Consider the following 70,785-nt stretch of genomic DNA (forward strand, 5'->3'; position numbering starts at 1 on the left):
ATTTTATTTTAAGATTTTAATTTGTGTGTTAATTGTCGTAAGTGTTAATTAATATTTGTATAGTTTTATTTTTGATTTTACAATTTAATTAGGAATTGTTTTTAAATTAAATTAAAGAAGGAAAAGGAAAAGAGTTCAATAAAATGAAGTAAATTCGGACTGGGCCAATTTTAAAAAAGAGAGTTCAAGCCCAAAAGTCACACGCCCACCCGGCCCAGGTCTGTCAACCCAAAAGACCATCAAACGACGTAGTATAGGGCAAGAGCTACGTCGTTTTGATGGTGCCCGTCCAGTTAATCTCAAAAGACAACCAAACGACGCCGTATTGGCATTTTCCATCTGGACCGTTGATCAAATAAATCTAACGGTCCAGTTTAGTTCTTTCATTAAACCAAACGACGCCGTAAGATTGTATTTAATCGGGACCGTTCATTGCTTTTGATCTAATGGCTCCCAGGCCTTCCCTCATGACCCGACCCACTCCCGTCTGAGACCAACCCAAAACCCCCTGTTTAAACAAAACGGCACCGTTCCCTTAAGTGAAGAGATCCTGGCCATCAATCTCACATGATCCAACGGCCAGGATCCATCCCTCCCCTTTGTATATAAGCCCTCAATCTCACCCCACACCCCAAACCAAACACCCCCCTTCGTCTTTCTGTTCATCATCGTCTCAGAGACGATGCCCCCCAAACCCTAGTCGCCCTAGAACCCCTTCGCCTGAAACCCGCGGCAACAACACCGCTGGCCACCACCTTAACACCTTAAGACCATCTGACCACCCCCGTTCCAAATATGTTACTCGTGTGGTTCGAATCATCCCCCATCTTCTCAAATCTTCATTTGAAGATTCGAGCCAAACGGAAACCTACACCAACCAACCCCAAACTCACCCCAAGGCACCCCCTAACCACCCTCGTTACAGATCTGTTGGTTGTTCACCTCGAATCACCCTACAGCTTCTCGAATCTTCAATCGAAGATTCGAGCAGAACCTAAACCTACCCCAACCTACCCCAAATTCATACCAGTTACTCCCTTGACCTCACTTGTAACCAAACCAAGCTTGGTTTGGTTCGAATCTAACCAGAAACCATCAAGCCCCAAATCGACTGTATGAACCCTAAAAAATCCAAAACCTTGGGGTCTGTCCGATTAAATGAAGGGTTGGGGTCTAATAGACCTTAATCGAGGTATTCTCAGTTGAGAATACTTCGATTAAAGTCCGTTCGACCTCAAAGAGGTCAAGTCCGGTTCGAGACTGGGTCATTTTTGTTTTTAAGATTCAGAGGTATTTTCCTTTCTTTCTTTCTGTCCATGTATTCTATGTGTATCTCGTTGCCTGTTTTAGTAGTTTGTGTGATTTTTCTACTTTTCTTTTAATTAATTCTGTTTCATCTTCAATAGACCTTTTTATTTTGGTCCAAATCTGTCATTTGTTTATGTTTGCTGTAATTATTATGTGTGTAATCGATTAATAAGTTGCGTCGATTAGTTAGTTTCCAGTTAATCTATGATTTTGTCAATAACACTGAAATTACCCGAATTGCCTATTTTTGTTGTTGCTGATTTGTTCAGTGCCAGTTGTAATATGTAATCGACTAATTAAACTTCGTTGATTAGGTCATTCGTATAGTTTGAATCATTCAGCATTCTGTTGTTATAGTTTTCAAATTGTTAGTTATCCGATTAATTCAGATTCTGTTTTGATTATGAGCATTGTTCTGAATCCCTGGAACCTTTATATTTGATGTATTTTCTGCCTTAAAGTACTAGCTGAATTGGTTATAGCTGTAATCAAGTCAGTTTTGGTTAATTGATAGTTAAACAGATTTCAGAATTAAGATTTTAATACTGTTGAATAGTTGTATTAGGAGGCAGTAATATTAAGGGGTTTTCAGGGCTGATTTAGGAATGAAATAGTTAGGATTATATTTTAATATTAGTGCTTTGTTAGTGGAATATTAATTAATACACTAATGGGGAACAAAAGGGAATGGGGGCTAATAATAAGGAAAAGATTGCCTTAGTGGGATTTAAAGTGAAAAAATCAGATTTTAGTGGAAATTCTGATTTGAATAAAAAAGGGGGTCGGGCAGACTTGTATAAAAAGTGTTGGAGGGGAGTTAAAAAAGGGACGGACTTTAAAAAACCTTGAAGAGAAGGAGAGAGAGATTTGCAGAAAGAAAACTAAGAAAAAAGAGAGGAAAAAGGAATCTGGGAGGAGATTTTGGGTTTTGAATCAGTTTAAAGAGAGAGTTTAAGGGCAAAAGATACTATTCCATTGAGTCCTATGCAGAATATAGGTTCCAAACACTGGTTTTTGTCCTTTTGATTGTTAAATATATTTGGCATTCCATTGATTCTGCTTCTGACTTTATCCGAACTCAGTTTGTTCAATTACTGGGTGTTTGTGTTGTTATTGGTATTGCTGGAATTCTGCTGGTCTGTTTAAATCTGTTACTGGTTTATTTCTGTTGGTCTTTGCTAGTTATTGTTGCTGTTGTCTGCTACTGATCTACTAATCCTCACCTTCTTCTTTTGTTCTATTATCAGGTACATTACTTTGAATCACCTCGACGTTTGATTATTAAAGTTGAAATAAAATGGACAGAAGATTTCTGTATTTAATTATAGAATAATTGTATTTTAGTTAGATATTAGCTATGTGTTTCCAGTTATATGAACGGTAGAGGCATGTTGTATTAAGACTATTCTTGTAAGATCATTGATTAGCAACTAGATAGGGCATAACGTTAGATTACGGACCTAAGATCCTTAACATGACGTGAATATATGTCAATACAGTATGCCTGTTTAATTTGAGCAGAATTGTTAGATTGTTGAACTATTGGACGTATTTCCGTAGGATTGCATAGTTATCAGTTTCAGTTTTGTTAATTCGTATGTTTAAAATAATGTAGCTTCGGAATCACTTCCAACTCTAAATTGGTAATTAGTTAATGTGGTGAATCGATTTAATTGGTTGGTAAAATCTAGCTTTGAACTCGCGAATATAGGAATAGAAGTAACTTGAAGTTTGTGATTTTTTTTTCTTAGTAATAAATATCCGTAGATATTAGGCAAATATAATTGGTTAGTAATTTCGTATAATCCGTAGGTTTGATATATTTGAAGCGCGATTCAATATAGTAAGGCTAAGAACACTAATACCATAGGTTATTTAAATTAATGATCAAGCTTAAGAAAACTTTCGTAATTATTAGTAATTAAAGTTAGCTTAGTTTCAAGTATTTGAAAACAGTTAGTTCCATCGGCTCATTTTATCTAATAAGGTGGGTTCAAATTAGTTATAGGATAATTAGTTTCTTTTTTTTTGAAAATATATTGTTTGTCAATTCCGTCTTTATTTATAATTTCAATTCTAGTAGTATTGGCTGATAGAATAGGGTATGAAATAATCTTCTTTTACGCAAGTTTGATTGTAATTTTCCGGTTGCGTTTTGCTTTAATTCGATAAATAAGTGATGGCCTTTTCAAGCATGTAATTAACTAGGATTTTTCTCTTTTATTTTAGAGACAAACTAAAAACAGAAAATGTAGTCACTTTAGGATTGTCCTTAAAATAAAGGAGGTTGTGCCTCGCCACAGTAAATCACAAATTGTGGGGCCCTCAATAAAAGGACTCAATAACCGGACAGACTTTGGAGTTGGCCGTCTAGTGAATTTTCACGGCCTCTTCCCAAAAATAACGATACGATAGTCTTAGGATGTGCCTTAATTAATCTTACCTTCCTAAACTCGGGTGTGCATTTATGCAGCCCAAATCCAAAGCCCGGCCTCGAAATGTGCCGACGACCACGTGTACACTGGTTGTGACGTGGTTCGAGATGCATTTCCACAACGCTGCAATTCCCCGTAAAATAATAACAATAATAATAAAATTGATAAAAGCGGTTCAAAGTTAAAATTCGCATATAAGTTCTTACTTGTTAAAAATCAGTTAAATAAGCCAAATATAACAGTTGAGCGACTGTGCTAGAACCACGGAACTCGGGAATGCCTAACACCTTCTCCCGGGTTAACAGAATTCCTTATCCGGATTTCTGGTTCGCGTACTGTTAAATAGAGTCAATCTTTTCCTCGATTCGGGATTCGACCGGTGACTTGGGACACCATAAATCTCCCAAGTGGCGACTCTGAATAAAATAAACAAATCTCATTTCGATTGTTCTTTAATTGGAAAAACTCCTTTGTACCCCCGTGGGTGCCGGAAAAAGGAGGTGTGACAATACAGACTGCAAATTTTATGCCAAAAAGGGAAATACAAACTCTGACGGACAATAGACTCTTAAGACAAGGAAAATATAGACTCAAACTATGAATGTTTCAGAGTTTTGAATTTTGGCGCCCGCGGGGCGTCGTTCGGCCTCGCCGCGGGATTTGGTGCAAGGCCCCTTTGCAGTTCTTTCAAATCTTCCATGATTTGGTGGACATAAATCGTTATTGAAGCAAAGAAGGTGGTACGGGACATATCCTCACAAGCTAGGCACTTTATGGTGATGTAGTGCCCGATATCGTCGATTCTTCCCTTGATTCTGTCCCTTTCCATAAGCAATCTCTCTATTTGTTGATGCCCTTCACCGCCTAAACAATCCCACCATAGCCGCAACTTGAAAGGGGTTTTAGTCATTATTGAAAAAAGGTTCATTTTGCATCGTGCTCATCCTGCATATTTATTAAGGTGATAAAATTTATTTAACTCAACAAATTGACTATTTTTTAATTTTTCACAGATTAAAAGGAAGATCCGGTTCCGCACACGGCTTTTCAGCACTTCGGGAACGAAGATTTTAAAGCTGGGCGAGTCAACCGGCCAAAAATCCAAAAATGACTAACAAGTGGCCGTTTATGCAAAGTCAGCCTTCCGGCGTCCCTTTTGGGAACATTCGGCTATTTTGACAAAAGCGGCGTCACCCGACTTATTTATGACGAAAATTAAAATTTTTAAACATTTTTGTAAAGGGGAGGTTGGACCCGATGAGGGTTGCCTACGTATCCCGCACCCTGTGAGAATCAAACCGGCGTAGTTCGGGTAGATAAAACAAACTTCTTTTGAAAACAAGACTCTTTTCGATGGCAAATGAAACCATTTTTCATAAACAAGACTTTTGTTTTTCAAAAATTCGACAGAGTTTCGACGCTATTTGGACATTGATTTTTTTTCGAAACAGGCGATTAACTACCTCTATCTCTCTTTCCTCAAAGTATTCAAAAGCCGGTCAACATGCAAGTCCGAAGCAAACAAATGCACAGGTAGCAAGTTGGATGCATCAGGATGGTCTTTTGTCGTTTTGGTACACCTGTCCTAGACAGACCCAACCCCTGTGTTGAGCCTCCAAAGTTAAATGCACATGATGCAAACAAACGTTCCTACTAGGAATCCGGCATGAAGCTGAGTTATTCTAGGTTCATCACCTGGGTATTTGTTCTAGACTGTGTACTCGAGCGGACAACTCGAGTCAAGGAGGAGGCTACGTACCGGGGACCCGCGAGATCGTCCGGCTTTGTAACTTGTCCGGCCTCTTTCTTATTTCAAGGTATGACACTAACAGAATAGGGAGTCTCAACCAGCAAGCACATCCCCGGAGGTAAGAAGAGAAGGGTTTCGACACAGTTTATATACAATTCAGATAATATCAAAGCGGTAAAAGCAACATTTAGCACATTAGGCCCAAACATGTAAAAATCAGATAATAAACAAAGCCAAATATAACAATTTATCTAAGCTCGAATTCTGAACCTTGAACCAGAGATTCTGGGTTACCTCCCCAGCAGAGTCGCCAGAGCTATCACACCTCCTTTTTCACCTGCGCCCGCAAAGGCGCAGAGGGAGTTTTTCCAATTAAAGGACAATCGAAACGGGATTTATTATTTAATTCAGAGTCGCCACTTGGGAGATTTATGGTGTCCCAATTCACCGGTTGAATCCCGAATCGAGGAAAAGATTGACTATGTATTACAGTCCGCGAACCAGAAATCCGAGTAAGGAATTATGTTAACCCGGGAGAAGGTGTTAGGCATTCTTGAGTTCCGTGGTTCTAGCACGGTCGATTAACTGTCATATTCGGCTTATTTATCAGGTTTTAATACATGTTGAACCTATGTGCAAATTTTAACTTTTAACTGCTTTTATTATTATTATTATTTTAACAGAGAATTGCAACGTTGTGAAAACGTATCTCGAACCACATCACATCAATGTGCCAGTGGTTATCGACACATTTCGACTCCGTTGAGATTTGGATTTGGGTCACATAAATGTGCACCCGAGTTTAAGAAAGTAAATTATTAAAGGCGTAACTAAAGCGACTAGCGTATTATCATTTTGGGGAAGGACGTGAACTTTTGCTAAACTGTCCGTCCCGAAGTCTAAGTATTTTAAAACAAATATTTATTGACGGCCCTGCAATTTTGTATTTTTTATTCGGCGAGGCTCATCTCCTTTTTATTCAAGGATATCCTAAAGCGACTATGATTTTTTATTTATTGATCTCTAAGAATAAAGAAAAATCCTAATTAATTAGCATTATTTAGGAGCTATTACTTTGAACCTATGACTTCCAACTAAGTCAAACTCTCCACGGTTTTCGGGCCTCAGGGTCTGCCCAGGAACGAAATGGCCAACCTGCCTTGACAAATTGCTACGGATATGAAATATGGGCTGTCTGAGAAGGACACTGAAGCCCAAATTGTCCGCTTAGTGGACTGTTAAGCCTTTAATTGTTAAATCAGACCCCGTTTTAACTCGAGTTAAATACACATACACTGAGATGCTACAAGTTATTCAACATGCACTCGATGATCATGAAGATTACCTTACTTGCTTATCTATTAATGAGTTCCTAATCATCACTATAAAGGGAAATCTGACGGGAAGCATGATTGGATTTGAGCAACAGTAATTTTTAACTCAAACTAACAATATTAAACCGACACTCAATACTTAAAGGAATCATGAATTTAGAAATGGATTACTGAAGACTATTAGAACTGCTTATCACCCTGGCGTCTGTTGATTATTAACTCAATGTCCAATTGCAAAACTATTCCTCATACAGATCCAAATTCCACTACATTGATAACAATAGCTAGACCAAAATAAACCGCTAACTCCGGATTCAACACACTTCTCTAACTAGTTTAACAATCCTTAAGCTAACAATCCTAGATTCACCATTCAAAATAGCCCTATTTTTATTACAATTTCAATCACTATACAGAGAACTACCTAACATAACAAAATTATCAAAATAGAACTACGACAGATATTCAACTTCAGTGTCATTTCATGTTTCCAACAGATGGAGCTACATTCGACATAGGCTCGAAATATGTACCTGGTATTGACAATACAAGAAGAGGAAGAAGAGGATCAGCAACAGCAGTAGCAATACAATACAGCAGACAACAAACAACCACTGCAAATACCAAACAGTAGGTACCAACAGCTAGTGACATATGCAGCAGACCCAAGTGGATTTGAAACCAGTTAAAACCTGAACACTCAAACTTCAACAGCTCAACGACCTCCGAAAGGAAATCAGAAAAAACTACTACAACACTACACCCAAACTCATCTTAAACCATCTCAAAACCTGTTTAAACTTTGAACTCCTTTCTCTCCCTTTTCCGATTACTTTCTCTTCTAAAGTATGCCTCAAAGAAAGCCAGACCAGACCAAAAAGGGTCGAAAGCGAAACTGATTTTTCTGCTCTCCCAAAAACCAGCCTAAACTCTGTCCCCCCCAAAAAAACCTCTTCTATTGCCTAAAAATGACTCTATATATAACCAAAACAGACCTGCCCTCTCAACCCTCAAAAGCACTTTAGGCAGAATTTTTAAACTAATTCTGCCCATCATCTCTCAAACCCCACTATATTATGTTTTCCCTCTTTTTAATTCATTTGTTCCCCACTACCCTTGTCTTTTCTTTATTTAAATTCAAATAGGTATGGGCACCTATTTCTTAATCCATTTCCTTTAAACCTTCCCCCCACCATTATGTTTTGTTCCCCATTATCACTAAACAATTGTATTAGTTTAATGGTACTTTAGTACCCTACTGTCGCCCACTTAAACTAGCCATTTTTAAACTTTTCAATTCCTAAATTACCCCATTAACCCCTGTGTATTACTGCCATGCCCTAAGCTTTATCGATCTGTTTTCTAAGTTACAAACCTAATAACTGATTTTGAACTGATCACTAAAGTACTACAGCTATAACCAATTCACAATTAAATTCAAACAATGATTTAATCAGAATTGAAGCAGTACGAATCAAATTATTATCAGGTTATTCAATCAAAATTGAAGCAGCATGAGTCAAATCAGGTTATTCTAGCATTCAAGTATGTAAAACTAATCGACGACACTTATCCAATCGACTACACGAATTACAACACATACAATCAATAGCAAATAAGAATCGAACAGGCACACAGGTGATTCGAATCGTATTGATAGAAACAGGGATTCATAATAAAACTTTAACTAATCGACGACACTCATTCAAATCGATTATATAGTTTATCACATACATTGACCATGACAAGAAAACGTTCCACCAAATAAAAGGTCATTGAAGAAGGACAGAATCAATCGACAAAAAGAATTGAAAAACCAATAAAACTAAACTAAACAAATAAACAGATATAAACACATACAAAACGGAACCAACGGGAAAGGACAAATACCTCAAGAACTCGGACACTAGACGATCCTGACTTGGACTCTGACTCGGACCTTTTTTGAGGTCGAACGAACCTTAATCGAGTGTTCTCAACTGGAACACTTCGACTAAGGTCCACTGGACACCCAAATTTCTTTTCTTTGGAAAAACTTCAACCTTTGGTTTTCCAGGGTTCTTGGGTGTTCGATTTGGGGTTCGAACGGTTCTGGTCTGATTCGAACCAAACCAATGGTGGTTTGATGACGAGGGAGGTCATAGAGATGTATGGTATGAGTTTGGGACTGGTTGGGATAGGTTTAGGTTCTGACCGAATCTTCGATTGAAGATTCGAGAAGCTGGAGGTTGATTCGAGGCAAACGGTTAATGGATCTGTAACGAGGGTGGTCAGGGGGTGCCGTGGTATGAGTTTGGGGCTGGTTGGGGTAGTTTCAAGTTTTGCTCGAATCTTCGATTGAAGATTCGAGAAGCTACAGGCTGATTCGAGCAAAACGACTAAGGGATTCGTGGAGAGGGTGGTTAGGTGCTCTAGGGGTGTTAGTTTCATGGTCATCGGCGTTGTTGCCGCCGGCTTTCAGGCGAAGGGGTTTCAGGGTGGCTAGGGTTTGGAGGGTTGTTTGGTTTGTCTCTGAAAGAGACGATGAACAGGGGTATGGCTTAGGGGGGTGTGAGGTGAGAGGTTAGATTTATATACAGAGGGGGTGGTTTAATCCTGGACGTTGGATCAAGCACGATCAATGGCCTGGATCAATTCATTTAAAGGAGACGGTGTCGTTTGGAGTAGTACTGGGGCGGGGTCGATCCGGGGTGAAATGGTCCGGGTTATGGGGGAAGCCTGAGACCGTTAGATCAAATTAATTTCAACGGTCCAGATTGAAATGCCTGAAACGGCGTCATTTTGGCTGAGGCTGGAGACGGACTGGATTGGGGCGGGTATTGGGCTGATTTGGGGTGACATTGGGCCTGAAAATTTCTTTTAAAAACCAGCCCAATCCGATTTTAACTCTTCTTCTCTTGTTCCTTATTTTTCTTTTTTTTTTCTTTTTGATTTCTAATTACCAAAACTCAAAATTAACTTTAAAGAATATTAATTAACCCTTAATAATAATTATCACCCAAAATTAAATACAAAGACAATCACACAATTTGGACATTAAATGCTAAAAATGTAAAGTACATATTTTTTGTGACTTTTCCGTTTTGTAAAACAAACTTGATTGTTTAATTAAGTCCTAAATTGTAAAATTAAATCCTAAATGCACATGCAACACATATTTTTGTATTTTTCTTAATTAAAGTAGAAATAAACATGCACAGACAAAAATACAAATAAATCACAAACAACACAAAACCATTTTATTTTGAATTTTTGGGAGTAGTTCTCATAGGGCAAAAATCACGTGCTCACATCGAGGAATTGATTAAATGTGATAGAAATGGACCAATTATGTTGGCAATTCACGAAGTTGATGCAAGATTGATTTTGTAATATTATAGGTAGTTGAAGAAGTTGAACGAGTGCTCGAGCTGGCGCGAGTACTGTTAGTAGTAATCTTACCGCAATTTGTGTTTTCATAACCTGCATGGTTTATACATTATTTTGAAAATAAAATATGTTATCGAATGTTTGAAATTGCACGTGGGACAAGTCTCTTACTTGATATGGTACTGAATAGTTTACTTGAGATGTTTACAGTTATTTAATATGTTCTCTATTACTAGACATGTTTTACTATTACTAGAGATATGATTACCGTTACCGAAATTGGATTACATGATTTGATAAAAATTAAAATGCCCTGTACTGTTTTGAAATTTTTTCCATGTAAAGATTTACTGTTTACAAAGAAAAATATGAATGGGAGGAGACTTTGAAAGATTCCATAGCTAACGGCGGGTTCGTTAGACCTGGTGCACCTTGTATTTACAGATTACCGATTACGGTTGTAGCCCTCGCTAGTGGGAAGATAGAACTAGCATACAGTTACAGTTTTCCCTCGAGTAGGGACCTACAGTTATATTTGACTCCTTTTACGAAGGGGTCCATACAGTGATACAGATTACATGATCCTTCCTTGGAAACCTCCCAAATATAAAGATTTGATATGACACAGTATTTACCGAGTTTATTATTTAATTTTTAAATTGATTTTGTTGCAGGAAACACATGATGAGACTGATTATTATTACCGTTTTAAAAAGGGCATTTTATTTTGTGATTATTATACAAACATGATTTCTGACTTGTCCCCTATTAAAAACGGTTGTGGTTAAATATTATTACTCATTGAGCTAGCGACTCACTCCCCGCTATTTTTTTTTACAGAGACAGTAGTTGACGCGAGCAAGGATTTCATTAATTAGAGTATACGAGTTGATAGTTTCTGGTAAGCCCCACACTTATTCGCGTGGGCGAGGAGTTTATTTCTTTGTTATCGTCTTTTCTATTTAACTAATAGAGTCGCTCCATAGTCATTCTTTTAGTGTCATGAGTATTCTTTCGTTATTATAGACTTATGATGAGTATTGCACTTTCTTATCGAATTTGGAGATAAATTAGTATTTGTGATTGTTAGTGGGTGTATTATAATGGTTGAGACTTGTTTTGGTTAATGGATAAAGTTATTATTGGTTGTTGATATTAGGATGTTTGGTTGTTGATTTTTGCGATAGGAATTGTTTTTTTGGATAGTCCAAAAATAGGAAAAACTTTGTCCGTTTTTCTGTAAAATATGAATGAGGCTTACTTAGGGGCACTTGCTCCTAAGCGCCGGTCATGATCCTAAATTGGGTCGTGACAAAGTTGGTATCAGATCCCTAGGTAATTCTTGTGACTAATGGAGCACACGTCGGTAGTAGAATCTCAATTATGATTATGTAGCTGGCCATTCCCATAATCGTGATTCTGCGAAGGCGTGATAGGATGTGTCTTGTCTTTCTTTCTTAGTCCTCTGTACGCGTGTGGTGATTAGGGTCAGATAATTGAATCTCTCATTACTTATCCTATTTGTGTATGGTTTAGACCAATTAGCCTATAGTAAAATTTGGCTAGAGGTTCAAACTTCAAAGACATCAAATTTCGCCAATGGACATGCAGCCATCTCCAAGCAAAGAAATGCTACATAAGTAGTATACAAGACCTGTGAAAGGTTCATTGTGTCGTATGAGGTTCTTTCTGGTAAGATGCGTAATAGGGTTCATTTCAAAAATTTATACTAGTCCACTACAGCGATAGAGGAGTGCTATCACAAAAAGAAAGAGATCTTTATGGATATAATAGATAAACATGAGAAGAATGAGCAACAGAATAGGGGCTCTAAAGTCCTCATGCACCTAGAAGATTATGGGGAACAACAAAATATTCTTAATAAAGTTCCTAAAGTTGAAACTACTAAGTTTACTATTTCTGATAGTTCAAAGGATCCTTAAAGATCAATTTAGTAGAATACTTACCATGTTATAAGCTATAGGATATTTCATGAAGAGGTCTATGGAACATGCAACTTTTAGACTAGAGAACATAGGGAATACATAAATAACTACTGTACTCTTAGAGATGCCAACAAGAGCAACACAACTAATTTGGGAATAAATTTCACTAAAATATTTATGAATCACTTCCTTCATGACAGTTTGTGACGTGAACTTGCTTGATAGATCATTTAAGAAATCGATTTAGACGTTGGGTATACTTGCATATAACACCAAACTTTCTCAGCTGGATATGCAAGCAACATCTTAAGTTTAGAGGCTTGTTGAAAGGTTGGTTAATTATTTAAATAAGATAGTAACTGTATATATGAAGACTTGAACCTCTTCTTTAGCAGTTGCATTTACCAGAAAGATTGAAAATATGGACATGATAGGCGTGCAAGAACTCACATAAGAAGATCGAGATTAGAATATCTTTTAGTATGAATTTTAATATGCATCGAAGATTTAAAAATCAAGAATGTTTGAGTTATTAAGTGATCCTTTTCAGGTTTCCACATCAATGAAAAATTTATAGTAGTTAGACTTGTGTTTAATACTTTTAAGATTCAATTTAAGAGAAGGAAACCCTAGCTAACCAAGTTGTACTTGATATGATTGACTCCAAAGTACATATGGATATGGATTAATTATCTTTTTACCATGCTACCCTCGATTACTATGGAAATAATATTAGGTTTGGCGAACTTTAAAAGCTGGTTTTGTCCAAAAAGGGGATTATAAGTTTTAGATACGAGCAAATTATATATTTTGAGTTAACGGTTATAGAAGAAAGGTTGTTTGGATCTCATAGGTACCGTAAGGGGCACAGGAGAAGAAATGCTTAGTTTGAAAAAAAAAAGGGTATTCATAATGAGAGATTCCCTAATGTATCCCTAAGATTTACTTTATGAGAAATAGACTTCGGTATTGAGCTGATACCTGACACGTAAACTATATCATATGGCACCAACAGAGTTGAGAGAGCTAATTGAATAATTGAGAGACCTAATTGAATAATTGAGAGACCTACTGAATACATATTTTATCATACCGAGTGTTGCACTATGGGGTACACCAATATTGTTTGAAAAAAAGGGATGAGTCTTTAAGAATATGGGTCAGCTACAAATAATTTAAATAAGATAACAATACACAACAAATATCCCTTGTCTTGTATAGATAACTTGTTTGATCAGTTACAAGAAGCCATTGATCTTTGGTCTAGCTATCATTAGCTTAGAATAAGAAAGGAAGATATTTCGATGTTGCCTCTAGTACTCGGTACAAACCGTATAAGTTACATGTGATGTCCTTTAGATTGGCCAATTCTCCAATTGCATTAATGTATATAATGAATATGATGTTTAAATTTACTTTTTTTTTTGAAAAAAAAAACAAATCATAGTTTTTGCTTACTATATTCTGGTATATCCTCGTACCATGAAGAGCATGAGAATTACTTAAAAAATATGTCAAAGAAGTTGCAGGAAAACCAACCTTTTTTTCAAGCTCTTAAATTTTAGCTGAACTCGATGGTATTCATAGGACACATGGTATCTAAGAATGGAAAAACTGGTAGATTTTAAGAAGATAGAAACAATTCATAAATGGCCAAGACCCATTTCTCCTACAGAGATTACTTTTGGCTTGACAGGCTACTATCGGTATTTGTGTAGGATTTTTTCAGAATAGCACCACCACTCACCAAGTTAACATCAAAGAAATCGCTAAATTTTAGTGGACGGAGGAATGTAAAATGAGATTCCAGAAGCCCATGGCATGTTTAACAATCACACCAATGTTAGGCTCTAGAGGATTTACGATGTTCTGTAATACTTTGAGGGTAGGATTAGGATATTTTCTCATGCGGAATAGTCGTGTGATAGCTTAAACTTCAAGGAAATTGAAGAAGCTCAAGTCATATTATGCCACTCATGATGTGGAGATAATCATAGTGGTATTTCCTTTTTAGATTTAAAGACACTATTTATACGAAGATGTAAGTGATATAAATATTTAGCAATGCTAGTAGAGGGAACTACTGAAGATGTAAGTGTACTGTTTTGTATTGTTCGAAAAAGATAAATATTATAACTTATGCAAAAAAAAAAACTATGGGTGATTTGGCACATATAGCTCCTGTAAAGATACTTTTGGACAAGATATGCATAGACTAAAAGGTACGCGTATTAGATTCAATGTGAAGAAAAAAGGAATTCAAAGACATTATTAGCTATTGGTCAAGCCTGATGTAGAGTGTATAAAGGCTAGCCAATACGAGGATGAGCGATTGTTTAATTACAGAGATTAGTTTCAACTGGTAAAAGCAAGGATATGATTGTTAATAGTGAGGGTATTCTCGGACTAGGTAATTAATTATGTATAACAAATATATATGGGTTGAGGCAAGCTATTCGTGATGGAACTCACAACTCTAGATACACTTATATCTCAGGTCTATAAGATGCACCATGACTATAAAAAAATTGATTGGTTGGAAAAGAAAGAAGGAAAAAAATTCGTTAACTTTGTTTCTAACTAGTTGACATGCCAGTACGTTAAGGCAAGCACTTGCAACTCATAGTCCCACTGAAATAACTCAAGATTTTGAAGTGGACATACAATAGAACAATACATTATATGACTAAATTACTCAAACCATTAGAGGTATGATTATATGTAGAAAAGTTGTAAATTGGCTTACAAAGTAGGCATGCTTCTCGCTAGTTAAAACCTCTTATAGTGAGGTAAAATATGCATAGATATACATGAACAGAAAATTATTTGACTCAGTAGAGCTCTATTGTCCATTACCTCTAATAGATTGAAAACCTAATGTTGGGTACACGAGTAGATCTTAGTACTAGTTTTATCACACGCAAACGCAAAGTTCGAATGTGTTGTACAGATCTTGGGGGATATATTGAGAAATTGTATTCTTGAGTTTGGAGGTAGTTGGGACGCTTATCTACCTTTGGCTGAATTTGCTTACAACAATAGCTTCCAGTCCGGTGTTTAGATGGCATCATATGAAGTATTATATAGTGGAAGATGTCGTTCTCTCATCGGAAGGTTTGAAGCTGGTGAGACTAACTTATTGGGACTCGACTTAGTACAAGAAGCTATTGACAAGGTCCAATTGATCAGACCGCGATTGCTCATGGTTTGACAAAATTCTTATGCGGATAAGAGAAGAAGAGACTTAATTTTCACAATTGGAGACAGAATGTTCATACAACTATCCTTATGAAAGATGTGATGCAATTTATAAAAATAGGGTTGATGAATCCAAGATTTATAAAATTATACAAGATACCTGCCGAATGAGAGTTGTGGCTTATAGTTTGGAACTTCCTTCTTATCTTTTATTCGTCCAACATTTCATGTCTCTATGCTAAGAAATGTATACAAACTCCTCTCAACCATATGAAACACTGATTATGCTGCTTGATCAAAATGTATCTTATGAGGAGGAGTCATTAGTTATTATCGATAGTCAAGTATGACAACTACGGTCAAAAAGAAATTATATTCGTTAAATTCTTGTGGAAAAATTGTATCACCGAGGAATCCACTTGGGAGGTAGAAGAAGATATACAAGCAAAGTATCCTCACTTGTTTAGGACAATAGGGATGTACTTATTTTAAAATTCGGGTACCGAATTTCATAAGGTGGGGATAATATAATACCTTACATTATAAGGGTACACGCGTAATTTTTAAGTACATAAATTAAAAAAAAAACATTAAAGAGCCGAAGCCCAAAAGATAACTACGGTAGGGCATCTTATAGAGATTGGAAAGGGTTAATATTTTAATTCCTTGCAATCTCAAAGAAAAAGGAATGAGAGTAGGAGGGATGGAGGATAAAAGCTCCTCAAACAAAAAAAAAAGAAGCTAATATCAAGCCTTAAGGAAAATAAGAGAAGAATTAGTGCCAAAGTTCACTACGTAACTAACCTAAAGCAAAAGGGTATGGGTATGAAGCAATTGAAATTCGTCAGAAGTGATCAGAGGCAACAAAAGAAGATAGTTTACTTCTTTCTAATGAAGGAATTTTTGGAATGGAGGAGAACAAGCTAAGTAATTTAATCCCCTTTTTCCTTGGTAATTTATCTAATATTTCCTTTATTCAATACCTAGCCTATTATTAGTTATTGATTTGTAATTTAGGGTAAAGATAACAAAGGATTCTTAAGGTGTTTCAATATAGGACAATCATGGAATTCCTATTAGATTGAACAAAGAACCTATCAGTTTATACTGAGCACTTTACTATGCAAGTTAGTAGTGCTTGTAAACTGCTACATAAGGATATGAGTACCGTTTTTGTGTCAAACAAAAGAAATTCTTCTTGTCCTCTATATATACTAGTATCAATCAAATAATAAGAATATATTTTAAAAAAACAAGATGCAACTCCTAGCCAATTAAGTGATACTAAATTAATTAAGAGAGAATTAAGGGTCATATTTCAGAGGAATGGATATCGGAGAATTGATTAAATGTGATAGAAATGGACCAATTATGTTGGAAATTCACCTAGTTGATGTAAGATTGATTTTGTAACATTATAGGTAGTTGAAGAGTTGAACGAGTGCTCGAGCTGGCGTGCTTGTTATTTTGGCGCAAGTACTGTGAGTAGTAATCTTACCGCAATTTATGTTTTCATAACCTGCATGGTTTATACGTTATTTTAAAAATAAAATATGTTACCGAATGTTTGAAATTGCATGTGGGACAAGTCTCTTACTTGATATGGTACTGAATAGTTTACTTGAGATGTTTACAGTTATTTAAAATGTTCTCTGTTACTAGACATGTTTTACTATTACTAGAGATATGATTACCGTTACCGAAATTGGATTACATGATTTGATAAAAATTTAAATGCTATGTACTGTTTTGAAAATTCTTCCATGTGAAGATTTACTGTTTACAAAGAAAAATATGAATGGGAGTAGACTTTGAAGGATTCCGTAGCTAACGGCAAGTTCGTTAGATCTGGTGCACCTTGTATTTACAGATTACCGATTATAGTTATAGCCCTCGCTAGTGTGAAGATAAAACTAGCATACAGTTACAGTTTTCCCTCGAGTATGGACATACAGTTATATTTGACTCCTTTTACGAAGGGGTCCTTACAGTGATACAGATTACATGATCCTTCCTTGGAAACCTCCCAAATATAAAGATTTGATATGACACAGTATTTACAGAGTTTATTATTGAATTGTTAAATTGATTTTGTTGCAGGAAACACATGATGGGACTAATTATTATTACCGTTTTAAAAAGGGCATTTTATTTTGTGATTATTATACAAGCATGATTTCTGACATGTCCCCAATTAAAAATAGTTGTGGTTAAATATTATTACTCAGAGCTAGCGACTCACTCCCCGCTATTTTTTTTTTTACAGAAACAGCAGTTGACGCGAGCGAGGATTTCGTTAATTAGAGTATACGAGTTGATAGTTTTTGGTGAGCCCCGCACTTATTCGCGTGGGCGAAGAGTTTATTTCTTTGTTATCGTCTTTTCTGTTTAACTCATAGAGTCGCTCCATAGTCATTCTTTTAGTGTCATGAGTATTCTTTCATTATTATAGACTTATGATGAGTATTGCATTTCCTTATCGAATTTGGAGATAAATTAGTATTTGTGGTTGTTAGTGTGTGTATTATAATGGTTGAGACTTTTTTGGTTAATGGATAAATTTATTGTTGGTTGTTGATATTAGGATGTTAGTTGTTGATTTTTGCGACAAGATTTTTTTTTTTTGGATAGTCCAAAAATAGGAAAAACTCTGTCCGTTTTTCTGTAAAATATCAATGAGGCTTACTTAGGGGCACTTGCTCCTAAGCGCCGGTCATGATCCTAAGTTGGATCGTGATAGACGCCGCAGAAGTGGAGTTTGGCAAGTTGGAGCTTGACCACAGATGCAGTGCATTGGGCGCATCTGCGGGATCGCAAGTGCGGTTCCTGGACGCAGATGCGACCCTAAGGGACTAAAGTGAAAACCGCAGAAGCGGTTGATTGACCGTAGAAGCACTAGCGCAAAAGCGTGAAAAGGGTCGCAGGTGCGGAATCCCTCGATCTGAAAGTATATAAGTCGCCCTTCGCGAATTTTGAGTTGTTTTGCACCATTTTTATCCAGGATTGAAGCATTTTGGGAGATTTTGCAGAGGGAATTCAAGGGAACTTTGTGGAGGTAAGATTTTTGGAACTAAAACATATTTATATGGGCTTGTTTCACTGATTAGGCTTGAAATTAATTGAAATTAAGGGTTAAAATTGGAGGATTAGGGCTTGGTATTGGATACCTTGATTTAAGGATTTGAGGGGTTGTTTGTGGTCGGATTTTGATGTATTTGGTATGTATGAACTTGTGAGAGTGTAAAGATTCTAGTTTTGTGATTTTTATCGGAATTCGAGACGTGAGCTCGGGGGTCGGGTTTGGCCAATTTTGAGTTTTTCGATGTAAATTGGTTATTTTAGAGTGGGCTTTGTTCCCTTAGCATATTTTGATGTTATAAATATGTTTTTGATTAGATTTGGAGCATCCAAAGGCCGAGTCAAGAGGCAAAGGCATCGTGAGCTAGAGTTTGGACCGGATCGAGGTAAGTAATGATTGTAAATGTTGTCCTGAGGGTATGAAACCCTGGATTTCACATCGTTGTGCTACTTTGGGGTGACACACACGCTAGATGACGAACGTGGGGTCGTGCATCGTTGGGGATCGTGACTTAGTCTATCCCGTATGACTGTTAAGTTGCGTATTTGATTTAAAACTGCTTGATATCATTGTGTTTTGGAAAGTATTATCATGTTTTGGACTGAATGTCATATTTGGACCTTCGTATGACTGTGTTGACTTCATAATTGTACTCAGTCATGTTGTATTCTACTGTTTTCATAACTCAGCCATATTTACTTCGTTTTTGATATTTTAAATGTTATTTTTGGGCTGAGCATCATGTTTTACTGTTGCCCGAGGGGGTTGAGAGATTTTCGACTGAGTGAGGCCGAGGGCTTGTATTGTGAGGATATCATAGGATCGGGCTATGCGCCGCAACATGTGTACTGATTTGTGATATATGAGAGGCCGGGGGCCTGAATTATTATGCCATAAAATGGCTTGTGATAGCGCTTGGACTGTAGGAGCCCCTCCGGAGTCTGAACACCCTAGTGAGCGCGAAGTCTGGCAAAGTTCAAACCAGTCTTCTTCTCCGTGTTTTTATCTACCATTATAGGCCTTCCAATCAGGCTACCTATCTTGCTTAGCCCTTTAAGGATCCAATACTTAAAATCCAACCCTGACATCTTCACCCAAATGGACACTGTAAGTAACTCCTTTCTTGTAAAATTCATATCTGGTGACCAAGCCTTCAATATGAATTATTTGCTATTAAAGTGGTAGATTCCACATTGAATGACTTCATTCTTCCTAATTTCCGTATCAAATCGAACTATCACTATATCATTTTTTAGCACAGAAATTTTGTTAATCCCATATTTTGCCCATAAACGTTGAATATAACCATTTAGCACAGAGAAAGGGGGATGTTCCCCCAATACATAACATACTACTACATTTTTCCAATAGTTAATCTCCGAGCTAATGTCATCTGTTTTAATTTCACATATTGTAGACTCACCTAGCTTCTTTGGCGAGACATAATCCAGCTTGAAACATGTATTTAAGATTTTCCCTATGTTGAAATTGTCCCAAATTGGTCTTTTCTTCTTCAATTCCTCCATTTCTTCGACTTCACCAGCCCAAGATAGTCTTCGGCTATTGCTTGCTCCTTTGCCCATATTAGTCCATGATTTCTCATTAACATTCACTGTTGCATTGATTACTGTAGCTTGGGATACTATTTCATTGATTTCAACTTCTGGTGTTTCTATCACATTTTGGGTCTGGCTTTTGCTTCCTTCTTCACTATTTTCTGCTGGTACTTATCCTTTCTTAGCTTGATTCAATCCTCTTGAGTTTGTAGGTTGGTTCATCAATGCCATTAGAGCCTTCTGGGATGGTACACGAGCACTTTTGCCCATGGCTGACGCACATTAGCAACATGCGTCGCGAGAGAAGTCATGCCCTAGTCCTTAACTTTATGTTTTGATAAGCTTTTTTTTTCGGTGGGAATCTTGTTAAATTGGATGGAGAAGCGAGAGAGAAAGCATACGTATAATCTTGACACATGATATTTGAAAAGGAGAGGAAACCACTTCCAACTTGAATGCCAAACAAATTTCCTTACACTTTTCATCTTATCTTTTTTCCCCCATCAAGTTTGTCTTCTTAGGTATACTTCCTTGCATTGTGGAGGAACGATATCATTTGCAAAGGTTATTTTTAAAACGTGTTTTTTTTTCACTACTGAAAAAATAAAAATTAGTGACGAATAAATTTTATAGCTAACTATTTAGATATAAATTATCAAGAAATTATGTCAGCTAGGAGTGATGTAGCGATAGTTTAACGATGATGTTCGTAGCTAATTCCAATTTTTTGTAGTGTTTTTTCAGCTGGTGTGCGGTATAGTAATTCCAGGATGAGTTATGTCAGGATAAAGCAGTAAAATTGACAATCTCAGGATAAATATAACATATCAAACAATCAATAAAAAAATAATACATGATAATTAATCTCAGCATAACTAATTCCAGTATAACTAATCCTAACATAACTAATTTCAGCATTATTTGTTTTCAAACCAAACAACCCCTTACTAGCTAGGTGTTATTTGTTATATATACCGCGTAATTTTAACCTGTTTTAGATATCTAGAACTTCATTATTTTAAAATAAAAAAAGAGAAATCAAACTAAAAGAAGTACAAAATTTAATTCTCTTTTCCATAGATTATGTCAATTCAAACAACAACGTTCAATTTTCAAAAACAGCAGTAATAGTTTCTATATCCAGTCAAAAATAAAAAGGAATAAAACACGTAAAACATGGTCTTAAAATGAACAGTATTTAAATAACTTGTAGTAAATGTGAAACACAAATTATAAGAAGCTGAGTCAGCAACAGGACCACTATCTGTGTATATCTGCAATTTAAACAATTCTATGTCAGATTTTATTTACACTACTGTCACCTCTTCTTCTTCCTCTTCTATTTAAATAAATGTGCCTCTTCCCCTTCTTATTTACACAGAAATAACACAAATATATATTTCTAAAGAGGGAGTTAGAGAGGTTTTAACGAAGGCAAAAAGGAATAGCTTTTCATTTTCTTTTGTCATTAATTTTAGGAGCTTTTGACTACATGGGTGAGGTATGTTCAACACACTTAAACTCATTTCATATTCTATAAATCAATCTAGTTTTGTTTTGCTTTTTTTTAATAATTTTTTGGTGTAGAACATAGAAAGTAAAGAGTTCTTCTCTCTTACATTGAGGGTTTATAATTACCATGTTGTGGGATTGAGGAAATCCGTCTAGCCGCGGAAATAACATTTTGCAGAAATACAGGATAAGATTATCTATAATAGACTCTTGTGGTCTGGCACTTCTATGAATCCTGCGTATAGCAGAAGCTTAGTGTACCGACAGCTTAGCGGGAGCTTCTATTATTTTTTGAATCTTGAAAATGAATTTTTTCTTATAGGAACATGTCCCTTTAAATAGACTCTACACAGCGCGAATCTAAGTAGGCGCTGAATTATGAATAATAGATAATTAAATTTTAGAAATTTGTGTTTTAATCTAGAATGTGTGTATTTTTTTAATTTATTTTTGCATGATTTGAATTTTGAAATGAAAAGGAGAACAAAGGGGAGGAAAAGAAGGAGGAGAAGAAAGAAGAAGAAAAGAAGGTAGAGGAAAAGAAAGAAGATGAGGTTCCTCAAGAGATTGTGCTCAAAGTTGATATGCATTGTGAAGCTTGTGCCAGAAAAGTTGCTAGATCCCTCAAAGGTTTCCAAGGTATTAATTTGCCGGGGTCTTTACATAAATAGTCGGTTATATTTACTGTCTTTTTAGTTAATATATGTACATTATACACTAATTATATACATATAAACATATTATATGTACTCCATTTGTTTTAATTTATGTGAACCTATTTACTTTTACCGTACAAAAAAAATGTCCCCTTTTATATTTGGAATTTTTTTACCTCTAGCAATGATTTATAGCCACATAAAATATATGTGCGTTATTTTAAACCACAAGTTCAAAAGTCTTCTATGTTTTCTTAAACTCCTTCCCAGTCAAATAGATTCACATAAATTGAAACCGAGGAAATATGAATTATCCGCCGACTATTTTTAATTTAAGTGATTGAGTGAACGGTTATTTAGGTTAAATCTTCTATTCAATTTTCTAAAATTATGAGAATTTATCCTAACGGCTACTAAGATTAGAATAAAGACAAAATTGATCAATTCGAATGCATTAAAATAATTTTTGACCATTTTACTTTTGCTGATAATATAAGATTTATGTATATTGTTATTTAAAAGGCAATAACAGATAATTGCTCATTATATGTGAATTAGTAATCTGAATAATACAGTTAAATCTTTCTATAATAACTTTGTTTATTACGATATTTTTTGGTTGCTATCGTGAAGTACTGTTATAGAGAACATATATTATAAATAACGAAAATTAAACTGTCTTATATAACGCTTATATAACATGTTACATTGCATTAACAATATAAAATTTCTTTAGTGGATATGTAGTTTAAATCCTTTCTTCTTTTTTTTTTGTTAATGACCTGTATAGTTTTTCTGCTTCTAGAATATAATATTTGAGGGTTCATAAATTTATTCAATCTCCTATCTCATTATCACGTTGTTCAATTCAACAATTCATTAATTAATTCTTCAACATTCAAGATAATAATTAAATTAAATAAAGCTTATAATATAGACCAAGACATCAACTTTATTGTAAAATTATAGTATTATTTTCTTTTTGTATTCATATGCTAAAAAGGCATGACTTTTAGAGGAGAGACTTGATAATATTTTATTTTATTTTAAATGGTAAATAAACAGGAGTGGAGGAAGTAACGGCGGATTGTAAGGCGAGTAAAGTGGTGGTGAAAGGTAAAAATGCAGATCCTCTCAAAGTATTCGAAAGAGTTAAAAAGAAAAGTGGTAGAAAAGTGGAACTAATTTCACCTTTGCCTAAGCCAACTGAAGATAAAAAAGATGAAAACAAAGAGGAGCCACCCAAAGAAGAGAAGAAAGATGAGGTAAATAATTTAACTATGCTCATTCACCTATATTTTTTGAATATTAATTCTCCTGTTTCACTTTTTACTTTTCGAGATTCTGGCTTATAGTTATTCAATTACAGATATCTCCGACTCCTAGACGATCCTTTCTAAACGAAATTTTTTTGAACCTTACTCTTTCTTATTATTCCACCTAGATAAATCTAAATGGACAACTTGATTAGGTCAAATAATCTCATATGTATAGAAATATCATTAGTTGATTGATCTAAGTTCATGTAATTTATTACAACAACAACAATAATACAGTGTAATCTCACAAGTAGGGTCTGGGGAGGGTAATATGTACGCAGACCTTACCCCTACCCCGAGAGGCAGAGAGGCTGTTTCCAGGAGACCCTCGGCTCAAAAGAGCAAAAAAAAATAAGTTCATGCAATTTATTAATAAAAATAAATAATTTATTTATTAATTGGAAAATTGTTCAAACTTTTTAATTTTGATAGTGTAGTTGAATAAATTTTAAATATATTTATATATTTGGAAATTGTCACTATGATTAATAATTCTAAATATTTAAAATGCATACCAAAAAAATATGGTTAAAGTATAATAAGTTGGACTCTCGAAATCTCATAGCCGTTACATAAATCAAGACAGAGTGATACTTTATTTGTCACCGCTATAAATATCGAATAATTGTTACTAAATTTAACTAATCTTTAGAGGGGTCGAAAAAATTACTCTTTTGAACATAAGAATCAAGAGACAAGAATAAGCTAATACATCACCAAAAATTATGGTAAGATAAATAGGATCCTTCGAACCCTCTTTAATTAGTTTTATGGGCACGAATCTGAATTAGTTTGTACTCTTGCTATGAATATCAAATAGTGAGAAACTAAAAAAATATTTAATGAATTCCTTTATTAGAAAATAGTACTAATACTCCTAATCAAAATTCATAGCATGTTTGGCCAAACATTTTTTTTTTTTTGCCAAAAGTATTTTTGGCCAAAAATTGAGGTGTTTGACCAAGCTTTTGGAAGGAAAAACAGTGCTTTGAGAAGAATCAGAAGCAGTTTTGAAGAATCAACTTCTCTCCGAAAGCACTTTTTTGAAAAGTATTTTTGAGAAAAATACACTTAGAAGCCGTTTTTTAAAGCTTGGCCAAACACTAATTACTGCTCAGAAGTGCTTTTCAAATTAATTAGTCAAACACTTACTGCTCCTCATCAAAAGTACTTTTGAGAAAAATATTTTTTGTAAAAAAATACTTCTCAAAATAAGCTTATTTTTGCAGCTTGACTAAACGGGTTAACAGTTTCCTTGCTGACGATGAAAGCAACATAACAAAAATTTTACAGTAAATTTAGCTAAAGGACAGTCTCTGAGCCACCACCCACTGGGGCACAGTTTACAATGAGATTTAATAGTGTATAGAGTTGTGGTGTAGAGAGATTCTACCCCACTGTTGAGTTGAATCCCATAGCCGTACAGGTCAAGAGTCAAAATGTATATTTGATATTCGGTCCGTTTACTTTTACTTGTCCACTACAGACTTTACACATTCCATAAAAATAATAAATAAAGTATATAATTTACTATGATACTCATATTAATTGATACATATTTTTGGTGGATTTGAAAAAATAATTTGAAATGAGTAATTAATACTGTACGTATAATAAGGAAAAAAATTATCTTCTTTTGATATGCTAAAAGTGACAACTAAAGTAAAAATTTATTTTTCTGGAAAGTAAAAGTGAACGAAGGGAGTAATATAAAATAAAAATAAGTTTTTTCAAACTTGTAACAAGTGGACGTTTGGACATAAGAATTGTAAAGTTTTGGAAAAAAGTGAATTTTTTTAAAAAAATTAAAATGGTATTTGGAAATTAAAGTTGTGTTTGGACATGAATACAATTTGGAGATATTTTTTTATTTTGCGAGTGATTTGAAGTGAAAATTTTGAAAAACGGTTCTTTGTAGTATTTCAAATTTCGAAAATTCCAAAATCTAACTTCTAAGTGAAATTTAAAAATTTCATGGTCATACATTGATTTTCAAAAAAAGTAAATATTTTTATAGCCAAACAGACCCTAAGCATGTTACAATCTTCTTGTAGTTATAAGGCTTCGAAATTTGCGGTTCTAAATATTTCCTAGTATTTGAAGGTGAACTTTAATGCAATGGTAAAGTTGTTTCCGTAACCTAAGATTCAAACAATAGAAACATTTAGGGGTGCGGCCCCTTTTCCGTACCTTGTGTGAATATAATATACTTTGTACACAGAATTATCCTCTTATTTACGTGGCTATAAAAGTTTTTCATTTAGAATAATTGAAAGGACTAACTGTCTTCTTCTAAGAGTGGATAAAAATAAAATAAAATAAAATAAAATGTAGCCATATTACCTATTAGGCTAAAGAACTGTGGGTGGCCAGCCTGCAAACCCTACAATATTACCATATCATATCTTGAATGGGGCCTAAGAGAGATTCACGAGACTGACATTCAATACTTTGTACTTTTCTGCTAGTAATTATACACAATATATATATATATATATATATATATATATATATATATATATATATATATATATATATATATATATATATATATATAAACTTTTAAAACATACGCCTTTGTGGGTTTTAGTGGGGAGGTCGTGGCTCGTGGTACTACGCCCACTGATTTAATGGCGCTGAAACAATGGTTAGGCCAAATTTCGTAAAAAGGTGTTACAACTTAAGATTGTTTAATTACTCCCTCCTTATCAAATGAGATGATGTACTTCCTTTTTAATCCGTAAAATAAATGATATATTTTTAAATTTGGAAATAATTCAACTTTAAACTCTTCATTCTATTCTTAATGAGAAGCTTTTATAACCACATAAATGTCATGACCCACAAAGCTTTTATTTAAGATCACAAATTTCAAAAATCTTTTTTTTCCCTTTAAACTTCGTGTCGAATCAAACTATTTCATCTAAATTTAAACGGGAAGTATTTAATATATATGGCTAAAACGTATTGTTTAAGGGTGTTAATGGATTATCCTTGAGTCTATGTGGCATCGGCCACTACACTGAACAATGCTAATAACTATTAATCAAGATTGGGTTCCTCGCGGCATTTGTAATATTACTCTAATTGACTTGATATGAGTTTAAATGGTGAAACATAGAGCCCGTTTGGATTGGCTTGTTTTAAGTGTTTTTAAGCTGAAATAACTTTTAAGTCATTTTTTAGTGTTTGGATGAAGTAAAAAAGTGCTTTTAAGCACTTGTTTTTAAGCTAAAATGACAAAAACAAGCAAAAAGCAAAAAGTTAGAATTCCTAACTTATGGCTTAAAAGCTATTTTGGCTTAAAAGTCACTTAAAACAAGCACATCCAAACGGGCTCATGATCGGTAAGAATTTATATAGTCGACTCCGTCTTGTTTGGACTGAGGTGAGTAGTTATTGTTGCATTTATAGTATTGATCTGCATTTTATCTTAAAAGTGTAAATCATAGTTGCTCTATATTGCAATGTAATTGGTATAGACTTGCAATTTGTCTATACACTCTTTATGTACACAACAAGCTCCTTTATTGTTGAATGAGTAATACCTTAGAGGCTTAGACCTACATCTTTAAAAAAAAAATACAAGTAATATAATTATGAAAGGTTGCCTATTTATATGTAGGTACTGTTTTAAGAATTTGGATTTTGTAAACAGTAAGACTTGAGAATGTTATAAATTTAAGCAATAGTAAGTTCTGAATATATCAAATAGACAATTTATACAGCAACAATTATTGACAAAGCCATATTGAACAAGTAATATTTGGGGCATCTTTAATTTCTTGTTGAAACTATATATTTGCTCTATCATTCATGTGAAGGTAGCCTTAGCGTAATTGGTAAAGTTGATGTCATGTAACCAGGAAGTCACGGGTTCGAACCCTTGTGGTCCGGCCCTTCCCTTGCCACTCGCATAACAAGAGCTTAGTGCACCGAACTGCCCTTTTTATTCCTTTCTTTCACTATATAACTAGTCACTCAGTATAGATGAAATTAACATGAAAATGTCATATGTTTTTTTACATGACAGCCTCCGCCGGTCATAACGGTTAAGTTGAGCGTTCAGATGCATTGTGATGCATGTGCTCAGGCATTGCAGAAACGAATTCGGAAAATTCAAGGTATCATATGGTTGCCATATTTTACAATCCATATATCTAATGTATTATCGTGCATTATTACTGTAACGAACTTGTAGGCTGATAGCCAGCGTAAAACTAGTCAATTCAGGATGAATCTTCACATCGTAACGTACTTGAAAATGTATTGCAGGAGTTGAATCTGTTACGACCGACCTAGGAAACAATCAAGTTATAGTAAAAGGCGTCGTTGATCCAGAAAAGTTAGTGAGCGACGTGTACAAGAGAACCGGGAAGCAAGCTATAGTAGTGAAGGAGGAAGAGAAGAAGGAAGAAGAGAAGAAAGAGGAAGAGAAAAAGGAGAAAGAAGAAGAAGAAAAGAAAGGAAATGAACAAGAAGAAAGCAAAGGAGAAGATGATAAAACAACAACAGACATCAAGAAAAATGAATATTTGCATCCAAAGGATTATATCTATATGGAGTATGCTAATTATCCTCCTCAGATTTTCAGTGATGAAAATCCTCATGCTTGTTCTGTCATGTAACCTTTTCGGTTACTCTTCATCAGTGGCGAAGTCAGAAATTCTGACAACGAGATCCAAAAAAATCGAAAAATGCTACACATAAGATTTGAACCCCCCCCCCCCCCCACCTCATTGCTAGTCTTCATGTCCAATTTTCCATATGCTCTAGTCTGGTGTTATATATGCTAGTAATAAAAATTTGGCAGTTTGAGAGATTTATCTCTTTATCATTTTTAATAATTCATAGTTTTGGTGCTAAGCTGTAAGGCAAGATGTACATACTAAAAAAAGTTCAAACTTTTGAGCTTAATCAGAAGATGATTATGGTGTTAATGTTTAGCTCTCTTCCCATTTGAAAGTTTATAACTTTTTCCATTTTTTCAGAATTTGCGTATCTGTTTTTATTTTCAGAGTCAAGTGGAAGGGACTGTTAGTGAAGCTATGTGCATAGCCACTTACAGAAGCGGAGTCATGATTTGAACTTTATGGGTTCGGAATGGTAATCTTTTTAAGTTACGGTTTACTCGACGAGTATAGTCGGAATAAAGATACGGTTTAAGAAAATGGACAACTAAATATATGGTCTATCGGAAACAATTTCTCCACCTTCATAAGGTAGAGTTAAGGTCTGCGTATACGTTCTCTTTGCTGCTTTTATCAACGTTTTCAAGTTTGCAGAAATGTGTCTCACTACCCATATGGAAAATGTCCCCACATTTCCACAAATCCAGAGTCCAAATCTATCAGTTTCAGCTTGAACGTGAACAAGGATAAAAGATGCCCTCCGTGGTCCATTAGAGCCCGTCCTCTTTTTTTTCTGAGTTAAAGTGTGTCATATAAATTGAAACTAAGGGAGCTTAGTTCTCTCAGGTGTGTTTTGCTCGCCATTGTTAAAAAGAGATTATTCTTGTTCAATTATGTTTATAATTACCCCTACTTAATAGTGGTAGATAAAGAGAATGAACGAGCAAACCTTTTTCTGAACCAATCGATGGACACTGTAGTTTTTTACGTATATTAAATTTTTCTGGCTTTTTCGTATATTTATTTCTTTCTATCATAAATCTCCCTTAGTGAAAATACTAGCTTCGTCATTACTTAACCATATTCACAAGTGGCAACCGAAACATTGAACGATTGTCAAAAAAAATTATATCTTTATTTTGTCTTCACCTTCTAGGAGGGGTAGATTAGCTACACAGTATGAATCAATCACTACATTTTTGTTACTTTAAAAAAAAAAAAGAAGCTAAACTAATTGAGAGATTTACTCACATCTTATGTTTACACAAATCATACCAATTTAACCAGAACCATAAATTAAAATGTGAATACATATGACTTAATCATAGTTAAGTGATAAAAGTTTAAATGTAATGTACGAGTCTTGTATTCATTTACTTGATATAAACCAAGTACTAGTACGAGTAATTTTTTAATTACAACAGTAAACATTCAACCCTCAATTATATATTTGACGTTGATATCTTTACACAATCTCAAAGTGCTTATAGCCAATCCATGTGTAAAAAAAGAGTTAGGATCATAAAACTAAAAACAAGTTTGTAAAGAGTCAAAAAACTAATTGACCCATGTAATTGTCCAAAAATAAAATAGACGGTTTTCTATGTAGTGTATAGCCAATATTTAAGTTGCATTTTATTCCATCTCTTTATTTTAACACCGCCGGAGTATAAAAGTTAAACTCTCAAATAAAAGCAGTCTAAATGTAACCAGTTTGGCAAAATGGTTTTCCTATCAAGTCTCAACCAGCACCATGGGGCATGAGGTAAGAGTATTTCAAATAGAAGACTCGGTGCACTAAGCCCCCGCTATGTGCGGGGTCCGAAGAAAGACCGGGCTACGAGGGTCTATTGTACGCAACCTTACCCTACATTTCTGCAAGAGGCTGTTTTCACGGCTCAAAGCCGTAGGGGTTTAACATTTCTTTGACATGTCTATATTCATGTATATGTGCTTTATGAGTACATACAAGAACTAAGATACAATAGCAAACTGGACAGTATACATTAAAATGAGCATATAATGATCAAAGAAATGTAATTAAATGAGCCTTTCCTCAGCTTTATAGATACATGCCAAGGGGAAAACAATACAAAAAAAAAAAAAAAAAAAAAAAAAAGCAAAATGATCACTCTTCGTCGTATTCAAGGCCTGGTATGTACTCCAAACTCACGTCGAATATTACTGGGCTATTAGGAGCCACTCTTGGCCTTCCAGGAGCCGATGTAAGACCTTTTGGAAACGCCAACTATTCAACAGAGATATATATAAGAGAGTTAGTATATAAAAGATCTTCATTAACCTGGACTATTTCAAGTCAATGGCCAAGAATGCTATGAAGTGTGAACGTCAAACAGATACAATGTAAGCTATTGCATATATGAAAGGTTCACCCCCAAAATAGTATTAGGCCATCTTCGAAAACATTGAATAGTTGATTATCAAGCAGAGAAAGTTAGAATAAAGTTCGTAATGTAAGAATGCAGATATAAACCAACTCATTGATGGTCACAAATAAACATACTAAGTATAGTTTTGAGAAACTTAAAGGCTTTGACGACTTGCAGGCAGTCGCATGTTTGTGTAAGAGACTAGAGATATAATTTCTCTTTCTTTTCTCAAATAAGAAATTTAAGTGCCTGCTAAACCTGTCAATCCCATAATATGCTTTTACCTCTGCTTGTTGGTTTGATAATTATTTTTTCTCATTAGAATGTTGTAATTTTTCCACTGACTGGATTTTGGGGGCAGGAGGGAGCTTATTATTCACTTGAAGAATCAGACTCCGAATAGCTGTCTGTAGATTGAGAAATTCAAAGGCAGAAAACTTACAGATCCAGGTATGTAGAGTCGACGTTTTCCTCCCACTTTCATGCTCAGGATCCCTTCATCTAGTCCTTTTATTACCTACTCTAGTCATCGAGATTCGTTAGTCATGTATGATGAGACATAGTTCGTTCAACCAAAATATAAAGCATTAGTATTACATATAGTTTGAAAGCTTGAAATCCATCTTGTGCAAAGTCTTTAACTCGGACTACTATCATTCTTTAGAAATAAAATTGTTAGGTGAAACAATTGTTATGTTTTTCCAATTAAATGACAGAAACTGTTTTCAGGAGAATTGCAGCTGCTGCACACAAAGCTGAAGTTCAGTACCTTCTAGACAACTTCGGCAGAAGTTAAAATACCAAAAGAGCTAAAAGTTGTAGCTGGACGAACAGTTGCTACTAAACAAAGTTTACATAATCTGTATGCTACTCTTCACCTCCTATTACTATTACTGCAGCCGTGAAATTGCAAATTTTCATGAACATTTACTAAATCTTACCTGGCCAGCACCCACACGAAAAATGTATAGTTGACCTTTCTCCAAAGAGCTGTTAATTCAAAATCAAGATGTGTTGTCAGAGTTAGATTTTTGGAGAAACACCGAATCATAGATCTCATCTATCCTAAATGCAGAATAAGGAATTAAAGCATGTTTTGAAGGAAAGGAGAAAAAGACTTCTAAAAAGAGAAATACAAAGTTCTTTTTATAGGTATGACATCAGGAGAAAAGGACAAGAATAACTTCTGAAGTTTAAGTCCTTATGTTTTTCTTCTGAGGATCTTTACTACACTATTTCGCTGCCCAACATAATCACCTTACTAAGAAAAAGCATAATCATTCATATGCTTCACTGGAAACAATTTCCAGATGTCCAGAAAAGAAAGTTGAAAGGCCTGTATATAATTTTGTAAAACGATAAGCAACCAATCAATATAGGATTAATGTAATGACCTGTCAAAAATTTGTCCCGAAGGAACCATGGCAACACAATTTGCAGCCACCTGTTATCATGACACAAAATTCGACTCATCAAAATAATCAATAGAATAAAATTTACATGAATCTCTCTCTCTCTCTCTCTTTCTCTTTCACTTTTCCCAATTTTGGCATGTTCTTTTCTCCTCAATACACTTCAAGTTATTCGATAAAGGACAACTTCGTCATTTGAGAAAATGAAGCAGCATAATGTAACTGGTTTTACCATTAATCGCCAAATGACTAAGATAACCAGCTAGTTTAGTGAAGAAGAAAGTTCATTGCATCATAATTCCTCTTTCTCTTTTACATAAGAATCCAAGTATCACACATCAACATGCATACCTGGAAACCGACAGGGGGACTAGGGCCTCCACCAACTTTGATGTCCTTGTACTGCAAGCCTGACTCGGTTGTTACCATAGGAACCTTCAATTATGAAAAGATTCTATTATTAGCAGATACCAACTAGAAACAATGTATCTCCGGTAAACATGATAGTAATGAAGCTATTTCAGTTCCATTGGTAGACCATTTTGCATTAGTTTGGCAGATGGCAAGCACTAGATGAATAAACAAAAGCCGTCATCATATCGAATTTTATAGCAAATTAGGGTGTATTCAATCATGATCCATGAGTAAGCTCAATCTTAAATTTATGGCTACAAGCATACATTAACTCTACTTATATTTTAGGTCAACATGTCATGCCTTTGTTAAAGTTTATACCTTGTCAATTTAAGGATAATTTGACAGAGAGGTGGCTGTTGCTAGTCTGTCTGGATTTAAGGGCGCAAATTCCTGGAAGGGAAATATATAAGGGATTTGCCACAGGAAAACATGTTTCCTTTTTGGGGGCTGTTCAGAACTAGTACTACCAAATAAACTGGTGTTAGGGAAATTGAATCCAGGCTAGCACTGGCAAAGAGGCGAGTACAGTTTCACTTGCTTGGTAACCTCTTTCCCGGTCAGAGATAGGAAAGAATCCAAAGCTTGCAAGAATGTTAGGCTTCGAACGCTGTTAGGACAGATAAATTGGAAAGCTAGGACGAAATAGCCTACCTTGAATACAGAATCAATTACCAGACGGAATTGCTGGACTTGCTGGCCCACTTGTACGTAATAGAATATAAATCAAGGCAAATTCCCCTGATGGGAGTGAACATAAGGATTCCCGACGAACGCATGCAATACATGGAAAGCTTACGGATGTAGTACTGGATGGCTTTAATAGCAGATAAACATATACAAATCAGCAAAAGTCAACTATTAACTATAAAGAGAGATGACATTTTCAGTTACATCTGTAATTTCCTTCAACAGATTCTTTGTTTATTTGTTCAAAACCGTCCTCAATTATATTACATACTTCTCATTTTAGGACATCCCAAAGTATTTGACATCATTCCACTCATAATATTATCTTATACAATTTTTACAACTTTCGAGAGTTTAAAGTCATTTAACTGTTCAAATGTTAAACTTCGATTATGATGCTTGCTCTGTTGGAGTAACTTTACGATCATTGTTTCAGCTCAAACTAAACTTCCTTTCTGCATGTCTGCCCCCACAAGGCACACATTTATAAGAGGTAAAATTCGATGGCATCGATCAAACGGGTGATTTTCTCCCCGGCTACGGATCTCATGCTATACCCCCATAAACTGAAAATCCATAACCCCATTTTCTATATAACATACATTTAGAAATTAGCATCTAAAATTACTCATTCACTCAAATGCCATTATATAAGTTATCATGGAAGGAGTAGAAAATTGACCAAACACTACTCCCTCCTTTCGATTTTATAAGTCTCTATTCCTTATTCTTCCGTCTCAAAACAAATGACACATTTTCATATTTGAAAATAATTAATATTAAACTTCTCATTTTTGCCTTAGTGACATGCTTTTAGCTGCATAAATCTCATAAAACATTTAAGCCCACAACTTCCACTATACCAATAAATTAAAGTGGATGGAGATTAAATAAATGGGAACAATATATTAATATTAGTAGAAATAAGAGGGAGATAAATAACCTCACCATACATTTTCAAGCTCTTTCTCACATGTAGCATCACACAATTTTGGTTTTTCCTCTGGTGGCAACCCAGCTGCCTCTGCATTAGAACCCACCAAGAAACTAGAAACACCACAAAACCCCATCCCAATTAATAAGTCTCTGCGCTTAGTTAAGTTGTACCCTTCTGCATCTTCAATAGTACCCTCCGAATTCACTTGTGCCCGCAATTGTAAACACCATTTCCTCCTAACCCCACTTTGAATTTGGCTCCTGCCAATTGTTTGATGATGATTCTTGGAACAACTTTTAGAAAAGACTGAACCTTTATATACAAGAAAATAATATCATAATGAGTTAAAAAAACTGGAAAAGCAAATGTGCTACAGAATTGAATTTTTTTTTCTTCAATTCAAAAAAAAAGAGATAAATTAATATTATGAAGTTTTTATGAAGCTTACCGAGTGGAAGTATAAGAGATGTTGAGGCCATAGTTGGGATAATCCGAGTTGGCCTTTCAGCAATCTGTTATCAGTTGCTAGTAAAGACAGAGAGTGAGTGGATAATGAAATAAAAGCGGAAAAATGATAAAAATGATTCCTTACGTTATTAATTATAGTTCCCTCAACTATATCCATTAGCATTTTAATCCCTTAAGTTTGCTAAATGTAAGCATATTTAGTCTTATCTAAGTCAACCATTTTATCAAACTATAGCCATTAAATTTAACGAGACTTGTGAATAAAAGATTTCACCTAAATTCAAAAATATGCAGCGCCAAAAACTACACCAAATATTAGAAAGAAACAAAATACAATGAAAATACACTAAAAATAAACCCAAAATAGTAGAAATTGGGCCTCTTACGACCCCATTAAATTCTTATTTGATAATTTTTGTTAAATTTAATAACTGAAGTTTATTAAGCTCCCGTTTAGTCATCAATTTTGGGAATTTTTTAATTTATTTTTGAAAACTGTGTTTGTTCATTGAATATGATCGGTTTTTGAATTATTTTTTTTGAAAAACTTCAAGTTCTCATCAGTTTTTGCGTGAAATTTTTTCCTACACTCACAAAATTTTAATTTTCTTTTTCAAATAAAATGCATGTCCAAATACAACTTTAACTTCTAAGAATTATTTTTCAATACAACTTCAAAAACTCTTTTTCCAAGTTTCAACTAGATCTATGTCCAAACTCTAGTTAAATATTTGACCGTGACAAAATTTTACAAATTTAAAGGACCAAAAATCGCCCATGAAAATATTTAAGGAACTATTTTAGAGCGACCCGAAACATAAGGACCAATTTTGTAATTGTTCTTCGATCTTCCTTTTCAATTTTCCAATGAATAACGAAATCTGAGTACCTAAAGAAGAGTAAATACAGAGCGATCTGGGAAGAGTCGAAGCAAGAAAATGATAGGAGTAGGGAAGATGAAGCAGTACACAAATGTACTAGAAAGACCCCTCAGTAAGGGCAAACAAGAGGTAATTTCTTTCTCTTTTTAAGTTTACATCTTTATATCATTAATTAACTCAATTATATTCTCTATTAATCCATTAAGCAGTTCAAGGGAAAAAAAAAGAGGGTTCTTTTTTCATTATTGACCTTATTAACTTAGACCCATGTTACCAATTCCAAATGGGTTTCGACCCCTAATTCCTAAATCAGAGGCGGAGCTAGGATTTGAAGTTTATGGATTGGAGGTTGTAATCCTTTTAAGTTACTGGTTTCTAAATTAGTATTTGTACATAATTAATGAATTTTTAAAAGATAAATATAAGGTTTGAATCAAAGCTACTGGGTTCGGTAGAACCCGTAGCCGGCACCGTGGCTCCGCCCCTGTCCTAAACCCCTCCTAGCTAGAGGCAAGGGTGACGCTAGGGGGTGCAAGGTGTTCATTGAATCCCTTCGTCGGAATATTATAATCTGCAAATAGGAAAAAATGAAGTTTTTATGCTTATTATATAAATTGTTGAATCCCCTTGGCATAAGGAAAAATTGTAGTGCAATGGCAAAGATGGTTCAAAAATTACTTTAGATCGCAGGTTAAAATCCAATTGCTACATTCTTGTATTTTTTTAATCCCCTTGTAAGAATTTCTGGCTTCGCTGCTGGGGAAAGATATACTTTGCAGGCTGGTGATTGAGTTCCTTTTGCAGGTCAGTTTGAGTGGTTTTGCTTTCTTGTTTTCGGAGCTTGTTCAGTACAATCAGACCCAAGTAGACAACATTACTGAATTAGAGCGAAGGTGACTTTTTATTTCTTATTACCCCATTTTCAAGATCTCTACTTTTTTGTTTATTTGCCCTTGTGTTGCTGAAATTAGAGGGAATATGACTTGTAAGTCTGTGAAACTTAGAGAACTACTAGTATTGGAATGGACCCGAATAACACAAAATGGTTATGGAGGATTCATACACTAATTATGTTGGAGTGCAGGCGTAGTTGATTGATTGTTTATCTATCTTTGTGTTGCTCTACATATGGAGATGCTCTTTCTGGTTCTTATTCAATTATTTCTTTTAAGTGGTTAAGAGTCTCTGCTATCGTGTCAATATGGAAAAACTAAGGCATCTCCACATTTTTAGTGTCAAATGAAAGGAAGGATTACCTTGAGGTGTGGATCCGCTATTTTAACTGCTTGTACGCTATGGTTGATACCCTTACATCCTTTTTTTAACCAAAGGATCAGTTGAAACCTTTCCTTATCAAAGGAATGAAATTGCTAGTCTTTTAAATAACGGTGGTGTCTAGGGCGCATAAGAGGTGTCTGGGCAAACTTATGCACCCCGAGACTATTCCTTCGCGTACCTGCTGCCTCCTACCATCTTAGGTATCAAGTAATTCTGCGCACCAAGACTTAGGCAGATTGAAAAAAATCATCTTGCATGTTTTTTTGTCTCTGGATTTGAACCTCGATCTCTATGGTTTTCACCCACTTCATTGATCACTTGGCTGTACACTTAAGTGCAAAATTTTTATTTTTGTGGACACCTCGTACTTGCACATGGAAATGGTCAGGATTTATACTTGACGAATGATCTGATCATTTAGTGCTAAAAAGGAATTAAGAAAGGAGGTCGAATATCAGTCTAATTGTTGAAGTACCAAATGATAAGAAGAATCTTCCAGGAACTTGAGCTTTAATTTTTCTGCCCTTTTAAGCAGAAATTTCTTACTGTATTTGTGAACGCATTCTTGTGGATGGTAATGATTTTCTGGAAATAGGTTAGAGGATGCTGGATATGCTGTTGGAGCACGGATTTTGGAACTCCTTTGCCATAGGGAAAAGGTACAACTTCAATTGCAATTTCCACCCTAATGTTTTGCTTTTAACTTCTCCACTTAGAGCTACTCCATGTTTAGATGCTAGGTATCCGTTATCAAACCAGTAAACCTCGACTAACAGATAATTATCTGGGCCAGTTATTTCCATTTAATATGTGTCCATTACATGGATAAACATGCATATTTACTTACAGTAATGATGAACATAATCATGTTTATGACTTGAACTTGTTCCTTAATCCTGATATGCGAAGACATGTTTTTCGACCATTATCATTTGATTTTGACACTTTAGACGGGGAAACTCTTAGAGGAGAATATGACCTGTTCACATAGCCACATCCTTATCCTAACTCATTCCCCAATAAAAAGTTCAGAATTTTGACAAAATTAAGAATAGACTGGGAGAGGAGCTAGCTCTATTGCTGCTCTCAGTGCTGCTTTACTTGGTGAAGAATGCAATATTACATAAAATCAGATAAAGTTACTTTCTAATGTTTGAGCAAGCAAATTATGATGGTCATATGTAGTACTAGTTAACAGGCTTTTATTTTCAAAGTGGACACAGCAATTGTTCTAAAATCTTCATTATGCTGCAGGGAAACAGAAGGGAGACACGACTACTGGGTATACTATCGTTTGTGCACAGCACAGTGTGGAAGGTTTTGTTTGGGAAGGTTAACTTCTTTTTCTTCTTTCTGTCTTCCCCATTTTTGCTTAAACACCGTTCCCTCTCTTTTTGAATTTACTAATTTTAACTTCTTAATAAGGAAGCATAATGGAGTTGGTATTTGATCTTAGTTGTTTTCCAGTGACCTTAAATTAGTAGCCTTTTTCGGGCTGCATATTTATCATTTGTGAAAATGTGGTTGGAGATATGGTTCACTAGTTTATGGAGCAATCACAGCTCTATGTCATTCTTGCCGGAAATGGCTGCTTCTCGATACGTTAACCTTTTGTACTAGAAAATAGGGAAGGGAATGGAAGGTTTTTAAACTTTCTGTTGTTATTCTTGGTTAGAGCAAAATTACTTCCCCTTTGGACCCATTTAGGAAAACATTTTCCTTTCTTCTGCAGATCTATAAATTAATCAGGGAATGGGAATACTTTGAATCCATTATCCCATGGATGAAGAATTCTTTTTTAAAAAGGTCCCATGGATGAAGCTCTCTCAAGATAAAAATTAAAAAACAAGAAAAACTAGAGGAATAGTGGATTCAAATTTCTAGCTCACTTTGTTCTGTCTCCGGTCCATACTAGAATGTCGAAAACAAGTCTGCCCCTCACAGGGGCTTAAGGTTAGGATATCTCAACTATTCTGGGAGTCAAGGATTTGATGGGAATTCTTAGTTGAAGAGAGGCAGATTGGTGTGAACAAACACAAATTAATTGAACAAATGGTGCTTCTTGTACTTGTTTTTACTATTCAGTCAAGGGAACAACCAGAATCTACCTAATAAAAAAAGGAACAGAACTGATTTTATTTGAGTGCTCCTCCAGTTTCACCTTTTGTTTTCCTTTTACTTTCTTTACCTCATTTGGAGCTTATCTACTTTCATTTCTCCTTCATTTTGCACCTTCTGTTTTCCCTTTTACTTTCTTTTGCCTAGTTTATTTCCCATTTTACTTCAGTTAGTTTTTTTCCCTTTTTACTTCTGTCTTTTCGTTAAGTGAATTCATAGTCTTCTTGCAAGGTAATCTTACACCCCACCGAAATTTGTATCCAAATTTTCTTTTCAGCATCTTCTCAATTGTTTCGTCAATGGCATGCTCTTTTTGATTGAGTAGCGTCGAGCTCGTCTAGCCTTATTTTGCCCTCAGTGTCCACGTTACTCTACTGATGAATTTGTTGGAGGGTTGAATTAGTTGAAACATTTTAGCTTTTGTCTACTAGGTTGCTGACTCACTTGAGAAAGGAACTGAACATGAAGATGAATACATGATTAGTGAGAAGGAGCTCCTTGTCAACAGGTGATTTTTATTGAACCCAATATAAATGTTTCGCATTGTCTATTTGCTGGACTAACCCTTACATATTTCATTTTTGGGTACTATGCATTTTAGATTCATTTCTATTCCAAAAGACATGGGTGCATTCAATTGTGGAGCTTTTGTTGCGGGTATTGTAAGGGTAAGAACATTATTGGTTTTGCTTCATCTACCATTCCTGGGTGCTGTTATTTATTTGCTTTTTCTTCTTGAAGGGAGTTCTGGAAAATGCAGGTTTCCCAGCAGTTGTGACAGCTCATTTCGTCCCTGTGGAGGGGCAGCAACGACCACGGACAACAATTTTGATTAAATTTGCTGAAGAGGTAAACCAGCAATGCAATTAAACTACTACTCCGTTTCATATTATATTATATTATATTATATTATATTATATGAACCTTTTTGACTGGGCATCGAGTTTAAGAAGGAAAAGAAAGACTTTGGAACTTGTAGTTTAAAACATGTCATGACATTGTGTGGCTATAAAAATCATGTCATTAAGGGTAAACTAGGAAGTGTAGATTCATCATTCCTTCTGGACGAACGAAAATAGTGTCACATAAATTCTAATGGTAGATTGTTAGTCATTTCAGCATGAAGTCAAGGTTAGATCAGTTGTGAAATGGCCATATGCCATGGTAACGTAAGAATGAAGTTGTGGACTCCCATTTTTCCTTCACACCCCCCCTACCCCCCCCCCCCCCAAAAAAAAAAGGAGAGAAAAGAATAGAAAGAAAAGTAGGATTACCACAGTGCACATAAGATAGAAAGAAAAGTAGGATTACCACAGTGCACCGAGTAAACTTATCTTTGACATTTGCCTTTTTTGATGAGATTCTTGGAAAAGCTTCGGCGCGCTTCAACACTGATGCTACTGCTTGTACAGGTACTAAGAAGGGAAGCAAGACTAGGTTGATGTTTATTTGTCATCATATTTGGTGCAAAATTTCTCGAACGATATTATGATGAGATGACAAATGAAAATTCCTAAGAGGATCCAATGCCATTTTGTGGCATTATTTGCCATAGTGGATTTGCTTGACACATTCTGAGGGTCACAGCAAGCATTTTTCTTTTTGGTGTAAAATATTGCAATTTGAACTGTGGTTTCTGGAAATTATTATACATGTTGACGAGTTGTTGTGCAAAATTATTTTGGCTTAATTCGAGTTGGAGAGGTCACTGTTGTTTTAGCTTTGTACATATTTTCAAATATTGTCTGGAAAAATTTATTTTGCTACATTATCACCTATCAACTTTCAAGCAATTACGCACCAAGGGTGTGACCTACTGGTCAATGAAGTGAGTTGAGAACCATGAGGTCTCAGGTTTAATTCTGCAAATATTCTAGGTTGTTTTCCAATCTATCTAGCCTTGGTGAACATAGTTACCCGGTGTCTGTGTTGGTGGAAGTAGCAGATACCTGTGAAATTAGTCGAGGTGCGTGCAAGCTGTTTCGGGAAAAACTATTCATTACCGTTTTAGAATGGATGAATTAAGTAGAAGGATTTTTGTGGCCTCTTCTTTGAGGTTAGGTTAGTCACCGCCAAAGGTTATGGTGGGATGGTGTATCTCCTTATCCTTAACTAGAGGTATCAGTTCGAGCCCTCAAAATGAAGTCACCTTTGGTGGGAAGTGTTTTTTCCCTAAGTAAAAGAAGGATTATGACTCACAAAGAAGTAACAATAAAAAGCATGCTTTATTGGAGATAAGGGAAACCAATGCAAAACTAATAGGCCAAATACATGTCAGCCCATTAAACTTGGCCCAATTTTTTATTTTGGCACTTTAACTCAGCCTTGTTCCATTTTGGCCCTCCAACCCCATTTCTTTTGTTCCACTTTGACACAAAAGCTGACAAGATTCCATGTGTGATTTGTCTCACCCTTGTAGGCGCGTAAGAGCCATTTTTAAGCCAAATTTCATACTCCCAACGTAGAGGCGGATCCAGAATTTAATTTCTATGGATTCAATTTTAATGTTTTTAACATTGAACCCATTATATTTTTAAAGATGGGTTTATATCTATTTTTTTACTATTTTAATGAATTTTTACATACAATTTTTTACTCCGCGTCGAAAGTTATGGATTCAGTTGAAACCGTAGTTATTACTGAAAATATATTAAAAAAATATTTTTTCCCCGGGATGTGGGCAGGAAAAACGGAAAAAATAATAATTTGAAATTACAAAAAAAAAAGTAAAAAAAAATTGTGCGGGTGGGGGGAGTGGGGGGTAGCAGCTGGGTATTTGCACACGCTGCATTTTTACCTGGGAGAAAATTTTTTGTGTTAAAGTGGAACAAAAGAAATGGAGTTGGAGGGCCAAAATGGTACAAGGATGAGTTAAAGTGCTAAAATGAAAAAGGAATTTTTACATTCCTATGCCATATAGAAAACTATATTACCCTCAATGTTTAAGGTTTGATATAATTACATTTAGTATACCTAATTACCAATTATATACCATTAGTGGTTTTTAAGGGTATTAATTACACTCCTAATTTAATGGTACTGTATATTCCTTCTAATATCACTCCCCCCACGTTCCTCTCTCCAATTCCCACACATTCACCCACGTTTCTTCCCTCCCACACCCACGATTGTTGTATCCAAATCCCATTATTTCTTCCATAGCCAAGGCACTGTCGGCACCTCTACAATCTTGTCCCAATGTTTTTGTGCCCGAGGAAGATGAGCACAAGCCTGGTCGATTTGATGGTTATGATTTCGGGTTCCTTCACATTAAGGTTTATCTCCTAGAGTTTGATTCTCAATATGTTCTGAGCTCGAAAAGATCTTTTTATCTTTTTCTTTTGATGCTTCAATTGTTGGGAAAAGTCAATTTTCTTGTAACATTTCATGGGAGGATTTTGCTTAGGAAGATCTTTCCTTTCATCATGTTTTTATGGATTCCATATTTAGCATAGCAGTTTCGTAGGGAGTAACAAGAGCATATAGGAGAATCACAGAATTGTAGCATAATTGAGATTTTCGACATAATTAAGTTTTTTACAGAAGATTTGTAGAAGTTTTAATCGTTTTTGATTTGTGAAAATAGAAAACAAAGCATCTATAATCAGAATACAAATAATCTACAATTTATCTACAAAATATCTACAATCTGGGTACATTGAATTTTAATATCCCAATTCCCATTCAATTGTAGCATAATCGGGATTTTCGACATAATTGTGTTTTTTTTTTCAGAAGATTTGTAGAAGTTTTAGTCATTTTTGATTTGTGAAAACAGAAAACAAAGCATCTACAATCAGAATACAAATAATCTACAATTTATCTACAAAATATCTACAAACTAAGTACATTCAATTTTAATATCCCAATTCTCATTCAATTGTAGCAAATTGGGATTTTCGACATAATTGCGTTTTTTGCAGAAGATTTGTAGAAGTTTTAGTCATTTTTAATTTGTGAAAAACAGAAAACAAAGCATCTACAATCAGAAGACAAATAATCTATAATTTATCTACAAAATATCTACAAACTGGGTACATTGAATTTTAATATCCCAATTCCCATTCAATTGTAGCATAATTGGGATTTTTGACATAATTGCGTTTTTTCAGAAGATTTGTAGAAGTTTTAGTCGTTTTTATTTGTGAAAACAGAAAATAAAGCATCTACAATCAGAATACAAATAATCTACAATTTATCTACAAAATATCTACAAATTGGGTACATATTTGGACTCGACATGCTTCCCCTGAAATGTATGTTTCACATTTTAGATACATATTTTTGTCCAAAACAGTACTAAATCATCCACCTTTTTCTTACTAACACGCATCTGCAATATTGTTACGTTAGACGTAAGTGTTGACAGCCTAGAACAACTTATATATTTTTAATTCTTTCAGTTGAGTTCCCAGTAATTAAATATTTTAAAAGATGAAATCGAATCCATTAAAACTAGACAACTAATTAAGGAATTCCCAATATTAGTGCGCCTAAATAAGGACGTCTACAACTACAATGATTTCTTATTTAATGAAATATCTAAAAGAATATTTACTTCTCCAATTTTAGCACGCCTAAATAAGGAAGCCTACAACTACAATGATTCCTTATTTAATGAATTGTCTATTTTTTATAGAAAAACTATTAACATGACGGGTAATTTTCATACTATGAACATATTTGGTAATATAGTTTCCTATATGGTATAGGAACGAAAATTTCCCAATGAAAAATTGGGCCAAATTTAATGGTCTGTATATGTATTTGGCCAAATTAATATGATGAAAATGACATATAGCATCCAAAATATGGAACAGAGAAACAGCATCATCAGTTGGAATTGGATGAGGACTGTCACACCTCCTTTTTCCACACCCGAGAGGGTACAAGGGAGTTTTTTCCAATTAAAGGACAATCGAAACGGGATTGATTTATTTATTTCAGAGTCGCCACTTGGGAGGTTTAGGGTGTCCCAAGTCACCAATTTTAATCCCGAATCGAGGAAAAGAATGACTCCATATTACAGTCTGCGTACCAGAAATCCGGATAAAGAATTCTGTTAACCCGGGAGAAGGTGTTAGGCATTCCCGAGTTCCGTGGTTCTAGCACGGTCGCTCAACTGTTATATTCGGCTTGACTATCTGATTTTACAAATATGAACTTGTGTGCCAATTTTATCTTTTAACCGCTTTTATCATTTAACGTTATTTTTATCAAGAATTGCAACATCGTGGAAAACACACCTCGAACCACGTTACAATCAATGTACCCGTGGTTAGAGCTACGTTTCAACTCTGTTGAGATTGAGATTTGGATCACATAAATGTGCACCCGAGTTTAGGAAGATAACGTTATTAAATACGCGTCTAAAGCAACTAGTGTATTGTTATGTTGGGAAAATGCCGTGAAATTCGCTAAACGGCCTGTCCCGAATTCTAAGTATTTAATATATACATTTAGAGGGCCCCACAGCTTGTGCATTTTTGTTTGTCGAGGCTCGTCTCATTCATTATTTTTTTAAAAGGAATTTGCAACGTCATGGAAATGCATCTCAAACCACGTCACAATCAATGCACCCGTGATTAGAGGCACATTTCGACTCTGTTGAGATTTGGATTTGGGTCACATAAATGTGCACCCGAGTTTAGGGAGATAACATTGTTAAAGGCGCGTCCTAAAGAGACTAACGTATTGTTATTTTAGGAAGAGGCCGTGAACGTTCATTAAACGGCCGAATCCAAAGTCTAGTCAATGGTTATGTATTTTATTGAGGGCCCCGGCGATGTGTGATTTATTTAGCGAGGCTCGTCTCATTTTTATTTTTAAAAGGATATCCTATAGCGGCTATGTTTTCTTGTCACATTTGTCTCTACTAATTGAAAATCAAATGATCCTACTCAATTATGCTTGCAGGTTATTTATAACGGAATTCCGAAGACCTTGGCAGAATAAGAAAACATGGTCACGCACATGGGCAGTTAATCGAACGTTATGGGCCCGAACCCCGCTTATGCAGGATAGGCCAAGCTTGGGCCACGGCTTTTCCGATGAAAGCCTACTTAGCGTTTCGGCTTGGGCCCGACCTTCGTGAGGTTGAGACTGTAACTTTGTGTTCTTTATTCTGAAGATGGGGTTTGTTCGTTGTAACAGGGTAGGCTATTAAAAAAAAATTAACTAACCATGGATAGTTTCACATTTTGACATGCATTAAAGGACATGCTAATCACAAACATAGCTAACTATCAAAACATAGCCTACTACATTGTCAATCCTGTTATCTATCAGCCTATACACACAATATGACATTAAATTACCCCCACATTTACATTCACTGTGGGGAAGGCTAATTCCAGTATCCAGGCAAAAAAACGTAAACCATTATACATTGTATGATATTTAATGTAACAGACTATATGTAAAATAACATCTTCAACTCTTCTCTTTTGCATTCGTGCTCAACTTTCAAGTTACATGGACAGTATTAATTGTGTACCTGGTTGGGAAGACAAAAGAAGAAGGAAAAGATCAGCTGAGTAGTACACAACAAACACAGCAGCAGCAGATAAACAGCAACAACCCAGCAACAAACAACCAGCCACAATGATGAAGTTCACAAGTGGTCGAGCAACAAACAAATAATCCCAGAAACAGGATAGTAAAAACCAGCCGAGAAAGAAACCAGAATGTTCTATGCAATAGCAACAGAAATTCAATAACCACCAAAGCTCAGCAAATAACCAACACAGCTTCGACAATCAGTGAGACCAAAACTCAATCCACAACATACAGAAGTTCAGAATAGTAGCAATCATAGCAGAAAACAAACAGACTTCTCCTAATGGAACAGTAACAGCCCCAGTTAGAATAACTGACTAGGCCAGGACAGCTTAACCAACTTAATTCCTTGTGCAGTTTTGGACAGTGTTTAGTTAAAGTGTTCTGAAAATTTCTTTCTGTTTCTTTCTTTTTCTGAAGACTCAAAAGTCCAGCCCCTTTTAAGTTCTGAAACAGCTTCTTTATAAGCCAACAACCCAGTGCAGTTAAGCTGCCTGGATTCTGCCAATTGCAACCTGCCCACACCCCTTAGCTTCCCATGCCTAGAGGCATTTTTCTTGGTAAACTTAATCAGCCCCACATGCTTTGTCCTATTGCTCTAATCAAGAGTTATGGGTTTAAAGTATTCATTTAATTCCCATGCTCTTGTGTTTTGTTCCCCATTAATAATATTTTAATTGACACTTGACAGCTTCTTCTAATCCTGAACACTTAGTCAGATTTTCCAGTTCGAATCCCCCCTCCCACAGCTAACAAACCAACCTATAATCAGTCTAAACAAGCCTTCAACAAAATCAGCCAGTAACTGGCTGTGAAACTAACCTAAATCACTCAGTTAGGTCGTTTGTTATTTAATACTGTGAAACTAACGTCAAACATGTGACGAGTCGACTTTGCGAGTTATAACGTATACTAATTAGTCGCTGATCGACTGAACTCAAAACAGAACAAATGAGTGACTCAGGCATTTTTCCGGACAATGATGGAACTTTACGACACTTAATTATTTGACGATGTTACTCAAATCGACTATACGAACTAATATACGTAACAATTATTCGACGAACAACACAGACTAAACAAGGCACCAACTTATTTCCACACTCGGGGAATTTAACACGGAGTTTATGAAACTTAACTGGTTGACAACATCAGTCGAAGCGAAAAAACATCTTATAACACTTATTTAACACTTAAGAAAAGGAATCGACCAAACAAAAGGGTCTTTTGAAGATGGGGGAGAACTGATGGAAAATAATCAAAGGATTCAGAACAAATATACGAACATATGCACAAACAAAAGGAAAGAAAAGAAGATTACACCGGGAACTTACCTCAACGCGAGACAGGTTTGTTTTTTAGGGTTCTTGAACTCGGATTTGGGATTCGACAAGTTCTGCTTGCATTTGACCGGAACCAAAGCTGATTAAGGCCTGAGGGACGTTAGGGGAGTGACTAGGGTGAATATGGGGTGGTTTGGTGTAGATCTAGGTTTGGTCTCGGATCTTCGAATGAAGATTCGAGACGTTCGGGGAAGATTCGAGGTAAGCTGAGTGTGGATTTGGAGAGGGGGGGTCATGGTGGTTCAGGGGTGTTAGACTCATGGCCAACGGCACCGTTGCCGCCGGCTTTCAGGCGAAGGGGTGGGGTGGCGGCTAGGGTTTGGGTGTTAGGGTTGGTCAGGGAGACGATGAAGCCGGGGGGTGTTTTGGATAGGGGGCGGGGTAACCAAGTTGGGCTTTATATATGATTTTGAGGTTTAGATCCTGGCCGCCGGATCATGTGAGATCAAGGGCCAGGATCTACTCATTGAAGAGAGACGACGTCGTTCGGGGGCTGATAGTGGGTTGAGACCGGGTAGGGGATTGGATCGGGTCAAATTTGATGGGCCTAGGGGAGGGCCTGGATCTGTTGGATCAAGGGGTTGGACGGCTCAGATCAATTGCCTAAGACGACGTCGTTTGGGGTTGAATGAGTGGCCTGATCGGGACCGTTCATTCGAATCAAATCAACGGCTCAGCACAGGGACGCTGATACGGCGTCGTTTGGGACGTACCCGGGCAGCTTATGTTTGGACTGGACCTGTGTCCTGGTTTTGGGCCTGATTTTAATTCATTTTTGGCCCAAACCAATTTCATTACTCTTTTCTTTTTGTTTTCTAATTTTAAAGAAAAATGAAATTAAAAACAATCATTAATTTAATCACTTAACCCAATTATCACACACATATGAAAATATTTAAGTAGGTTAAATCACAACCTAGAATAAAAGATGCATATATATTTTTTGAATTTTCTTTTAATGACCGAATTATGGTTTAATTACACATGACATATATTTTGTATTTTGTTTGATAAGATTAAACGAAAAAAATGGACAGAACCACAAATGACTACCAACAAGTGTCACGTAAAAATCAAAAAATTGTACAACGAGGCCATTTGCCATTATTTTTTATTTCTTTTTGGAGTGATTGTCCGTGAAGCAAAAATCACGTGCTTACAGCTGCCCCTCTTTGCCCGAAGACACGAAGGGTTTTCGCGCAAAGATAAAGCGAGCGATTTTTGCTCGTCCGAGTACTCCGTGTGAAGCATTTTTTGAAAAAGATTTGACCGAACCTTTGCTTCAGAGGTTTCCTACATATCCTGGGCTGAACAGGAATCAGATCAATGTAGTTCGGGAAAATTCTGGTAGCTGGGACTACCGTGTGACTGTAGTGTTTGCCGCTGTTGTGTGCTGCTTATACGCTGCTGTAAGATGTTACCGCTTACCGATCTCCTTGTTACATTGTTCTAAAAGTAAAAACAAGAAGCTAGGCTAGACTGTGGATCATAAGATCTCCTCTATCTTCAATTTGTTCTTGTCGCCTTGCTTTCTTGTCGGCTTGCGTTTTCCTCCGATGCTTTTATTTTGTGAACTTGTGGGATGGTACTGGCCTTTTGCTCTTGTGAGTACCAGTTTTCATCATTTTTCTTGGTCCTCTGGGGACATGGCCTTTTTCATTAAGCTTTTCAATGATTCCTTTGGTGGTACAACTTTCTTCATCAGATTTGTTATGCTGGGCATGGTCTAATGTTCACAAGCCGCTTCTTTCAAAACGCGTCCTTTTGACTCGTGCGCCTGAGTTTGCAACCTTCTGCTTTCCGGTGCGGGGGATTTTTGTTGTTTCCTGCTGGATATTCCTGCTGTAACCTTCGGCCTTCCGGTGGGGTTACTGCTCTCAAAATTTGAAATATTTAAACTAAAACATGAAAAGTATTCCTCTCGTTATACAGGTGGGCGCCTATTTAAACTAAGACTGAAAATTATTCCTCTCGTTATACAGGTGGGCGCCTATCGTTATACAGGTGGGCGCCTATTTAAACTAAGTCATGAAAATTATTCCTCTCGTTATACAGGTGGGCGCCTATTTAAACTAAGACTGAAAATTATTCCTCTTGTTATACAGGTGGGCGCCTATTTAAACTAAGACTGAAAATTATTCCTCTCGTTATACAGGTGGGCACCTATTTAAACTAAGACTGAAAATTATTCCTCTCGTTATACAGGTGGGCGTCTATTTAAACTAAGACTGAAAATTATTCCTCTCGTTATACAGGTGGGCGTCTATTTAAACTAAGACTGAAAAGTATTCCTCTCGTTATACAGGTGGGCGCCTATTTAAACTAAGACATGAAAATTATTCCTCTCGTTATACAGGTGGGCGCCTATTTAAACTAAGACTGAAAATTATTCCTCTCGTTATACAGGTGGGCGCCTATTTAAACTAAGACTGAAAATTATTCCTCTCGTTATACAGGTGGGCGCCTATTTAAACTAAGACTGAAAATTATTCCTCTCGTTATACAGGTGGGCGCCTATTTAAACTAAGACTGAAAATTATTCCTCTCGTTATACAGGTGGGCGCCTATTTAAACTAAGACATGAAAATTATTCCTCTCGTTATACAGGTGGGCGCCTATTTAAACTAAGACATGAAAATTATTCCTCTCGTTATACAGGTGACCTTTCTGGTATCGCGTCCGTCTGCCATCATCAACCTTTATTTCCCTGTAGCAGACAAAAGGATTTAGTTAGTTTCAATCATGGTGGGGCAACGTGACCTTTCCGATGGGAGATGATTTTTCCCTTTTCTTTCCCTTGCTCTATGCTCCACCAACCGGTTGGTGGACGACGCTGCTTGCTGGGGGTGGTTTTCCCTTTATCCCCCTTTCTGCTTTCTCTTTTCAGGACATGCTGTGGGAGTCTGCTTTTAATCCCGAAACTACTCCCTTCAGGGGTTTACTTCCTCCCAGAATTGCAAGGCATAGAATTGCATTGCCCGGGGATATCTCGCATCGGATTGATTTCCCTTTCTTGTGGCGTCTGACCACTTCGGATTTGGGTCCGGAATTTATCAACATTCTGCGGGGAAACCTTGTCGGAACTTGGTCCACAAGTCCTTCACCCGTTATTTTCCGCTCTCTTTACGTCACCTTTCTTTCTACACAATTCGTCCTTTGGTTTCACAGCCGATGCCTTTTGTCTTATTGCTTTTGTCTGAACCAATACTTGGTGGAAAAAGGAAAAGAGAAGAACTTATCTGGATAACATGACTGGTCCTTGTGATCATGACGTGCACCATAGATTCCCGACCCAGTCTATTTGTATCAATCAACTTGCCAGATGACCTTACTTGTTGGGGATAAATGGGCGTCCATTTCTTTGTGAACGTGGATCCTTTTGTTGATCTGTCTCGTCGCCTCATAGTTCCCTTCGAGGGGTTTTCACTAATGAGACTCTCTCTTTTATCTCAGCTCCCAGCGCCTTATGGTGCCTATGAAGGTTTTCACCAATAAGACTCTCTCGTTTTATATCCCTCATCTTTCGTCGCCTTGTGGTGCCTGCGAAGGTTTTCACCGCCAAGACTCTCTCATTTTATTATTATTTTTTTTCAACGGAGGATTGGAGTGTTGTCGATATGACCCTCTCTTCTGGAGATCAATTCATTTCCCATTTTATGCTCCTCTTCTTTGCCGGGGATCAGTGTATTACTCTCGGCTTTATTTGCCTGACTTGGCACCTCTTGGATATTGATCGGGAGGTCTTTTGGACATCGATGTTGGTTTCGGTGTGGGGCTAAAAGAAAGGCTAACAAAATGAAATAACTTGATGGGTGATACGCTACAACTTTTGGAACCAAACCTTTGTTGGAACTTTAAAACATAACCTCTGCCCCAGTTTTCTTGCTTGGGGGTTTTTATTTTTACACTATGTTGAGCTACGTGCGTTATGCACACTATGCCTATTATGCACACTTATGGATATTATGCACACTATGGATATTATGCACACTATGACCGAGCCGTGAGGCGCCTACGTATCCTCTTCGAGGAATCAGGTCAAACGTAGTTCCCACTTCCTCTTTTTCATTTGACTTTCCTTTTTTTTTCTTTTGTTATCATTTTTCTTTTTGTTTAGTTGTTTTCTTTTCTTTCTTTCTCTCTTTTTTGTTTTTCTTCTTTTTTTTCTTTTTTTTTCATTTTCTCTTAAAAAAATTTCTCTTCTTCTTCTTTCTCTTTTCATATCTTTTCCGTTTAGTGATTCCAAAAGAGGGATATGAAAGGATAACTTAAGGCTCAAAAGGGGGAAACAAGGGTAAAAAGTGTTTGGATAGAAGAAAGAATTGCCTCCGTCATTTCATTATCCAATAAGTACCAAGTACAAACAAATGAACCAATAATTTCCATAATCAAAGAAATTATGCATAATATCTCTTGACTGCATCCGAATTGATAGCCATGTCAACACATCTTCCCTCGATGTCCGTCAAACACAAAGCTCCATTGGATAATACTCTGGTTACGATATAAGGCCATTGCCAATTTGGGGCGAACTTGCCTTTTGCCTCGACCTGGTGTGGGAGGATCTTCTTCAATACCTGCTGCCCTATTTCAAACTTCCTGGGGCGTACCTTCTTATTATATGTTCTCGCCATTCTCTTCTGATACAGCTGACCATGGCACATTGCTGCCAATCTTTTCTCGTCTATCAAGCTCAACTGTTCCAATCGAGCTTTGACCCATTCATCATCATCAATCTCGGCTTCAGCGACAATCCGGAGGGACGGGATTTCGACCTCTGCCGGTATTACGGCCTCAGTTCCGTACACCAACAAATAAGGAGTTGTACTTATGGAAGTCCGGATGGTAGTGCGGTAACCCAACAAAGCAAAGGGTAATCTCTCGTGCCATTGTCTGGATCCTTCCACCATCTTTCACAGTATCTTCTTGATGTTCTTATTGGCTGCTTCGACCGCTCCATTCGCCTTGGGACGATATGGGGTGGAATTGCGGTGTGTAATCTTGAATTGTTGGCATACCTCTCTCATCAGGCTACTGTTAAGATTCGCACCGTTATCCGTGATGATTACTTTTGGGATTCCAAATCTGCAGATGATATGGGAGTGCACAAAATCCACCACCGCCTTTTTAGTTACCGACTTGAAGGTTTTAGCCTCAACCCATTTGGTGAAGTAGTCAATGGTTACTAGAATGAACCTATGACCGTTGGATGCTGCTGGCTCGATAGGTCCAATGACATCCATGCCCCATGCAACAAACGGCCAGGGTGCTGACATCGTATGTAACTCTGTTGGCGGAGAATGAATCAGATCTCCATGTATCTGGCACTGATGGCATTTCCTCACGAAAGTGATACAGTCGTGTTCCATGGTGAGCCAATAATACCCTGCCCTAAGGATCTTCCTTGCCAATACATATTCGCTCATATGTGGCCCGCAAACTCCAGCATGTACCTCTGCCATAACCGTCGTGGCTTGACCGGCATCTATACATCTCAACAATCCCAAATCCGGGGTTTTTTTGTACAAAACTCCTCCGCTGAGGAAGAAACCATTCGACAAACGCCGAAGGGCTCTTTTTTAGTCTCCAGTGGCCTGTTCCGGATATATTCCCATTCTGAGGTATTCCTTGATATCATGAAACCAGGGCTCACCATCTGCTTCCTCTTCTACGGCGTTGCAATAAGCGTGCTGATCACGGACCTGGATGTGCAGAGGATCAACATACATTTTGTCAAGGTGGTGCAGCATTGATGCTAAGGTGGCCAATGCATCCGCAACCTCGTTATGAATTCTCGGGATATGTTTGAACTTCACCGACCGAAATCGCTTGCTCAGATCGTGCAAGCATTGTCGATATGGTATGAGTTTTAGATCTCGCGTTTCCCATTCACCCTGAATTTGATGTACCAAGAGGTCCGAGTCTCCCAAGACCAAGACGTCTTGGACATCCATGTCCGCAGCCAATCGCAAACCCAAAATGCAAGCTTCATACTCGGCCATATTGTTGGTGCAATAGAAGCGTAGTTGAGCCGTAACAGGATAATGGCGTCCTATTTCAGAAATGAGTACTGCTCCTATTCCAACCCCTTTCGCGTTTGCAGCTCCATCGAAGAAAAGCTTCCAACCCGGTTCCTCGGGTAACTCTAGCTCGTTTGTATGCATCACCTCTTCGTCGGGAAAATACGTTCTTAAAGGCTCGTATTTTTCATCAACGAGATTCTCTGCCAAATGGTCGGCCAGCGCCTGGGCTTTCATGGCCATCCTCGTCACATAGACAATATCAAACTCTGTGAGCAGAATTTTCCATTTGGCCAACCTTCCTGTGGGCATAGGTTTCTGAAAGATATACTTCAACGGGTCCAATCGGGATATGAGATAAGTAGTATACGAGGACAGGTAGTGTTTCAACTTCTGAGCTACCCAAGTTAGGGCGCAGCATGTTTTCTCGAGTTGAGTGTACTTGACCTCATATACTGTGAATTTCTTGCTAAGATAGTAGATGGCCTTCTCCTTCCTTCCTGTGTCGTCATGTTGACCCAGCACACAACCAAATAAATTTTCCAGTACCGTCAGATAAAGGATCAAAGGCCTCCCCGGCTTAGGCGGGACCAACACGGGTGGATTAGACAAGTACCCTTTGATTTTGTCGAAAGCCTCTTGACATTCTGTCGTCTAACTTATTGCAGCATCTTTTTCAGTAGCCAAAATATGGGCTCACAAGTTGCTGTGAGTTGAGCGATGAACCTGCTGATGTAATTGAGTCTACCCAACAAACTCATTACCTCTGTTTTGTTCTTTGGCGGTGGCAAATCTCGGATGGATTCGATCTTGGATGGGTCTAACTCAATCCCCTGTCGACTGATGATGAATCCTAACAGCTTTCCTGATGGAACCCCGAATGCGCATTTGGCCGGGTTGAGCTTGATATCATACCTTCGGAGTCTTTGGAAGAATCTCCTTAGGTCTGCTACATGGTCCTCTTGACGCCAAGACTTTATGATCACATCATCTATGTACACTTCAATTTCTTTCTGTATCATGTCGTGAAACACAGTAGTCATTGCTCGCATGTACGTTGCCCCGGCGTTCTTCAATCCAAACGGCATCACCCTATAGCAGTAAGTTCCCCATGGCGTAATAAAAGCTGTCTTTTCCGCATCTTCCTCATCCATTAGGATCTGATGATATCCCGCATAGCAATCCACAAAGGATCCGATCTTGCGCCCAGCACAATTATCGATCAGGATATGAATGTTGGGCAACGGAAAATTGTCCTTGGGACTTGCTTTGTTGAGATTGCGGTAGTCGACGCACACCCTGATTTTCTCATCCTTCTTTGGAACTGGTACCACATTGGCCAACCACTCGGGATATCGAGTGACCCGAATGACCTTCGCCTGCAACTGTTTAATCACCTCTTCTTTGATCTTTACACTCATTTCTGTTTTAAATTTCCTTAATTTTTGCTTGACCGGAGGGTATGCCGGGTCAGTGGGCAATTTGTGAACCACTAAATTGGTGCTTAATCCCGGCATATCGTCATATGACCATGCAAAAACATCTTTGAATTCCATGAGGGTTTTGATCAATTCTTCCCTGACACTCGGCTCAATATGGATGCTGATCTTGGTTTCTCGGACATTATCAGCGTCTCCTAGATTCACAGCCTCAGTGTCATTTAGGTTAGGTTTGGGTTTTTCTTCAAATTGGCACAGTTCTCGGTTTATCTCTTCGAATGCTTCATCTTCGTCATATTCAGAGTCATCGTCGCAAACGACCTCTTGTATCATTAAGTCGAATTCAGATTGATTTATTAGACTAGGTCGAAGATCCGATGTGCATGCCATGTCATTAGAACCAGTAAAAAGAGAACTGTTCAGAGAGAAAAAGAACAAAACAAAAATTAAAATGGGACAAAAGAAGAGAACTTTATTAAACTTGCGGGAAAAAAGGGTTCACACTTTTACAAAACAAAAGTAAAATTTGGATTACACCCTGTAATAATCCGAACAAAAAAAACAAACAAAAACATAAATCAAAGCCTACTACCAAGACTCCCCTCGGACAGGAAGAGGAGTAACTGTCCAATTGTTGGTTTTGGCCTCAGGCCCCACAAACTGTATCTCTGCTCTGCTGGAGCCTTCTCCAGCTTCTACCATACTGTCATCAGCGAATAGCCTCTCGAAACTCTGATTCAGGTCTCCATCCATACCAATCAATGGTCCTAGAATCTTTGGGACCGGTGGCCCTTTGGTGCTTGCTCTGACAAAAGATCTTGAGAGACGTGGCACGGGTTTGGGAAGATACCAGACTTTCTTCTTCATTTTTCGTGCTTACTTTACATCTGCTGCGGTTGGTTTGAACCCCAATTCGAAAGTTTCCAGATTTTTAGGCTGGGAAACAGGTTGGACAATCCCCTGAAGCTCGACTCCCAGGCCCTTTCCCGGCACAAATCCATTACCCAGCATTTCCGAAACCATCATGACTGTCGCGGCAACTACCCTAGGGTGCGGGATGATTTCTCCTTCAGAAATTTTGTTTGCCGACACTATATCAAAAATCTGGTAGACCCAGGGACCTTTGTCATCATCGGTCTCTATGAAAGGTACAATGGCGCCACCCATGGTGCACGCCGTGTCCTCGCCGTGTAGCACGGCCTCTTGTCTTTCCCACTCGAACTTCACCATCTGATGTAGGGTGGAGGGCACTGCTTTGGCTGCATGAATCCATGGTCGTCCTAACAGAAAGTTATAAGATATTGTGGCGTCTAGCACCTGGAACTCCATGGTGAACAGGACTGGACCGATGGTCAATTCAAGTACAACATCCCCTACAGTGGCTGTTCCGTTTCCGTCAAATCCACGGACACAGATGCTATTCTTGCGGATCTTTCCGTGGTCGATCTTTAACTGGTTCAAAGTGGATAATGGGCAGATATTGGCACTTGAACCGTTATCCACCAACACCCGAGTAACTACTGAGTTTTCACACTTGACAGTTAGGTAGAGAGCTTTATTATGCTCCGTACCTTCCACCGGCAGATCATCATCTGAGAATGTTACCCTGTTCACCTCGAAAATCTTGTTGGCAATGGTTTCCAGGTGGTTTACAGAAATCTCGTTGGGCACGTGAGCTTCGTTCAATATCTTCATCAAGGCCCGACGATGCTCCTCAGAATGGATTAGTAATGACAGCAGCGAGATCTGGGCTAGTGTTTTCCTCAACTGTTCGACCACGGAGTAGTCCTGCACTTTCATTTTTCTCAGGAACTCCTCAGGCTCTTCTTCGGATACAGGTTTCTTGGTTGCAACTAGGTTGGTTTTCCTTAACTCTATCAGAGCAAAATACCGACCTGATCGAGTCAGCCCTTGCGCTTCGCAACTAACTTCCTCCACCTGTTTTCCTTTGTACATCACTACTGCCTTCTCGTATTTCCAAGGCACAACCTTACTATCAATCATTTGCAGATGGACTACGGGCTTTATGGTGACCAGTTCTCTGTATACCCCCTTCAACACAATTGCGGGTATGGGCGGAGTCCCCAACTTGTTTGGCTCAGGTTTGCTTGTTTTGGCGGACGGGCTCTTTCCCAATATTACTACTGGCTTGACGCCTTCTCCCTAAGACTGTACCCCCACTCCTCCACTGGTCGATCCTTCTCTCGGAGCGGCCTGGATCATCATCACTGTTTGCGAGGGCTTTCTCAACTCTCCTCCCTCATACACCAACTCGATCATGTGTGTCTCGTGGTGCGCTGGCAGTGGGTTCTGATTGATGTTAGGTGCCTCCGGTGTCTGGACCTCGATTTTGTTAGTATCAATGAGGTCTTGTATTGCCTGCTTCAGTCTCCAACATTTTTCAGTTTCATGTCCCAGCATCCCTGAGCAATATTCATAGCTTATCGTCTTGTTCACATTTTGAGGCGGGGGGTTTTGCTCTCTGGGTTCGACAGGACTTACCAAACCCAACCGTCTCAATTTGTGGAATACGGCGGTATAGGACTCTCCCAGCTCAGTAAAGGCTCTATGTTTCTGTAGCCTATCATTTTTAGCAGCTTGACTCCCTCGAAAACCTGTCCCTGGAGAGTTCCTGTATGCTCTGGGTGGGGGGTAGGTATTTTGTGGTGGTGGGTAGGTATTATGTGGAGCTGGGTATGTATTGTGGGGAGCCGGCGCATGCCATTGTGGGCGAACCGGAGGTTGGGCATATGTCTGGGCTTGATGGACGGTGAAATGCGGTTCTTGGGGTGGATAGTAGTGATGTGGTGGGTTGTATGGGTAGTTTGTCCTGTGAGGTCTGGGTTGGTTGTAGTGTGGCCTGCCAGATCCGGACCAATTGCCTGCCTCGATCGTGGCAACTTCTACTTTCTTTCTTCTCAGCGCACCTCCCGTGCCGTTCTGAATAGCCTGGGTCGTTGCCTTGAGTGCCGAGTAGTTCAGGATTATGTCAGACCTCAGACCCTCTTCTATCATGACCCCTATCTTGACCACCTCATTGAAGGATTTTCCAACCGTTGTCACCAAGTGACCAAAGTAGGTTGGATCCAATGTTTGTAAGAAATAGTCCACCATCTCTCCCTCTCTCATGAGAGGATCGACTCTGGTCGCTTGCTCTCTCCAGCGGAACCCGAACTCGCGAAAGCTTTCCCCGGGTTTCTTCCCAGTTCTCAATAATGTGAGACGGTCAGGGACTATCTCGAGATTGTACTGGAAATGACCTGCGAAAGCCTGCGCCAGATCATCCCAAGTGTACCACCTACTGGAATCCTGCCTGGTATACCATTCTAGTGCAGATCCGCTCAGACTTTGGCGAAATAAGCTATTAGCAGCTCATCTTTGCCGCCTGCCCCTCTCATTTTGCTACAGAATCCCCGCAAATGTGCCATGGGATCACCGTGCCCTTCATATAAATCAAACTTAGGCATCTTGAACCCAGCCGGGAGTCGGACGTCCGGGAAAGGGCATAGATCTTTGTAAGCTACGCTGACTTGGTTGCCCAATCCATGCAGGTTCCTGAAGGACTGCTCCAGGCTTTTGAACTTTCTCAATACCTCATCCTGTTCAGGGGTTTTAACCGGCTTTTCAATCTCTGCCGGTACCTCCAAGTGTGGATTGTAGGCCTGTGGTTTGGGGGCATGGAATGTAGGCTCAGGGGGGTAGTACTACGTATTGTGGGCCTGAAATAATGTCTCACTAGTCGTTCTTTGCAAGGTGGCTGATGTGGGTCCCACAAAAGTGGGGATATTTGGTGTTGGGAGAGGTTGATGGGGTGGTGGAGCTTGGGAATCATGAGGGCTTCTTTCTTGATGATAACAGGGATTTGGGAGGCTTGTGGAAGGGCCGGAGTGAGGGTATTCCGGCTTGTGCCCCAGTGGCTCATGGCTCTTTTGTGCTTTGGCTAGAGCTAGCTGCATTGCATTCATATCTAGTCCCATCCTTTCAATCTTTTCCATCGCTTCTTTTAACAACTGGCTCATCGACCTTTCTTCCTCATTACTATTCTTTGAAGTACTCATGCTTGTTGCTACCGGTCCTTTGGATCTGGTTTGGTAAGAATGTGTTGCCAGAGTTCTTTAACAACTAACTTGTCTGGTTCAGACAACAACAAACTTTGTTAGCGTTAGAGTTTAATAGATTTGATCACAACACATAGAGGATGCAATGCTCCTAGGCAGTTGACCGTTTCTACGTGCTTTGTTTCAAATAACATGCGTCATCCCGGCTTGCTCATTTGTTCCCTCTTTTAAAACACTTTGGGAAACCCTGTATTTTATTTTATTTTTGTATTTTCTTTTCTTTCTTTATCAAAAAGCGGTCGAATCTTATAGGGATTGCCTACGTATCACGTCCCCGCGCGAATCAGACCAGGCGTAGTTCTACCATAAAGTAAAGAAACACAAAATTCTTTTGGAATCATTAAATTCATTCTCAAAATTTTGCTATTACAAATTACTTCAACCAAGGAACAGCAATAGTACAGACTCCACGGTTCTTTGACCCTATTTGATTAAAAGAAGAGAAAACAACATACGGGAAAGCAACAAAGCCAAATAAACAAGACTCGACCAAAGATTAATTTTCCAACTTAGGGGCTCGCGAGGCGTCATTCAGCCTTTCTGCGGCCCTTGGTGTGAGGTCTCTTTGCAGGCTTTTCAATTCATTCATGATTCGGTGGACGCAGCCCATGATGGAAACAAGGAGGGTCTTCCGAGGCATTTGCTCGCATGCCAGGCACCTCATGTAGATGTAATGCCCAATCTCGTCGATCCTTCCTCGAACGTTGTCCCTTTCTGCGACCAACTGCCTTATCTGTCGGTTCTTTAAGCCTAGTGTTTGTGCATTGTTGGCAAGTTGATCCTGGAATATCTCCATTTGCCTTTCCAACCTGGTCATTGCATCGTAACAGCGTCTTCTGTCGGCTTGGTCATCTCGTGTTTGCTTGAAGATCCGCTCTTGAAGAGTGGAATTTGTTTCCCTTAATGTCCCGATGCTCAGTTCATAATCCCTTATGACTTGTTGTAGGCGCTGCCTCCGGGCCATTGTACCTTTTGCCCACTTGGTCCGCAATCTTGCTGTGCTAGCCTTGGATATTTCCAAATCTTCCTGGTATTCCGCAACCTGATCCTTTAACCCTGTTATCAATCTTTTATCCGCCCAGCTTCTCGGTTGGTTGTTGGCCTCTCTTTTCATCTTCCGGATCTGAGCTTTGAGGATCTCGCCTTCTCTGATTAATCTGTTCTTTTCTCCCTTGTGGGCAGCGGACTGTAATTGGCTCTCAAACTTCATATCCTGAACTTGTTGCTTCAGTTTGCCTGTTTCGGCAAGATATTCCCGCTCTTTGGCCAACCAGCCCCACTGCTCTTGTGAGGATCTGGCAAATTCTTGCAGGTGAGGTCTTTTAACCGACCTTGCAGATGATGTTTCCCCTTTGTACCAAGCCTGATATCCGGGTGAAACTTCCCCTTTTGTCCGATTCACTACACAAGTATTTGCTTCTAAGTGTTGACATTGGCTCCAAATTTGGCGAACCCTTGCTTCAGGAAACTGGCCATCGGGACTGATCTCAATCACCTGGGTGCTTAGATCCTCGTCTTTCGGCACTATCTGACACCTCCCAAGTTGCCTTAAAACCCGATGCGGCGCATATGGTTGAATGCTCTTAAGTCCCATTAAGAGAAAATGGGGCCTGGCTGCTGGCATGTATATGACTTCGTCGATCGGTAACCATCCTAGCGTCCACTGTATTTGACTGGCGTTGAGGGTACGGAAATATGAGGTCCATGCCGTAACTCCTCGAGGTAGGTAGGCCTCATTAACTCTGGTATAGAACTCCTCTATGCAGGTCTTTCCAGCGGGTCCATGGCTCAGAAACTGGGCCCGGTGGCATAGGTGTTCAGTCATCCACATTTGTAACAACAAGTTGCAAGCTTCAAAAAAGTTTCCTCCGGCCTTGCAGGACGTGAGAGCCCGGAACATATCAGATACAATCATGGGTGCCAGCGTGCTATTTTTCTGTGTGAGCAAAGTACTGACGACCCCTGCTATCTTTATGTCGATGTTCCCGTCCTTTCTTGGGAATACTAAGAGCCCTAAGAAATTTGTCATGAAAGCAACCCGTCTATGTTCATCCCACATTCGACGGTTACTTTTGCTGCACAACTAGTTTTCTGGCTTGTCGAATCCTCCTACGTGACCATATCTTTGGTATATGAAACTCATAGTGCAAAAACCTTTTGCCAAGTCAGGGTTATGAATTGTCCTGACTATCTTCAATGAGTCTAGAAACCGGTGTATCGCCACGGCTCTTGGAGCAACCAGGTATTTATGCCTTAATGGAGCCTCAGCACTGCCGATATACCCTGCTATTTCTTCTAAAGTTGGGGTAAGTTCAAAGTCCGAGAAGTGGAAGACATTGTGCGCAGGATCCTAGTGAGGGACTAGTGCCCTTATGATATCTCCCCGTGGCCTGATATCCAACAAACTCGTGAGGTCTTTCAGATGTTTCTTGATTTCGTCCTGCCCTTCTTTGCCTAAATCATTCCACCATAGCCGCAATTGGAGGGGAATTTTATTCATGATTGAAAAGGGTTCATTTGGCGACGTGCTCATTCTGCACATTTATTAATAAGATTTTAACAAGCGAAACTTATTTTGATAAAATAAAAAAACATATGCTCACTTTCTTCAAAAGGGTTTCTGAACACTACCTCTCTGCACTTCGAAGGCTTTTAAGGTTGTGTGATTAAAAAACAACAAAAAGGTGGCCGTTTGTACAAAGGCAGCCTTCCGGAGTTCCTTTTTGGAACATTTGGCTATTTATGACAAAACAACATCACCTGACTTATTCATGACTCTTTTTATCGTTTTCAAATTAGCAAACTCAATATTGCAAATACGGCCTTTCAACGTCTCGGGGACGAAGATTTTTAAGGTTGTGTGGGTCAACTGGGCCAAATGTTAAAAAATGACCCAAAGGTGGCTGTTTATGCAAAGTCAGCCTTCCGGCGTCCCTTTCGGGAACATTCGGCTATGTCTTGATAAAACAGCGTCACCTGACTTCTTTATGACAAAATTAAAATTTGACATATATATTTATTTATTTTTTTTATTTGTTGTTTGGATATTTTAGCAAAAGGTGGGTTGGACATCACCCGACTTATTTATGACAAGATTAAAATTTTTGATTTTTGGCTATTTTAGCAAAAGGTGGGGTTGGACCCGATGAGGGTTGCCTACGTATCTCGCATCCGGTGAGAATCAAACCCGCGTAGTTCGGGCAATTTAAATGAGCAAGCATTTTTTGTTGCAAGACAAACCATTTTTGAAAACAAGACAAAATAACTCTTCATTTTTCAAAAAGATAAAATAACCTATTTTTCTAAAATAAAGACTCCTTCTTCTTTTTTCATTTTCTTTTCAACAAAAGATTTTCCAAAGATAAAAGACTTTCTTTTTCTATTTTTTTTTATTTTTCATTTTCTAAAATAATCAATTAATACCTTAACTGTTATGTCTCTTTTTGTTTCCTCTTTCTCCTTTTTTTTCAACATTCCCAAGATTCAAAAACCGGTCCACATGCAGGTTTGAAACAAATATATGTACGTAGCAAGTAAGATGCATCAGGATGGTCTTCTCTGTTCCAGGTTGCTAGTCCTAGACGGACCCAACCCCTGTGTTGAGTCCCCTAAGTCAAATGCAACGTGATGCAAATAAGCGTTCCTACTAGGGATCTGGCATGAAGTCACGTTATTCTATGTTCAAAACCTGGGTCGGTGTTCTAGACAGTGTACCCGAGCGGACAACTCGAGCTGAGGAAGAAGCTCCTTTCCGGGAACCAAAAGGCCAGCCAGCTTAGAAACTTTCCGAGCCTCTTTTATTTAGGGTATGACACTAACAGAATAGGGAGTCTCAACCAGTAAGCACATCCCCGGAGGTGAGAAGAGAAAGGTTTCGGCATAATTTATATACAGTTCAGATAATATCAAAGCGGTAAAAGCAGCATTTAGCACATTAGGCTCAAAACATGTAAAAATCAGATAAAGCCAAATATAACAATTTATCTGAGCTCGAATTTCTAACCCTGAACCAGTGGTTCTGGGTTACAAATCCCCAGCAGAGTCGCCAGAGCTGTCACACCTCCTTTTTCCGCACCCGAGAGGGTACAAGGAAGTTTTTTCCAATTAAAGGACAATCAAAACGGGATTGGTTTATTTATTTCAGAGTCGCCACTTGGGAGGTTTAGGGTGTCCCAAGTCACCAATTTTAATCCCGAATCGAGGAAAAGAATGACTTCATATTATAGTCTGCGTACCACAAATCCGGATAAGGAATTCTGTTAACCCGGGAGAAGGTGTTAGGCATTCCCGAGTTCCGTGGTTCTAGCACGGTCGCTCAACTGTTATATTCGGCTTGACTATCTGATTTTACAAATATGAACTTGTGTGCCAATTTTATCTTTTAACCGCTTTTATCATTTAATGTTATTTTTATCAAGAATTGCAACATCGTGAAAAACACACCTCGAACCACGTTACAATCAATGTACCCGTGGTTAGAGCTACGTTTCAACTTTGTTGAGATTGGGATTTGGGTCACATAAATGTGCACCCGAGTTTAGGAAGATAACATTATTAAATACGCGTCTAAAGCAACTAGCGTATTGTTATGTTGGGAAAAGGCCGTGAAATTCGCTAAACGGCCTGTCCCGAATTCTAAGTATTTAATATAAACATTTAGAGGGCCCCGCAGCTTGTGCATTTTTGTTTGTCGAGGCTCGTCTCATTCATTATTTTTTTAAAAGGAATTTGCAACGTCATGGAAATGCATCTCAAACCACGTCACAATCAATGCACTCGTGATTAGAGGCACATTACGACTCCGTTGAGATTTGGATTTGGGTCACATAAATGTGCACCCGAGTTTAGGGAGATAACATTGTTAAAGGCGCGTCCTAAAGAGACTAACGTATTGTTATTTTAGGAAGAGGCCGTGAACGTTCATTAAACGGCCGAATCCAAAGTCTAGTCAATGGTTATGTATTTTATTGAGGGCCCCGGCGATGTGTGATTTATTTAGCGAGGCTCGTCTCATTTTTATTTTTAAAAGGATATCCTATAGCGGCTATGTTTTCTTGTCACATTTGTCTCTACTAATTGAAAATCAAATGATCCTACTCAATTATGCTTGCAGGTTATTTATAACGGAATTCCGAAGGCCTTGGCAGAATAAGAAAACATGGTCACGCACATGGGCAGTTAATCGAACGTTATGGGCCCGAACCCCGCTTATGCAGGATAGGCCAAGCTTGGGCCACGACTTTTCCGATGAAAGCCTACTTAGCGTTTCGGCTTGGGCCCGACCTTCGTGAGGTTGAGACTGTAACTTTGTGTTCTTTGTTCTGAAGATGGGGTTTGTTCGTTGTAACGGGGCAGGCTATTAAAAAAAAATTAACTAACCATGGATAGTTTCACATTTTGACATGCATTAAAGGACATGCTAATCACAAACATAGCTAACTATCAAAACATAGCCTACTACATTGTCAATCTTGTTGTCTATCAGCCTATACACACAATATGACATTAAATTACCCCCACATTTACATTCACTGTGGGGAAGGCTAATTCCAGTATCCAGGCAAAAAAACGTAAACCATTATACATTGCATGATATTTAATGTAACAGACTATGTGTAAAATAACATCTTCAACTCTTCTCTTTTGCATTCGTGCTCAACTTTCAAGTTACATGGACAGTATTAATTGTGTACCTGGTTGGGAAGACAAAAGAAGAAGGAAAAGATCAGCTGAGTAGTACACAACAAACACAGCAGCAGCAGATAAACAGCAACAACCCAGCAACAAACAACCAGCCACAATGATGAAGTTCACAAGTGGTCGAGCAACAAACAAATAATCCCAGAAACAGGATAGTAAAAACCAGCCGAGAAAGAAACCAGAATGTTCTATGCAATAGCAACAGAAATTCAATAACCACCAAAGCTCAGCAAATAACCAACACAGCTTCGACAATCAGTGAGACCAAAACTCAATCCACAACATACAGAAGTTCAGAATAGTAGCAATCATAGCAGAAAACAAACAGACTTCTCCTAATGGAACAGTAACAGCCCCAGTTAGAATAACTGACTAGGCCAGGACAGCTTAACCAACTTAATTCCTTGTGCAGTTTTGGACAGTGTTTAGTTAAAGTGTTCTGAAAATTTCTTTTTGTTTCTTTCTTTTTCTGAAGACTCAAAAGTCCAGCCCCTTTTAAGTTCTGAAACAGCTTCTTTATAAGCCAACAACCCAGTGCAGTTAAGCTGCCTGGATTCTGCCAATTGCAACCTGCCCACACCCCTTAGCTTCCCATGCCTAGAGGCATTTTTCTTGGTAAACTTAATCAGCCCCCCATGCTTTGTCCTATTGCTCTAATCAAGAGTTATGGGTTTAAAGTATTCATTTAATTCCCATGCTCTTGTGTTTTGTTCCCCATTAATAGTATTTTAATTGACACTTGACAGCTTCTTCTAATCCTGAACACTTAGTTAGATTTTCCAGTTCGAATCCCCCCTAACAAACCAACCTATAATCAGTCTAAACAAGCCTTCAATAAAATCAGCCAGTAACTGGCTGTGAAACTAACCTAAATCACTCAATTAGGTCGTTTGTTATTTAATACTGTGAAACTAACGTCAAACATGTGACGAGTCGACTTTGCGAGTTATAACGTATACTAATTAGTCGCTGATCGACTGAACTCAAAACAGAACAAATGAGTGACTCATGCATTTTTCTGGACAACGATGGAACTTTACGACACTTAATTATTTGACGACGTTACTCAAATCGACTATACGAACTAATATACGTAACAATTATTCGACGAACAACACAGACTAAACAAGGCACCAACTTATTTCCACACTCGGGGCATTTAACACGGAGTTTATGAAACTTAACTGGTTGACAACATCAGTCGAAGCGAACAAACATCTTATAACACTTATTTAACACTTAAGAAAAGGAATCGACCAAACAAAAGGGTCTTTTGAAGATGGGGGAGAACTGATGGAAAATAATCAAAGGATTCAGAACAAATATACGAACATATGCACAAACAAAAGGAAAGAAAAGAAGATTACACCGGGAACTTACCTCAACGCGAGACAGGTTTGTTTTTTAGGGTTCTTGAACTCGGATTTGGGGTTCGACAAGTTCTGCTTGCATTTGACCGGAACCAAAGCTGATTAAGGCCTGAGGGACGTTAGGGGAGTGACTAGGGTGAATATGGGGTGGTTTGGTGTAGATCTAGGTTTGGTCTCGGATCTTCGAATGAAAATTCGAGACGTTCGGGGAAGATTCGAGGTAAGCTGAGTGTGGATTTGGAGAGGGGGGGTCATGGTGGTTCAGAGGTGTTAGACTCATGGCCAACGGCACCGTTGCCGCCGGCTTTCAGGCGAAGGGGTGGGGTGGCGGCTAGGGTTTGGGTGTTAGGGTTGGTCAGGGAGACGATGAAGCCGGGGGGTGTTTTGGATAGGGGGCGGGGTAACCAAGTTGGGCTTTATATATGATTTTGAGGTTTAGATCCTGGCCGTCGGATCATGTGAGATCAAGGGCCAGGATCTACTCATTGAAGAGAGACGACGTCGTTCGGGGGCTGATAGTGGGTTGAGACCGGGTAGGGGATTGGATCGGGTCAAATTTGATGGGCCTAGGGGAGGGCCTGGATCTGTTGGATCAAGGGGTTGGACGACTCAGATCAATTGCCTAAGACGGCGTCGTTTGGGTTAAATGTGTGGCCTGATCGGGACCGTTCATTTGAATCAAATCAATGGCTCAGCACAGGGACGCTGATACGACGTCGTTTGGGACGTACCCGGGCAGCTTATGTTTGGACTGGACCTGTGTCCTGGTTTTGGGCCTGATTTTAATTCATTTTTGGCCCAAACCAATTTCATTACTCTTTTCTTTTTGTTTTCTAATTTTAAAGAAAAATGAAATTAAAAACCATCATTAATTTAATCACTTAACCCAATTATCACACACATGAAAATATTTAAGTAGGTTAAATCACAACCTAGAATAAAAGATGCATATATATTTTTTGAATTTTCTTTTAATGACCGAATTATGGTTTAATTACACATGACATATATTTTGTATTTTGTTTGATAAGATTAAACGAAAAAAATGGACAGAACCACAAATGACTACCAACACGTGTCACGTAAAAATCGAAAAATTGTACAGCGAGGCCATTTGCCATTATTTTTTATTTCTTTTTGGAGTGATTGTCCGCGAAACAAAAATCACGTGCTTACAAGAACTATAAGGAGAGACTTAATTAACAAGTTCCAAGTTCCACAAACAAGAGGACAACTTACAAAGTTAAGGGAAACTTACAAAGTTAAGGGAAGGCTGGTTGATATCTTTCAACAAAAACTCCAATAAAGCTAAGCCATTATATTTTAGTACTTGCAACAATGGTAAAGTTATTTTTACGTGGTTTATAGGTTTCACACATTTAACCCATGGAATCAGTAATTGATGTTTACATCAGAGTAAGTTGGCTATATCACACCCTTAAAATACAGTTTTTCCTAAATCATACGCGAATGGAAGATATTTTGTGCATTGAACTGCCCCTATTATATTTTAGTACTTAGCTCCCGTTTGGAAATAAATAATATACTTTTTTTTTCAAAATAAGAAAGGGAACCTTGACGTAACTGGTAAAGTTATTATCTTAAACTGCTCACAGCCATGTGACCAGGAGGTCATGAGGTTAAGCCGTGGAAACAACCTCTTGCAGAAATGCAGGGTAAGGTTGCATACAATAGACCCTTGTGATCCACCCCTTCCCTGACCCTACGCATAGCGGAAGCTTAGTGCACCGGGTTTCCTTTTTTTTCTTTTCAAAATAGATTAAAAATATTATTTCATGTAATTTGATCAGTTTTTGAAATATTTTTGAAGAAAAATATTCAAGTTCCAAAATTTGGTTTGGGTCAGTTTTGGGATGAAAACTTTTGGAAAAATGACATTATATAGCCGCTGTAAAACTAATAACCAAAAAAATACATAAAATTTGTATATATATACGTTATGTATGTTATATACAATTAAAATTTATACAAGTTTTATACACTTTTTCGACTGTCAGATATAAATAGTTACTGGAGCGGGCTAAAAGTGATAATAACCCAAAACTTTTCTTTCACTCTTCAATATTTTTTCAAATAAAATATATGTCCAAACACAACTAACTTTCAAAAATTATGTTTCAACACAACTTAAATTTCTTTTTCTTTTTTTTAAATTCCAATAAAATCTTCAAATCTATGTCCAAACACCTACTTAGTTTGGTCACGTGAATCGGGGACTAATTGAATTTCAATAGGAATGGGAACTAGTCCTTATAAATTCTGAAAGCGTAGTATGCATTGAGAAAGAAAAAAGTATATATCGATCAGTCAAAATGGCCAAAATTTATCTCTGCTCTTATAATTTTTCTCACTGCATGCTCAATCATTTGCCTTGTTCGTATTTTGATCCTTTTTTATGGGGTAGGGGTTATTTCATGAGCTTTAGCGCAGAGATAGATTCAAAATTGACCTTTATGAGTTTGAGTTCGAAATTTTATTACAGTCTATTTGATTTACTGGATTCGAAGTCTATTACTCCAGTTATATTTTACGAAATCTACTAGTTGTATCTTTTTAATTAGTAGATTTTTTAACATATATACATGTTGCATCCGTCCCATTCCCCGGGGGTACACAAGTACTTTGAAGGGTTTTCTTGTTTCCTTTCAAGTCTCATGTATATACCAGCATACTCGGTATAGTTTTACAAGTGGGGTTCGGGTAGAGGCGGAGCACGAATTTAAAGCTTATGACCGGTTCGTCATTACAATCCGTTTAAGTTACTGGGTTCTAAATTATATATTTATACATATACAATGGGATTTTTAAGAAAAATAAAAAGTATAAATAAAAGCTATTGGGTTCGGCCGAACCCGCATCCGACACTGTAACTCCGCCCGTGGTTTGGAAAGGGTAGATGTACGTAGACCTTACCCCTACTTTTAAGAAAACAGGGATCCGGAGGCTATTTTCGGTAGACCGTTGTCCATGCAGGAAAGATACTCAAGTCTCATGTATATATCTTCCTTTTTTCTTGTTCACAAAACCACTTTTGAAACATGTATAGGCATAGAGCTACACATATTATGGACATCATTTATGAATATTTATGTATCTATGTTCATGCACATTCTATTTCCTTGATACTCCTAAGAAAAAATGGAGCAAAACGGTAGTAGTACTCTATTTTTATCAAAAAAGTTTTGGCCAACTACTGGTTGATGAAAGACTCCACCATTAGAGAAGGTACTTATATATACGCGTTGTTTGACTGAACACGTAATTTAATAAAGAATTTTTTCTGATATATATTGAAAGTTCTCTTAGAATTTGTGATATTAAATTTGTAACATTTCAGTAAGGGTAAAATAAGAAGTTTGAAATTGAAGAGCTTTCAAATAATATAAAAATAAATTATTTTCTTAAATAAATTAGAAAATAAATAGTGTTACAGAAAACATAACAAAGGGAGTATATACTATGTAATATTTTGGTACAGTTTTTTTCTGCTTTGTGATAAGGCTTTTGTTTAGTTCATTCACTCTTTATATTAATTGGACATTTCTTCTCTAGGACTGGAGTACCTTTTCTTCTTCTCATATCATACAGAAAATTAGTATATGTAGTCAAAATAATCATTAGCTTTGAGAAAGTATCGCTCTAGCCAAGAACTTAGCAGTTGTGTAAAGAACTTACATTATTAATATACTTTAACCTATTATACTAGGAAGGGGAACCTTGGAGTAGCGGTAAAGTTGTCTACATGTGACCTATAGGTCACGGATTCGAGCCGTGGAATCAGCCGTTGATGCTTGATCAAGGTAGACTGCCTACATCACACCTCTTGGGGTGCGACCTTTCGCCGGACTCTGTATGAAAGCGGAATATTTCGTGCACCGAGCTGCCCTTTACCTATTATACTAGATTAACTTTACTTTTCAAATGACTTGTTATTAGAGGTAAGTTAATTTGGTTTTGTAAAAGAATTATGTACTAGCAGGCAATTTAGTATACTAGATATACTTTACTTTTACCTAGTATACTAGATTATTTTCTTTACTTTTCAAATGACTTGTTATTACAGGTAAGTTAATTTGGTTTTGTGAAAAAATTATGTACAAAACTTAGACTCTAGACAGATATTTATACGTGGGATAAGTGGTTGGAAAATTTCAAAAAGATAAAGAAATTAGAAAATCCTTTTGATCAAGAAGCTAAAAAACACTTTAAAAGGGACAAATGGCAATATTGAGCAGAAGACAAATATAGATGACGAAACCACTAAAATGAAACGTTTTCTGTTAGTTTTGTCTACATTCACACCATAATTTTGTTAGGGATACAGTAGATATGTCCTACATCCAATATCATATTTGATGATTTAAACATATTTTTGTGAACGTTATTTGATATAAAAATATATGTCATTTGATATTCTTTTATCATAGTTATTTTTAATTGTTTGATTAACTTGATAAGGTCCTTGATTAAATTTTGAGACTTGTCATCGTGATGGAGATCATGATAATGAGAGTAAAGTTTCTTATAATTTAATCTAAATTTGTTCTTGATCGTAGGATTATTAATTTGGACATTAGTAATCCGGTTAGATCAATATTTATGTGATCGTCTTTATGGGATAAAGATTAGTTGATCTCATTAACTAAATCACATAGATAGATGATGCATATAGAGATATGATCATTGAACCGACTCATTGGATAATTCCTAATGGTTAGAATTACCATAAACTGTCAATAGGATATTTTCTTGAAGAATGTGATGTAAAAATTTCCTTTGACCTGAGATCGTCATAGTAATTGACAAGTTATTTATTGTGCTTTGATACTAGACACCTATGGCCCTAGGGCGATAGTTGAAAGGATATTGGGTATGATTAACGAATTAATGATTGATCAAGATGGAATCTGTCAACTCTTGGTAATGAGTTTAAGCTCCATGTTGTCATGAATTATAAACGACCAAACTAAGACCTTGGCCAAGGCAATTGAATGAAAGAAGAAATGAGTTTCTTAGGTCATTCAATGATCGATTATATTTGACATGAACACATAGTTGGTCACCTATTTGGATTTGATAGTCGAACCATATCCTAGAGTGACCCAGAGCTATAAGGACAGAAGGAATTACTACATTATTCTTCTACTGGTTCTTGAGAGTAAATTGTATATTTCATGCTATCCGGTCGTTAAGGAGTGTTGCTAGACGCCACCCTTGATTAGTATATTGATGTGGTCAATTTACTATCAGTTTAGTATTGAACCTATGGGATCGCACACTAACGAGTGTTCTGATCTTTGCTAGAGGATTAATTATTTTATTATTTGGTAATTAAATTAAGGAGTTTAATTAGTCAAATACATTTAGTTATTAGTCCAAATGAAATATTATTATATTCTTTACTAGCACAGAGGATATAATTAATATTGTGAACAAATTGAAGTTTTCTATTTGGAATAGAAAACAAATTGAAGTTTTCTATTTGGAATAGAAAATTAAATAAATCTCTTGGTTAAAATATATATATTTGATATA

At 37.4% G+C, this 70,785-nt stretch overlaps 3 protein-coding genes across 3 annotated transcripts; 2 read left to right on the forward strand and 1 right to left on the reverse strand.

Annotated features, from left to right (window-relative positions):
- The first annotated feature begins 21,284 nt into the window (after positions 1 to 21,284).
- Positions 21,285 to 28,408, forward strand: LOC107817218 (heavy metal-associated isoprenylated plant protein 7-like). Its single transcript, XM_075233579.1, has 5 exons — positions 21,285 to 21,476; positions 21,967 to 22,126; positions 23,209 to 23,408; positions 27,496 to 27,586; positions 27,738 to 28,408. The coding sequence occupies exons 1-5, from the start codon at positions 21,468 to 21,470 to the stop codon at positions 28,088 to 28,090; spliced, it is 813 nt and encodes a 270-aa protein (XP_075089680.1). The 5' UTR covers positions 21,285 to 21,467; the 3' UTR covers positions 28,091 to 28,408.
- A 1,665-nt stretch (positions 28,409 to 30,073) lies between these two features.
- LOC107817220 (peptidyl-prolyl cis-trans isomerase FKBP16-3, chloroplastic-like) lies at positions 30,074 to 34,534 on the reverse strand. The gene is made up of 7 exons (XM_016643010.2): positions 34,385 to 34,534; positions 33,953 to 34,248; positions 32,247 to 32,330; positions 31,878 to 31,927; positions 31,425 to 31,473; positions 30,926 to 31,000; positions 30,074 to 30,341 (listed from the first exon to the last, which is right to left on the reverse strand). Exons 1-7 carry the CDS (start codon positions 34,413 to 34,415, stop codon positions 30,222 to 30,224), a joined length of 705 nt encoding a protein of 234 aa, XP_016498496.1. The 5' UTR covers positions 34,416 to 34,534; the 3' UTR covers positions 30,074 to 30,221.
- Positions 34,535 to 35,215: 681 nt separating this feature from the next.
- On the forward strand, positions 35,216 to 40,400 carry LOC107817219 (uncharacterized). Its single transcript, XM_016643009.2, has 8 exons — positions 35,216 to 35,414; positions 36,090 to 36,178; positions 37,159 to 37,222; positions 37,818 to 37,895; positions 39,113 to 39,189; positions 39,283 to 39,349; positions 39,423 to 39,530; positions 40,094 to 40,400. The coding sequence occupies exons 1-8, from the start codon at positions 35,343 to 35,345 to the stop codon at positions 40,121 to 40,123; spliced, it is 585 nt and encodes a 194-aa protein (XP_016498495.1). The 5' UTR covers positions 35,216 to 35,342; the 3' UTR covers positions 40,124 to 40,400.
- The last annotated feature ends 30,385 nt before the right edge of the window (positions 40,401 to 70,785 follow it).

The sequence above is a fragment of the Nicotiana tabacum genome, chromosome 16 (genome assembly GCF_000715075.1).
Source record: "Nicotiana tabacum cultivar K326 chromosome 16, ASM71507v2, whole genome shotgun sequence".
In the NCBI taxonomy this organism is placed as follows: Eukaryota; Viridiplantae; Streptophyta; class Magnoliopsida; order Solanales; family Solanaceae; genus Nicotiana; species Nicotiana tabacum.

What these genes read in the sequence shown, in the direction of transcription:
- LOC107817219 (XM_016643009.2), top strand. Translation starts at nt 35,343, where the DNA reads ATGATAGGAGTAGGGAAGATGAAGCAGTACACAAATGTACTAGAAAGA. An exon ending in TCAGTAAGGGCAAACAAGAG is followed by an intron (nt 35,415 to 36,089) that starts GTAATTTCTTTC and finishes TTCCTTTTGCAG; the next exon opens with GTCAGTTTGAGTGGTTTTGC. An exon ending in GGAAGGTTTTGTTTGGGAAG is followed by an intron (nt 37,896 to 39,112) that starts GTTAACTTCTTT and finishes TTTGTCTACTAG; the next exon opens with GTTGCTGACTCACTTGAGAA.
- LOC107817220 (XM_016643010.2), bottom strand. Translation starts at nt 34,415, where the DNA reads ATGGCCTCAACATCTCTTATACTTCCACTCG. An exon ending in ATCTCTTATACTTCCACTCG is followed by an intron (nt 34,249 to 34,384) that starts GTAAGCTTCATA and finishes TTGTATATAAAG; the next exon opens with GTTCAGTCTTTTCTAAAAGT. An exon ending in GTGAGAAAGAGCTTGAAAAT is followed by an intron (nt 32,331 to 33,952) that starts GTATGGTGAGGT and finishes TCATAATTGAAG; the next exon opens with GTTCCTATGGTAACAACCGA.
- LOC107817218 (XM_075233579.1), top strand. An exon ending in ATCCCTCAAAGGTTTCCAAG is followed by an intron (nt 22,127 to 23,208) that starts GTATTAATTTGC and finishes GTAAATAAACAG; the next exon opens with GAGTGGAGGAAGTAACGGCG. An exon ending in ACGAATTCGGAAAATTCAAG is followed by an intron (nt 27,587 to 27,737) that starts GTATCATATGGT and finishes AATGTATTGCAG; the next exon opens with GAGTTGAATCTGTTACGACC.